Source organism: Mesoplodon densirostris, chromosome 10, assembly GCF_025265405.1.
Source record: "Mesoplodon densirostris isolate mMesDen1 chromosome 10, mMesDen1 primary haplotype, whole genome shotgun sequence".
NCBI classification, from domain to species: Eukaryota; Metazoa; Chordata; class Mammalia; order Artiodactyla; family Ziphiidae; genus Mesoplodon; species Mesoplodon densirostris.
Window position 1 is genome coordinate 48,265,892 of NC_082670.1, and position 72,089 is coordinate 48,337,980.

A 72,089-nucleotide genomic window follows, 5' to 3' on the forward strand; every position below is an offset into this window, starting at 1 on the left:
CATTCTCCCTGCACTTTCCCTTTGAGTTTTGTACTTCCCAGGTGCGGAAGAAGGGAGATACATCTGCTGTTCACATTTACACGTTCTACTGGCTTAAGGAAAGAAGGACTCCATTGCGCTTTTTCTGGCATATAATTCTCCTCAACTGAACGTGGCTTAAAGGGCCCAGAACTGACGGGCAGTCCTTCGCCTACATCTTAGAATCTAGTGCACAGCCTAGTGGCCTATGACACCATAAACACTTGCTGGAGTTTAAGCACCGCTTTGACACAGGCTGCCTTGGATCTGGGGCCTGCCTATTTCTGTGACGAGAAATGGATTGTGTTAAGAAGAGAAGATATGGAACAACAGTGTTTCCCTGCCACCATTGAGCCTGCAACGCTGTAAATTCCAGTGAGGAAAACAACGTTTCCCTTCAAGCTCTTTTCCAAAGGGAACACAGAGCATTCTCCCTGCACTTTCCCTTTGAGTTTTGTACTTCCCATGTGCGGTAGAAGGGAGATACATCTGCTGTTCACATTTACACGTTCTAGTGGCTTAAGGAAAGAAGGACTCCATTGCGCTTCTCCTGGCATATAGTTCTCCTCAACTGAACGTGTCTTACAGGTCCCAGAACTGACGGGCAGTCCTTCGCCTACATCTTAGAATCTAGTGCACAGCCTTGTGGCCTATGACACCATAAACGCTTGCTGGAGTTTAAGCACCGCTTTGACACAGGCTGTCTTTGATCTGGGGCCTGCCTATTTCTGTGACGAGAAATGGATTGTGTTAAGAAGAGAAGATATGGAACAACAGTGTTTCCCTGCCACAATTGAGCCTGCAACGCTGTAAATTCCAGTGAGGAAAACAATGTTTCCTTTCAAGCTCTTTTCCATAGGGGACACAGAGCATTATCCCTGCACTTTCCCTTTGAGTTTTGTACTTCCCAGGTGCGGTAGAAGGGAGATACATCTGCTGTTCACATTTACACGTTCTAGTGGCTTAAGGAAAGAAGGACTCCATCGCGCTTCTCCTGGCATATAGTTCTCCTCAACTGAACGTGGCTTACAGGTCCCAGAAGTGTCGTGCACTCCGTCGCCTACATCTTAGAATCTAGTGCACAGCCTAGTGGCCTATGACACCATAAACGCTTGCTGGAGTTTAAGCACCGCTGTGACACAGGTTGCCTTGGATCTGTGACCTGCCTGTTTCTGTGTTGAGAAATGGATTGTGTTTAGAAGAGAAGATATGGAACAACAGTGTTTCCCTGCCACAATTGAGCCTGCAACGGTGTAAATTCCACTGAGGAAAACAACGTTTCCCTTCAAGCTCTTTTCCAAAGGGCACACAGAGCATTCTCCCTGCACTTTCCCTTTGAGTTTTGTACTTCCCAGGTGCGGTAGAAGGGAGATACATCTGCTGTTCACATTTACACGTTCTAGTGGCTTAAGGAAAGAAGGACTCCATTGCGCTTCTCCTGGCATATAGTTCTCCTCGACTGAACGTGGCTTACAGGTCCCAGAACTGACGGGCAGTCCTTCGCCTACATCTTAGAATCTAGTGCACAGCCTAGTGGCCTATGACTCCATAAACGCTTGCTGGAGTTTAAGCACCGCTTTGACACAGGCTGTCTTTGATCTGGGGCCTGCCTATTTCTGTGACGAGAAATGGATTGTGTTAAGAAGATAAGATATGGAACAACAGTGTTTCCCTGCCACAATTGAGCCTGCAACGCTCTAAATCCCAGTGAGGAAAAAAAGTTTCCCTTCAAGCTCTCTTTTCCAAAGGGAACACAGAGCATTCTCCCTGCACTTTCCTTTTGAGTTTTATACTTCCCAGATGCGGTAGAAGGGAGATACTATTGCTGTTCACATTTACCCGTTTTAGTGGCTTAAGGAAAGAAGGCCTCCATTGCCCTTCTTTTGGCATATAGTTGTCCTCAACTCAAAGTGGCTTACAGGTCCCATTAGTGTCAGGCAGTCCGTTGTTTACGTGTTGAATCCTAGTGCAGAGGCACATGCCTAAGACACCGTAAAAGCTTCCTGCATTTATAGCACCGCTTTGACACACGCTGCCTTGGACCTGCGGCCTGCCTCTCTGTGTGACGAGAAACAGAGAGCTTGAGCTCGATGCTAGTCGTCCCATGTGTTTTACCAATTCCCTAACAATCCTTAGTGAATCCCTTCAAACCCTGTTTTCCAAAGGGACCACAAAGCACTCTCCCTTTGCCTTCCTGTGGTCTTTGGGGCTTCCGGGTGCTGTAGAAGGTAGATACTTCTGTTGTTCACATTAACACCTTCAGGAGGCTTCCGAAAACGCTGAACGTTTTCAGGTCACTATTCAAGCCCTCTTCTCCACAAGGACCACAGAGCATTCCCCCTGCGCCTTCGTTCTGTGTTTTGTACTTCCCAGGTGCGGTAGAAGGGAGATAAATCTGCTGTTCACTTTTACAGCTTCTAGTGGCTTAAGAAAAGAAGGTCTCCATTGCCCTTCTTTTGGCATATAGTTCTCCTCAACTGAAGAGGCTTACAGGTCCCAGAAGTGTCGGGCACTCCGTCGCCTACATCTTAGAATCTAGTGCACAGCCTAGTGGCCTATGACATCATAAACGCTTGCTGGAGTTTAAGCACCGCATTGACACAGGCTGCCTTGGACCTGGGGCCTGCCTGTTTCTGTGACGAGAAATGGATTGTGTTAAGAAGAGAAGATATGGAACAACAGTGTTTCCCTGCCACCATTGAGCCTGCAACGCTGTAAATTCCAATGAGGAAAACAACGTTTCCCTTCAAGCTCTTTTCCATAGGGGACACAGAGCATTTTACCTGCACTTTCCCTTTGAGTTTTGTACTTCCCAGGTGCGGAAGAAGGGAGATACATCTGCTGTTCACATTTATACGTTCTACTGGCTTAAGGAAAGAAGGACTCCATTGCGCTACTTTTGGCATATAATTCTCCTCAACTATACGTGGCTTACAGGGCCCAGAACTGACGGGCAGTCCTTCGCCTACATCTTAGAATCTAGTGCACAGCCTAGTGGCCTATGACACCATAAACGCTTGCTGGAGTTTAAGCACCGCTTTGACACAGGCTGCCTTGGATCTGGGGCCTGCCTATTTCTGTGACGAGAAATGGATTGTGTTAAGAAGAGAAGATATGGAACAACAGTGTTTCCCTGCCACCATTGAGCCTGCAACGCTGTAAATTCCAGTGAAGAAAACAACGCTTCCCTTCAAGCTCTTTTCCAAAGGGAACACAGAGCATTCTCCCTGCACTTTCCCTTTGAGTTTTGTACTTCCCAGGTGCGGTAGAAGGGAGATACATCTGCTGTTCACATTTACACGTTCTAGTGGCTTAAGGAAAGAAGGACTCCATTGCACTTCTCCTGGCATATAGTTCTCCTCAGCTGAACGTGGCTTACAAGTCCCAGAACTGACGGGCAGTCCTTCGCCTACATCTTAGAATCTAGTGCACAGCTTAGTGGCCTATGACACCATAAACGCTTGCTGGAGTTTAAGCACCGCTTTGACACAGGCTGTCTTTGATCTGGGGCCTGCCTATTTCTGTGACGAGAAATGGATTGTGTTAAGAAGAGAAGATATGGAACAACAGTGTTTCCCTGCCACAATTGAGCGTGCAACGCTGTAATTCCAGTGAGGAAAACAATGTTTCCTTTCAAGCTCTTTTCCATAGGGGACACAGAGCATTCTCCCTGCACCTTCCCTTTGAGTTTTGTACTTCCCTGGTGCGCTAGAAGGGAGATACATCTGCTGTTCACATTTACCCGTTCTAGTGGCTTAAGGAAAGAAGGCCTCCATTGCCCTTCTTTTGGCATATAGTTGTCCTCAACTCAAAGTGGCTTACAGGTCCCAGTAGTGTCAGGCAGTCCGTTGTTTACATGTTGCATCCTAGTGCAGAGGCACATGCCTAAGACACCGTAAAAGATTCCTGCATTTATAGCACCGCTTTGACACACGCTGCCTTGGACCTGCAGCCTGCCTCTCTGTGTGACGAGAAACAGAGAGCTTGAGCTCGATGCTAGTCGTCCCATGTGTTTTACCTATTCCCTAACAATCCTTAGTGAATCCCTTCAAACCCTGTTTTCCAAAGGGACCACAAAGCACTCTCCCTTTGCCTTCCTGTGGTCTTTGGGGCTTCCGGGTGCTGTAGAAGGTAGATACTTCTGTTGTTCACATTAACACCTTCAGGAGGCTTCCGAAAACGCTGAACGTTTTCAGGTCACTATTCAAGCCCTCTTCTCCACAAGGACCACAGAGCATTCCCCCTGCGCCTTCGTTCTGTGTTTTGTACTTCCCAGGTGCGGTAGAAGGGAGATACATCTGCTGTTCACTTTTACAGCTTCTAGTGGCTTAAGAAAAGAAGGTCTCCATTGCCCTTCTTTTGGCATATAGTTCTCCTCAACTGAAGAGGCTTACAGGTCCCAGAAGTGTCGGGCACTCCGTCGCCTACATCTTAGAATCTAGTGCACAGCCTAGTGGCCTATGACATCATAAACGCTTGCTGGAGTTTAAGCACCACATTGACACAGGCTGCCTTGGACCTGGGGCCTGCCTGTTTCTGTGACGAGAAATGGATTGTGTTAAGAAGAGAAGATATGGAACAACAGTGTTTCCCTGCCACCATTGAGCCTGCAACGCTGTAAATTCCACTGAGGAAAACAACGTTTCCCTTCAAGCTCTTTTCCATAGGGGACACAGAGCATTCTCCCTGCACTTTCCCTTTGGGTTTTGTACTTCCCAGGTGCGGAAGAAGGGAGATACATCTGCTGTTCACATTTATACGTTCTATTGGCTTAAGGAAAGAAGGACTCCATTGTGCTACTTTTGGCATATAATTCTCCTCAACTATACGTGGCTTACAGGGCTCAGAACTGACGGGCAGTCCTTCGCCTACATCTTAGAATCTAGTGCACAGCCTAGTGGCCTATGACACCATAAACGCTTGCTGGAGTTTAAGCACCGCTTTGACACAGGCTGCCTTGCATCTGGGGCCTGCCTATTTCTGTGACGAGAAATGGATTGTGTTAAGAAGAGAAGATATGGAACAACAGTGTTTCCCTGCCACCATTGAGCCTGCAACGCTGTAAATTCCAGTGAGGAAAACAACGTTTCCCTTCAAGCTCTTTTCCAAAGGGAACACAGAGCATTCTCCCTGCACTTTCCCTTTGAGTTTTGTACTTCCCAGGTACGGTAGAAGGGAGATACATCTGCTGTTCACATTTACACGTTCTAGTGGCTTAAGGAAAGAAGGACTCCATTGCGCTTCTCCTGGCATATAGTTCTCCTCAACTGAACGTGGCTTACAGGTCCCAGAACTGACGGGCAGTCCTTCGCCTACATCTTAGAATCTAGTGCACAGCCTAGTGGCCTATGACACCATAAACGCTTGCTGGAGTTTAAGCACCGCTTTGACACAGGCTGTCTTTGATCTGCGGCCTGCCTATTTCTGTGACGAGAAATGGATTGTGTTAAGAAGAGAAGATATGGAACAACAGTGTTTCCCTGCCACCATTGAGCCTGCAACGCTGTAAATTCCAGTGAGGAAAACAATGTTTCCCTTCAAGCTCTTTTCCAAAGGGAACACAGAGCATTCTCCCTGCACTTTCCCTTTGAGTTTTGTACTTCCCAGGTGCGGTAGAAGGGAGATACATCTGCTGTTCACATTTACACGTTCTAGTGGCTTAAGGAAAGAAGGACTCCATTGCGCTTCTCCTGGTATATAGTTCTCCTCAACTGAACGTGGCTTACAGGTCCCAGAACTGACGGGCAGTCCTTCGCCTACATCTTAGAATCTAGTGCACAGCCTAGTGGCCTATGACACCATAAACACTTGCTGTAGTTTAAGCACCGCTTTGACACAGGCTGTCTATGATCTGCGGCCTGCCTATTTCTGTGACGAGAAATGGATTGTGTTAAGAAGAGAAGATATGGAACAACAGTGTTTCCCTGCCACCATTGAGCCTGCAACGCTGTAAATTCCAGTGAGGAAAACAACGTTTCCCTTCAAGCTCTTTTCCAAATGGAACACAGAGCATTCTCCCTGCACTTTCCCTTTGAGTTTTGTACTTCCCAGGTGCGGTAGAAGGGAGATACATCTGCTGTTCACATTTACACGTTCTAGTGGCTTAAGGAAAGAAGGACTCCATTGCGCTTCTTCTGGCATATAATTCTCCTCAACTGAACGTGGCTTACAGGTCCCAGAACTGACAGGCAGTCCTTCGCCTACATCTTAGAATCTAGTGCACAGCCTAGTGGCCTATGACACCATAAACGCTTGCTGGAGTTTAGGCACCACTTTGACACAGGCTGCCTTGGATCTGGGGCCTGCCTATTACTGTGACGAGAAATGCATTGTGTTAAGAAGAGAAGATATGGAACAACAGTGTTTCCCTGCCACAATTGAGCCTGCAACGCTCTAAATCCCAGTGAGGAAAAAAAGTTTCCCTTCAAGCTCTCTTTTCCAAAGGGAACACAGAGCATTCTCCCTGCACTTTCCTTTTGAGTTTTGTACTTCCCAGATGCGGTAGAAGGGAGATACTATTGCTGTTCACATTTACCCGTTCTAGTGGCTTAAGGAAAGAAGGCCTCCATTGCCCTTCTTTTGGCATATAGTTGTCCTCAACTCAAAGTGGCTTACAGGTCCCAGTAGTGTCAGGCAGTCCGTTGTTTACATGTTGCATCCTAGTGCAGAGGCACATGCCTAAGACACCGTAAAAGCTTCCTGCATTTATAGCACCGCTTTGACACACGCTGCCTTGGACCTGCGGCCTGCCTCTCTGTGTGACGAGAAACAGAGAGCTTGAGCTCGATGCTAGTCGTCCCATGTGTTTTACCTATTCCCTAACAATCCTTAGTGAATCCCTTCAAACCCTGTTTTCCAAAGGGACCACAAAGCACTCTCCCTTTGCCTTCCTGTGGTCTTTGGGGCTTCCGGGTGCTGTAGAAGGTAGATACTTCTGTTGTTCACATTAACACCTTCAGGTGGCTTCCGAAAACGCTGAACGTTTTCAGGTCACTATTCAAGCCCTCTTCTCCACAAGGACCACAGAGCATTCCCCCTGCGCCTTCGTTCTGTGTTTTGTACTTCCCAGGTGCGGTAGAAGGGAGATACATCTGCTGTTCACTTTTACAGCTTCTAGTGGCTTAAGAAAAGAAGGTCTCCATTGCCCTTCTTTTGGCATATAGTTCTCCTCAACTGAAGAGGCTTACAGGTCCCAGAAGTGTCGGGCACTCCGTCGCCTACATCTTAGAATCTAGTGCACAGCCTAGTGGCCTATGACATCATAAACGCTTGCTGGAGTTTAAGCACCGCATTGACACAGGCTGCCTTGGACCTGGGGCCTGCCTGTTTCTGTGACGAGAAATGGATTGTGTTAAGAAGAGAAGATATGGAACAACAGTGTTTCCCTGCCACCATTGAGCCTGCAACGCTGTAAATTCCAGTGAGGAAAACAACGTTTCCCTTCAAGCTCTTTTCCATAGGGGACACAGAGCATTCTCCCTGCACTTTCCCTTTGAGTTTTGTACTTCCCAGGTGCGGAAGAAGGGAGATACATCTGCTGTTCACATTTATACGTTCTACTGGCTTAAGGAAAGAAGGACTCCATTGCGCTACTTTTGGCATATAATTCTCCGCAACTATACGTGGCTTACAGGGCCCAGAACTGACGGGCAGTCCTTCGCCTACATCTTAGAATCTAGTGCACAGCCTAGTGGCCTATGACACCATAAACGCTTGCTGGAGTTTAAGCACCGCTTTGACACAGGCTGCCTTGGATCTGGGGCCTGCCTATTTCTGTGACGAGAAATGGATTGTGTTAAGAAGACAAGATATGGAACAACAGTGTTTCCCTGCCACCATTGAGCCTGCAACGCTGTAAATTCCAGTGAGGAAAACAACGTTTCCCTTCAAGCTCTTTTCCAAATGGAACACAGAGCATTCTCCCTGCACTTTCCCTTTGAGTTTTGTACTTCCCAGGTGCGGTAGAAGGGAGATACATCTGCTGTTCACATTTACACGTTCTAGTGGCTTAAGGAAAGAAGGACTCCATTGCGCTTCTTCTGGCATATAATTCTCCTCAACTGAACGTGGCTTACAGGTCCCAGAACTGACAGGCAGTCCTTCGCCTACATCTTAGAATCTAGTGCACAGCCTAGTGGCCTATGACACCATAAACGCTTGCTGGAGTTTAGGCACCACTTTGACACAGGCTGCCTTGTATCTGGGGCCTGCCTATTATTGTGACGAGAAATGCATTGTGTTAAGAAGAGAAGATATGGAACAACAGTGTTTCCCTGCCACAATTGAGCCTGCAACGCTCTAAATCCCAGTGAGGAAAAAAAGTTTCCCTTCAAGCTCTCTTTTCCAAAGGGAACACAGAGCATTCTCCCTGCACTTTCCTTTTGAGTTTTATACTTCCCAGATGCGGTAGAAGGGAGATACTATTGCTGTTCACATTTACCCGTTCTAGTGGCTTAAGGAAAGAAGGCCTCCATTGCCCTCCTTTTGGCATATAGTTGTCCTCAACTCAAAGTGGCTTACAGGTCCCAGTAGTGTCAGGCAGTCCGTTGTTTACATGTTGCATCCTAGTGCAGAGGCACATGCCTAAGACACCGTAAAAGCTTCCTGCATTTATAGCACCGCTTTGACACACGCTGCCTTGGACCTGCGGCCTGCCTCTCTGTGTGACGAGAAACAGAGAGCTTGAGCTCGATGCTAGTCGTCCCATGTGTTTTACCTATTCCCTAACAATCCTTAGTGAATCCCTTCAAACCCTGTTTTCCAAAGGGACCACAAAGCACTCTCCCTTTGCCTTCCTGTGGTCTTTGGGGCTTCCGGGTGCTGTAGAAGGTAGATACTTCTGTTGTTCACATTAACACCTTCAGGTGGCTTCCGAAAACGCTGAACGTTTTCAGGTCACTATTCAAGCCCTCTTCTCCACAAGGACCACAGAGCATTCCCCCTGCGCCTTCGTTCTGTGTTTTGTACTTCCCAGGTGCGGTAGAAGAGAGATACATCTGCTGTTCACTTTTACAGCTTCTAGTGGCTTAAGAAAAGAAGGTCTCCATTGCCCTTCTTTTGGCATATAGTTCTCCTCAACTGAAGAGGCTTACAGGTCCCAGAAGTGTCGGGCACTCCGTCGCCTACATCTTAGAATCTAGTGCACAGCCTAGTGGCCTATGACATCATAAACGCTTGCTGGAGTTTAAGCACCGCATTGACACAGGCTGCCTTGGACCTGGGGCCTGCCTGTTTCTGTGACGAGAAATGGATTGTGTTAAGAAGAGAAGATATGGAACAACAGTGTTTCCCTGCCACCATTGAGCCTGCAACGCTGTAAATTCCAGTGAGGAAAACAACGTTTCCCTTCAAGCTCTTTTCCATAGGGGACACAGAGCATTCTCCCTGCACTTTCCCTTTGAGTTTTGTACTTCCCAGGTGCGGAAGAAGGGAGATACATCTGCTGTTCACATTTATACGTTCTACTGGCTTAAGGAAAGAAGGACTCCATTGCGCTACTTTTGGCATATAATTCTCCTCAACTATACATGGCTTACAGGTCCCAGAACTGACGGGCAGTCCTTCGCCTACATCTTAGAATCTAGTGCACAGCCTAGTGGCCTATGACACCATAAACGCTTGCTGGAGTTTAAGCACCGCTTTGACACAGGCTGCCTTGGATCTGGGGCCTGCCTATTTCTGTGACGAGAAATGGATTTTGTTAAGAAGAGAAGATATGGAACAACAGTGTTTCGCTGCCACCATTGAGCCTGCAACGCTGTAAATTCCAGTGAGGAAAACAACGTTTCCCTTCAAACTCTTTTCCAAATGGAACACAGAGCATTCTCCCTGCACTTTCCTTTTGAGGTTTGTACTTCCCAGATGCGGTAGAAGGGAGATACTATTGCTGTTCACATTTACCCGTTCTAGTGGCTTAAGGAAAGAAGGCCTCCATTGCCCTTCTTTTGGCATATAGTTGTCCTCAACTCAAAGTGGCTTACAGGTCCCAGTAGTGTCAGGCAGTCCGTTGTTTACATGTTGCATCCTAGTGCAGAGGCACATGCCTAAGACACCGTAAAAGCTTCCTGCATTTATAGCACCGCTTTGACACACACTGCCTTGGACCTGCGGCCTGCCTCTCTGTGTGACGAGAAACAGAGAGCTTGAGCTCGATGCTAGTCGTCCCATGTGTTTTACCTATTCCCTAACAATCCTTAGTGAATCCCTTCAAACCCTGTTTTCCAAAGGGACCACAAAGCACTCTCCCTTTGCCTTCCTGTGGTCTTTGGGGCTTCCGGGTGCTGTAGAAGGTAGATACTTCTGTTGTTCACATTAACACCTTCAGGTGGCTTCCAAAAACGCTGAACGTTTTCAGGTCACTATTCAAGCCCTCTTCTCCACAAGGACCACAGAGCATTCCCCCTGCGCCTTCGTTCTGTGTTTTGTACTTCCCAGGTGCGGTAGAAGGGAGATACATCTGCTGTTCACTTTTACAGCTTCTAGTGGCTTAAGAAAAGAAGGTCTCCATTGCCCTTCTTTTGGCATATAGTTCTCCTCAACTGAAGAGGCTTACAGGTCCCAGAAGTGTCGGGCACTCCGTCGCCTACATCTTAGAATCTAGTGCACAGCCTAGTGGCCTATGACATCATAAACGCTTGCTGGAGTTTAAGCACCGCATTGACACAGGCTGCCTTGGACCTGGGGCCTGCCTGTTTCTGTGATGAGAAATGGATTGTGTTAAGAAGAGAAGATATGGAACAACAGTGTTTCCCTGCCACCATTGAGCCTGCAACGCTGTAAATTCCAGTGAGGAAAACAACGTTTCCCTTCAAGCTCTTTTCCATAGGGGACACAGAGCATTCTCCCTGCACTTTCCCTTTGAGTTTTGTACTTCCCAGGTGCGGAAGAAGGGAGATACATCTGCTGTTCACATTTATACGTTCTACTGGCTTAAGGAAAGAAGGACTCCATTGCGCTACTTTTGGCATATAATTCTCCTCAACTATACGTGGCTTACAGGGCCCAGAACTGACGGGCAGTCCTTCGCCTACATCTTAGAATCTAGTGCACAGCCTAGTGGCCTATGACACCATAAACGCTTGCTGGAGTTTAAGCACCGCTTTGACACAGGCTGCCTTGGATCTGGTGCTTGCCTATTTCTGTGACGAGAAATGGATTGTGTTAAGAAGAGAAGATATGGAACAACAGTGTTTCCCTGCCACAATTGAGCCTGCAACGGTGTAAATTCCACTGAGGAAAACAACGTTTCCCTTCAAGCTCTTTTCCAAAGGGCACACAGAGCATTCTCCCTGCACTTTCCCTTTGAGTTTTGTACTTCCCAGGTGCGGTAGAAGGGAGATACATCTGCTGTTCACATTTACAGCTTCTAGTGGCTTAAGAAAAGAAGGTCTCCATTGCCCTTCTTTTGGCATATAGTTCTCTTCAACTGAACGGGCTTAGAGGTCCCAGAAGTTTCGGGCACTCCGTCGCCTACATCTTAGAATCTAGTGCACAGCCTAGTGGCCTATGACATCATAAACGCTTGCTGGAGTTTAAGCACCGCATTGACACAGGCTGCCTTGGACCTGGGGCCTGCCTGTTTCTCTGACGAGAAATGGATTGTGTTAAGAAGAGAAGATATGGAACAACAGTGTTTCCCTGCCACCATTGAGCCTGCAACGCTGTAAATTCCAGTGAGGAAAACAACGTTTCCCTTCAAGCTCTTTTCCATAGGGGACACAGAGCATTCTCCCTGCACTTTCCCTTTGAGTTTTGTACTTCCCAGGTGCGGTAGAAGGGAGATACATCTGCTGTTCACATTTACACGTTCTAGTGGCTTAAGGAAAGAAGGACTCCATTGCGCTTCTCCTGGCATATAGTTCTCCTCGACTGAACGTGGCTTACAGGTCCCAGAACTGATGGGCAGTCCTTCGCCTACATCTTAGAATCTAGTGCACAGCCTAGTGGCCTATGACACCATAAACACTTGCTGGAGTTAAGCACCGCTTTGACACAGGCTCTCTTTGATCTGGGGCCTGCCTATTTCTGTGACGAGAAATGGATTGTGTTAAAAAGAGAAGATATGGAACAACAGTGTTTCCCTGCCACAATTGAGCCTGCAACGCTGTAAATTCCAGTGAGGAAAACAATGTTTCCTTTCAAGCTCTTTTCCATAGGGGACACAGAGCATTCTCCCTGCACTTTCCCTTTGAGTTTTGTACTTCCCAGGTGCGGTAGAAGGGAGATACATCTGCTGTTCACATTTACACATTCTAGTGGCTTAAGGAAAGAAGGACTCCATTGCGCTTCTCCTGGCATATAGTTCTCCTCAACTGAACGTGGCTTACAGGTCCCAGAAGTGTCGGGCAGTCCTTCGCCTACATCTTAGAATCTAGTGCACAGCCTAGTGGCCTATGACACCATAAACGCTTGCTGGAGTTTAAGCACCGCTGTGACACAGGCTGCCTTGGATCTGGGGCCTGCCTTTTTCTGTGACGAGAAATGGATTGTGTTAAGAAGAGAAGATATGGAACAACAGTGTTTCCCTGCCACAATTGAGCCTGCAACGGTGTAAATTCCAGTGAGGAAAACAACGTTTCCCTTCAAGCTCTTTTCCAAAGGGCACACAGAGCATTCTCCCTGCACTTTCCCTTTGAGTTTTGTACTTCCCAGGTGCGGTAGAAGGGAGATACATCTGCTGTTCACATTTACAGCTTCTAGTGGCTTAAGAAAAGAAGGTCTCTATTGCCCTTCTTTTGGCATATAGTTCTCCTCAACTGAACGGGCTTACAGGTCCCAGAAGTGTCGGGCACTCCGTCGCCTACATCTTAGAATCTAGTGCACAGCCTAGTGTCCTATGACATCATAAACGCTTGCTGGAGTTTAAGCACCGCATTGACACAGGCTGCCTTGGACCTGGGGCCTGCCTGTTTCTCTGACGAGAAATGGATTGTGTTAAGAAGAGAAGATATGGAACAACAGTGTTTCCCTGCCACAATTGAGCCTGCAACGCTGTAAATTCCAGTGAGGAAAACAACGTTTCCCTTCAAGCTCTTTTCCATAGGGGACACAGAGGATTCTCCCTGCACTTTCCCTTTGAGTTTTGTACTTCCCAGGTGCGGAAGAAGGGAGATACATCTGCTGTTCACATTTACACGTTCTACTGGCTTAAGGAAAGAAGGACTCCATTGCGCTTCTTCTGGCATATAATTCTCCTCAACTGAACGTGGCTTACAGGGCCCAGAACTGATGGGCAGTCCTTCGCCTACATCTTAGAATCTAGTGCACAGCCTAGTGGCCTATGACACCATAAACGCTTGCTGGAGTTTAAGCACCGCTTTGACACAGGCTGTCTTTGATCTGGGGCCTGCCTATTTCTGTTACGAGAAATGGATTGTGTTAAGAAGAGAAGATATGGAACAACCTTGTTTCCCTGCCACCATTGAGCCTGCAACGCTGTAAATTCCAGTGAGGAAAACAACGTTTCCCTTCAAGCTCTTTTCCAAAGGGAACACAGAGCATTCTCCCTGCACTTTCCCTTTGAGTTTTGTACTTCCCAGGTGCGGTAGAAGGGAGATACATCTGCTGTTCACATTTACACGTTCTAGTGGCTTAAGGAACGAAGGACTCCATTGCGCTTCTCCTGGCATATAGTTCTCCTCGACTGAACGTGGCTTACATGTCCCAGAACTGACGGGCAGTCCTTCGCCTACATCTTAGAATCTAGTGCACAGCCTAGTGGCCTATGACACCATAAACGCTTGCTGGAGTTTAAGCACCGCTTTGACACAGGCTGTCTTTGATCTGGGGCCTGCCTATTTCTGTGACGAGAAATGGATTGTGTTAAGAAGAGAAGATATGGAACAACAGTGTTTCCCTGCCACAATTGAGCCTGCAACGCTGTAAATTCCAGTGAGGAAAACAATGTTTCCTTTCAAGCTCTTTTCCATACGGGACACAGAGCATTCTCCCTGCACTTTCCCTTTGAGTTTTGTACTTCCCAGGTGCGGTAGAAGGGAGATACATCTGCTGTTCACATTTACACGTTCTAGTGGCTTAAGGAAAGAAGGACTCCATTGCGCTTCTTCTGGCATATAATTCTCCTCAACTGAACGTGGCTTACAGGTCCCAGAACTGACAGGCAGTCCTTCGCCTACATCTTAGAAACCAGTGCACAGCCTTGTGGCCTATGACACCATAAACGCTTGCTGGAGTTTAGGCACCGCTTTGACACCAGCTGTCTTTGATCTGGGGCCTGCCTATTTCTGTGACGAGAAATGGATTGTGTTAAGAAGAGAAGATATGGAACAACAGTGTTTCTCTGCCACAATTGAGCCTGCAACGCTGTAAATTCCAGTGAGGAAAACAATGTTTCCTTTCAAGCTCTTTTCCATAGGGGACACAGAGCATTCTCCCTGCACTTTCCCTTTGAGTTTTGTACTTCCCAGGTGCGGTAGAAGGGAGATACATCTGCTGTTCACATTTACACGTTCTAGTGGCTTAAGGAAAGAAGGACTCCATTGCGCTTCTCCTGGCATATAGTTCTCCTCAACTGAACGTGGCTTACATGTCCCAGAAGTGTCGGGCACTCCGTCGCCTACATCTTAGAATCTAGTGCACAGCCTAGTGGCCTATGACACCATAAACGCTTGCTGGAGTTTAAGCACCGCTGTGACACAGGCTGCCTTGGATCTGGGGCCTGCCTGTTTCTGTGACGAGAAATGGAATGTGTTAAGAAGAGAAGATATGGAACAACAGTGTTTCCCTGCCACAATTGAGCCGGCAACGGTGTAAATTCCACTGAGGAAAACAACGTTTCCCTTCAAGCTCTTTTCCAAAGGGCAAACAGAGCTTTCTCCCTGCACTTTCCCTTTGAGTTTTGTACTTCCAAGGTGCGGAAGAAGGGAGATACATCTGCTGTTCATATTTACACGTTCTACTGGCTTAAGGAAAGAAGGACTCCATTGCGCTTCTTCTGGCATATAATTCTCCTCAACTGAACGTGGCTTACAGGGCCCAGAACTGATGGGCAGTCCTTCGCCTACATCTTAGAATCTAGTGCACAGCCTACTGGCCTATGACACCATAAACGCTTGCTGGAGTATAAGCACCGCTTTGACACAGGCTGTCTTTGATCTGGGGCATGCCTATTTCTGTGACGAGAAATGGATTGTGTTAAGAAGCGAAGATATGGAACAACAGTGTTTCCCTGCCACCATTGAGCCTGCAACGCTGTAAATTCCAGTGAGGAAAACAATGTTTCCCTTCAAGCTCTTTTCCGAAGGGAACACAGAGCATTCTCCCTGCACTTTCCCTTTGAGTTTTGTACTTCCCAGGTGCGGTAGAAGGGAGATACATCTGCTGTTCACATTTACACGTTCTAGTGGCTTAAGGAAAGAAGGACTCCATTGCGCTTCTCCTGGCATATAGTTCTCCTCGACAGAACGTGGCTTACAGGTCCCAGAACTGACGGGCAGTCCTTCGCCTACATCTTAGAATCTAGTGCACAGCCTAGTGGCCTATGACACCATAAACGCTTGCTGGAGTTTAAGCACCGCTTTGACACAGGCTGTCTTTGATCTGGGGCCTGCCTATTTCTGTGACGAGAAATGGATTGTGTTAAGAAGAGAAGATATGGAAAAACAGTGTTTCCCTGCCACAATTGAGCCTGCAACGCTGTAAATTCCAGTGAGGAAAACAATGTTTCCTTTCAAGCTATTTTCCATAGGGGACACAGAGCATTCTCCCTGCACTTTCCCTTTGAGTTTTGTACTTCCCTGGTGCGGTAGAAGGGAGATACATCTGCTGTTCACATTTACACGTTCTAGTGGCTTAAGGAAAGAAGGACTCCATTGCGCTTCTTCTGGCATATAATTCTCTTAAACTGAACGTGGCTTACAGGTCCCAGAACTGACGGGCAGTCCTTCGCCTACATCTTAGAATCTAGTGCACAGCCTTGTGGCCTATGACACCATAAACGCTTGCTGTAGTTTAGGCACCGCTTTGACACCGGCTGCCTTGGATCTGGGGCCTGCCTTTTACTGTGACGAGAAATGCATTGTGTTAAGAAGAGAAGATATGGAACAACAGTGTTTCCCTGCCACAATTGAGCCTGCAACGCTCTAAATCCCAGTGAGGAAAAAAAGTTTCCCTTCAAGCTCTCTTTTCCAAAGGGAACACAGAGCATTCTCCCTGCACTTTCCTTTTGAGTTTTGTACTTCCCAGATGCCGTAGAAGGCAGATACTATTGCTGTTCACATTTACCCGTTCTAGTGGCTTAAGGAAAGAAGGCCTCCATTGCCCTTCTTTTGGCATATAGTTGTCCTCAACTCAAAGTGGCTTACAGGTCCCAAAAGTGTCAGGCAGTCTTTCGTTTACATGTTGCATCCTAGTGCAGAGGCACATGGCCTAAGACACCGTAAAAGCTTCCTGCATTTATAGCACCGCTTTGACACACGCTGCCTTGGACCTGCGGCCTGCCTCTCTGTGTGACGAGAAACAGAGAGCTTGAGCTCGATGCTAGTCGTCCCATGTGTTTTACCTATTCCCTAACAATCCTTAGTGAATCCCTTCAAACCCTGTTTTCCAAAGGGACCACAAAGCACTCTCCCTTTGCCTTCCTGTGGTCTTTGGGGCTTCCGGGTGCTATAGAAGATAGATACTTCTGTTGTTCACATTGAAACCTTCAGGTGGCTTCCGAAAACGCTGAACGTTTTCAGGTCACTTTTCAAGACCTCTTCTCCACAAGGACCACAGAGCATTCCCCCTGCGCCTTCGTTCTGTGTTTTGTACTTCCCAGGTGCGGTAGAAGGGAGATACATCTGCTGTTCACATTTACAGCTTCTAGTGGCTTAAGAAAAGAAGGTGTCCATTGCCCTTCTTTTGGCATATAGTTCTCCTCAACTGAACGGGCTTACAGGTCCCAGAAGTGTCGGGCACTCCGTCGCCTACATCTTAGAATCTAGTGCACAGCCTAGTGGCCTATGACATCATAAACGCTTGCTGGAGTTTAAGCACCGCATTGACACAGGCTGCCTTGGACCTGGGGCCTGCCTGTTTCTCTGACGAGAAATGGATTGTGTTAAGAAGAGAAGATATGGAACAACAGTGTTTCCCTGCCACCATTGAGCATGCAACGCTGTAAATTCCAGTGAGGAAAACAACGTTTCCCTTCAAGCTCTTTTCCATAGGGGACACAGAGCATTCTCCCTGCACTTTCCCTTTGAGTTTTGTACTTCCCAGGTGCGGAAGAAGGGAGATACATCTGCTGTTCACATTTACACGTTCTACTGGCTTAAGGAAAGAAGGACTCCATTGCGCTTTTTCTGGCATATAATTCTCCTCAACTGAACGTGGCTTAAAGGGCCCAGAACTGACGGGCAGTCCTTCGCCTACATCTTAGAATCTAGTGCACAGCCTAGTGGCCTATGACACCATAAACACTTGCTGGAGTTTAAGCACCGCTTTGACACAGGCTGCCTTGGATCTGGGGCCTGCCTATTTCTGTGACGAGAAATGGATTGTGTTAAGAAGAGAAGATATGGAACAACAGTGTTTCCCTGCCACCATTGAGCCTGCAACGCTGTAAATTCCAGTGAGGAAAACAACGTTTCCCTTCAAGCTCTTTTCCAAAGGGAACACAGAGCATTCTCCCTGCACTTTCCCTTTGAGTTTTGTACTTCCCATGTGCGGTAGAAGGGAGATACATCTGCTGTTCACATTTACACGTTCTAGTGGCTTAAGGAAAGAAGGACTCCATTGCGCTTCTCCTGGCATATAGTTCTACTCAACTGAACGTGTCTTACAGGTCCCAGAACTGACGGGCAGTCCTTCGCCTACATCTTAGAATCTAGTGCACAGCCTTGTGGCCTATGACACCATAAACGCTTGCTGGAGTTTAAGCACTGCTTTGACACAGGCTGTCTTTGATCTGGGGCCTGCCTATTTCTGTGACGAGAAATGGATTGTGTTAAGAAGAGAAGATATGGAACAACAGTGTTTCCCTGCCACAATTGATCCTGCAACGCTGTAAATTCCAGTGAGGAAAACAATGTTTCCTTTCAAGCTCTTTTCCATAGGGGACACAGAGCATTCTCCCTGCACTTTCCCTTTGAGTTTTGTACTTCCCAGGTGCGGTAGAAGGGAGATACATCTGCTGTTCACATTTACACGTTCTAGTGGCTTAAGGAAAGAAGGACTCCATCGCGCTTCTCCTGGCATATAGTTCTCCTCAACTGAACGTGGCTTACAGGTCCCAGAAGTGTCGGGCACTCCGTCGCCTACATCTTAGAATCTAGTGCACAGCCTAGTGGCCTATGACACCATAAACGCTTGCTGGAGTTTAAGCACCGCTGTGACACAGGCTGCCTTGGATCTGGGGCCTGCCTGTTTCTGTGTTGAGAAATGGATTGTGTTTAGAAGAGAAGATATGGAACAACAGTGTTTCCCTGCCACAATTGAGCCTGCAACGCTGTAAATTCCACTGAGGAAAACAACGTTTCCCTTCAAGCTCTTTTCCAAAGGGCACACAGAGCATTCTCCCTGCCCTTTCCCTTTGAGTTTTGTACTTCCCAGGTGCGGTAGAAGGGAGATACATCTGCTGTTCACATTTACAGCTTCTAGTGGCTTAAGAAAAGAAGGTCTCCATTGCCCTTCTTTTGGCATATATTTCTCCTCAACTGAAAGGGGTTACAGGTCCCAGAAGTGTCGGGCACTCCGTCGCCTACATCTTAGAATCTAGTGCACAGCCTAGTGGCCTATGACATCATAAACGCTTGCTGGAGTTTAAGCACCGCATTGACACAGGCTGCCTTGGACCTGGGGCCTGCCTGTTTCTCTGACGAGAAATGGATTGTGTTAAGAAGAGAAGATATGGAACAACAGTGTTTCCCTGCCACCATTGAGCCTGCAACGCTGTAAATTCCAGTGAGGAAAACAACGTTTCCCTTCAAGCTCTTTCCATAGGGGACACAGAGCATTCTCCCTGCACTTTCCCTTTGAGTTTTGTACTTCCCAGGTGCGGAAGAAGGGAGATACATCTGCTGTTCATATTTACACGTTCTACTGGCTTAAGGAAAGAAGGACTCAATTGCGCTTCTTCTGGCATATAATTCCCCTCAACTGAACGTGGCTTACAGGGCCCAGAACAGATGGGCAGTCCTTCGCCTATATCTTAGAATCTAGTGCACAGCCTACTGGCCTATGACACCATAAACGCTTGCTGGAGTTTAAGCACCGCTTTGACACAGGCTGTCTTTGATCTGGGGCCTGCCTATTTCTGTGACGAGAAATGGATTGTGTTAAGAAGAGAAGATATGGAACAACAGTGTTTCCCTGCCACCATTGAGCCTGCAACGCTGTAAATTCCAGTGAGGAAAACAACGTTTCCCTTCAAGCTCTTTTCCAAAGGGAACACAGAGCATTCTCCCTGCACTTTCCCTTTGAGTTTTGTACTTCCCAGGTGCGGTAGAAGGGAGATACATCTGCTGTTCACATTTACACGTTCTAGTGGCTTAAGGAAAGAAAGACTCCATTGCGCTTCTCCTGGCATATAGTTCTCCTCGACTGAACGTGGCTTACAGGTCCCAGAACTGACGGGCAGTCCTTCGCCTACATCTTAGAATCTAGTGCACAGCCTAGTGGCCTATGACTCCATAAACGCTTGCTGGAGTTTAAGCACCGCTTTGACACAGGCTGTCTTTGATCTGGGGCCTGCCTATTTCTGTGACGAGAAATGGATTGTGTTAAGAAGATAAGATATGGAACAACAGTGTTTCCCTGCCACAATTGAGCCTGCAACGCTCTAAATCCCAGTGAGGAAAAAAAGTTTCCCTTCAAGCTCTCTTTTCCAAAGGGAACACAGAGCATTCTCCCTGCACTTTCCTTTTGAGTTTTATACTTCCCAGATGCGGTAGAAGGGAGATACTATTGCTGTTCACATTTACCCGTTCTAGTGGCTTAAGGAAAGAAGGCCTCCATTGCCCTTCTTTTGGCATATAGTTGTCCTCAACTCAAAGTGGCTTACAGGTCCCATTAGTGTCAGGCAGTCCGTTGTTTACGTGTTGAATCCTAGTGCAGAGGCACATGCCTAAGACACCGTAAAAGCTTCCTGCATTTATAGCACCGCTTTGACACACGCTGCCTTGGACCTGCGGCCTGCCTCTCTGTGTGACGAGAAACAGAGAGCTTGAGCTCGATGCTAGTCGTCCCATGTGTTTTACCTATTCCCTAACAATCCTTAGTGAATCCCTTCAAACCCTGTTTTCCAAAGGGACCACAAAGCACTCTCCCTTTGCCTTCCTGTGGTCTTTGGGGCTTCCGGGTGCTGTAGAAGGTAGATACTTCTGTTGTTCACATTAACACCTTCAGGAGGCTTCCGAAAACGCTGAACGTTTTCAGGTCACTATTCAAGCCCTCTTCTCCACAAGGACCACAGAGCATTCCCCCTGCGCCTTCGTTCTGTGTTTTGTACTTCCCAGGTGCGGTAGAAGGGAGATAAATCTGCTGTTCACTTTTACAGCTTCTAGTGGCTTAAGAAAAGAAGGTCTCCATTGCCCTTCTTTTGGCATATAGTTCTCCTCAACTGAAGAGGCTTACAGGTCCCAGAAGTGTCGGGCACTCCGTCGCCTACATCTTAGAATCTAGTGCACAGCCTAGTGGCCTATGACATCATAAACGCTTGCTGGAGTTTAAGCACCGCATTGACACAGGCTGCCTTGGACCTGGGGCCTGCCTGTTTCTGTGACGAGAAATGGATTGTGTTAAGAAGAGAAGATATGGAACAACAGTGTTTCCCTGCCACCATTGAGCCTGCAACGCTGTAAATTCCAATGAGGAAAACAACGTTTCCCTTCAAGCTCTTTTCCATAGGGGACACAGAGCATTCTACCTGCACTTTCCCTTTGAGTTTTGTACTTCCCAGGTGCGGAAGAAGGGAGATACATCTGCTGTTCACATTTATACGTTCTACTGGCTTAAGGAAAGAAGGACTCCATTGCGCTACTTTTGGCATATAATTCTCCTCAACTATACGTGGCTTACAGGGCCCAGAACTGACGGGCAGTCCTTCGCCTACATCTTAGAATCTAGTGCACAGCCTAGTGGCCTATGACACCATAAACGCTTGCTGGAGTTTAAGCACCGCTTTGACACAGGCTGCCTTGGATCTGGGGCCTGCCTATTTCTGTGACGAGAAATGGATTGTGTTAAGAAGAGAAGATATGGAACAACAGTGTTTCCCTGCCACCATTGAGCCTGCAACGCTGTAAATTCCAGTGAAGAAAACAACGCTTCCCTTCAAGCTCTTTTCCAAAGGGAACACAGAGCATTCTCCCTGCACTTTCCCTTTGAGTTTTGTACTTCCCAGGTGCGGTAGAAGGAAGATACATCTGCTGTTCACATTTACACGTTCTAGTGGCTTAAGGAAAGAAGGACTCCATTGCACTTCTCCTGGCATATAGTTCTCCTCAGCTGAACGTGGCTTACAAGTCCCAGAACTGACGGGCAGTCCTTCGCCTACATCTTAGAATCTAGTGCACAGCTTAGTGGCCTATGACACCATAAACGCTTGCTGGAGTTTAAGCACCGCTTTGACACAGGCTGTCTTTGATCTGGGGCCTGCCTATTTCTGTGACGAGAAATGGATTGTGTTAAGAAGAGAAGATATGGAACAACAGTGTTTCCCTGCCACAATTGAGCCTGCAACGCTGTAAATTCCAGTGAGGAAAACAATGTTTCCTTTCAAGCTCTTTTCCATAGGGGACACAGAGCATTCTCCCTGCACTTTCCCTTTGAGTTTTGTACTTCCCTGGTGCGGTAGAAGGGAGATACATCTGCTGTTCACATTTACCCGTTCTAGTGGCTTAAGGAAAGAAGGCCTCCATTGCCCTTCTTTTGGCATATAGTTGTCCTCAACTCAAAGTGGCTTACAGGTCCCAGTAGTGTCAGGCAGTCCGTTGTTTACATGTTGCATCCTAGTGCAGAGGCACATGCCTAAGACACCGTAAAAGCTTCCTGCATTTATAGCACCGCTTTGACACACGCTGCCTTGGACCTGCGGCCTGCCTCTCTGTGTGACGAGAAACAGAGAGCTTGAGCTCGATGCTAGTCGTCCCATGTGTTTTACCTATTCCCTAACAATCCTTAGTGAATCCCTTCAAACCCTGTTTTCCAAAGGGACCACAAAGCACTCTCCCTTTGCCTTCCTGTGGTCTTTGGGGCTTCCGGGTGCTGTAGAAGGTAGATACTTCTGTTGTTCACATTAACACCTTCAGGTGGCTTCCGAAAACGCTGAACGTTTTCAGGTCACTATTCAAGCCCTCTTCTCCACAAGGACCACAGAGCATTCCCCCTGCACCTTCGTTCTCTGTTTTGTACTTCCCAGGTGCGGTAGAAGGGAGATACATCTGCTGTTCACTTTTACAGCTTCTAGTGGCTTAAGAAAAGAAGGTCTCCATTGCCCTTCTTTTGGCATATAGTTCTCCTCAACTGAAGAGGCTTACAGGTCCCAGAAGTGTCGGGCACTCCGTCGCCTACATCTTAGAATCTAGTGCACAGCCTAGTGGCCTATGACATCATAAACGCTTGCTGGAGTTTAAGCACCACATTGACACAGGCTGCCTTGGACCTGGGGCCTGCCTGTTTCTGTGACGAGAAATGGATTGTGTTAAGAAGAGAAGATATGGAACAACAGTGTTTCCCTGCCACCATTGAGCCTGCAACGCTGTAAATTCCACTGAGGAAAACAACGTTTCCCTTCAAGCTCTTTTCCATAGGGGACACAGAGCATTCTCCCTGCACTTTCCCTTTGGGTTTTGTACTTCCCAGGTGCGGAAGAAGGGAGATACATCTGCTGTTCACATTTATACGTTCTATTAGCTTAAGGAAAGAAGGACTCCATTGTGCTACTTTTGGCATATAATTCTCCTCAACTATACGTGGCTTACAGGGCTCAGAAATGACGGGCAGTCCTTCGCCTACATCTTAGAATCTAGTGCACAGCCTAGTGGCCTATGACACCATAAACGCTTGCTGGAGTTTAAGCACCGCTTTGACACAGGCTGCCTTGCATCTGGGGCCTGCCTATTTCTGTGACGAGAAATGGATTGTGTTAAGAAGAGAAGATATGGAACAACAGTGTTTCCCTGCCACCATTGAGCCTGCAACGCTGTAAATTCCAGTGAGGAAAACAACGTTTCCCTTCAAGCTCTTTTCCAAAGGGAACACAGAGCATTCTCCCTGCACTTTCCCTTTGAGTTGTGTACTTCCCAGGTGCGGTAGAAGGGAGATACATCTGCTGTTCACATTTACACGTTCTAGTGGCTTAAGGAAAGAAGGACTCCATTGCGCTTCTCCTGGCATATAGTTCTCCTCAACTGAACGTGGCTTACAGGTCCCAGAACTGACGGGCAGTCCTTCGCCTACATCTTAGAATCTAGTGCACAGCCTAGTGGCCTATGACACCATAAACGCTTGCTGGAGTTTAAGCACCGCTTTGACACAGGCTGTCTTTGATCTGCGGCCTGCCTATTTCTGTGACGAGAAATGGATTGTGTTAAGAAGAGAAGATATGGAACAACAGTGTTTCCCTGCCACCATTGAGCCTGCAACGCTGTAAATTCCAGTGAGGAAAACAACGTTTCCCTTCAAGCTCTTTTCCAAAGGGAACACAGAGCATTCTCCCTGCACTTTCCCTTTGAGTTTTGTACTTCCCAGGTGCGGTAGAAGGGAGATACATCTGCTGTTCACATTTACACGTTCTAGTGGCTTAAGGAAAGAAGGACTCCATTGCGCTTCTCCTGGTATATAGTTCTCCTCAACTGAACGTGGCTTACAGGTCCCAGAACTGACGGGCAGTCCTTCGCCTACATCTTAGAATCTAGTGCACAGCCTAGTGGCCTATGACACCATAAACACTTGCTGGAGTTTAAGCACCACTTTGACACAGGCTGTCTATGATCTGCGGCCTGCCTATTTCTGTGACGAGAAATGGATTGTGTTAAGAAGAGAAGATATGGAACAACAGTGTTTCCCTGCCACCATTGAGCCTGCAACGCTGTAAATTCCAGTGAGGAAAACAACGTTTCCCTTCAAGCTCTTTTCCAAATGGAACACAGAGCATTCTCCCTGCACTTTCCCTTTGAGTTTTGTACTTCCCAGGTGCGGTAGAAGGGAGATACATCTGCTGTTCACATTTACACGTTCTAGTGGCTTAAGGAAAGAAGGACTCCATTGCGCTTCTTCTGGCATATAATTCTCCTCAACTGAACGTGGCTTACAGGTCCCAGAACTGACAGGCAGTCCTTCGCCTACATCTTAGAATCTAGTGCACAGCCTAGTGGCCTATGACACCATAAACGCTTGCTGGAGTTTAGGCACCACTTTGACACAGGCTGCCTTGGATCTGGGGCCTGCCTATTACTGTGACGAGAAATGCATTGTGTTAAGAAGAGAAGATATGGAACAACAGTGTTTCCCTGCCACAATTGAGCCTGCAACGCTCTAAATCCCAGTGAGGAAAAAAAGTTTCCCTTCAAGCTCTCTTTTCCAAAGGGAACACAGAGCATTCTCCCTGCACTTTCCTTTTGAGTTTTGTACTTCCCAGATGCGGTAGAAGGGAGATACTATTGCTGTTCACATTTACCCGTTCTAGTGGCTTAAGGAAAGAAGGCCTCCATTGCCCTTCTTTTGGCATATAGTTGTCCTCAACTCAAAGTGGCTTACAGGTCCCAGTAGTGTCAGGCAGTCCGTTGTTTACATGTTGCATCCTAGTGCAGAGGCACATGCCTAAGACACCGTAAAAGCTTCCTGCATTTATAGCACCGCTTTGACACACGCTGCCTTGGACCTGCGGCCTGCCTCTCTGTGTGACGAGAAACAGAGAGCTTGAGCTCGATGCTAGTCGTCCCATGTGTTTTACCTATTCCCTAACAATCCTTAGTGAATCCCTTCAAACCCTGTTTTCCAAAGGGACCACAAAGCCCTCTCCCTTTGCCTTCCTGTGGTCTTTGGGGCTTCCGGGTGCTGTAGAAGGTAGATACTTCTGTTGTTCACATTAACACCTTCAGGTGGCTTCCGAAAACGCTGAACGTTTTCAGGTCACTATTCAAGCCCTCTTCTCCACAAGGACCACAGAGCATTCCCCCTGCGCGTTCGTTCTGTGTTTTGTACTTCCCAGGTGCGGTAGAAGGGAGATACATCTGCTGTTCACTTTTACAGCTTCTAGTGGCTTAAGAAAAGAAGGTCTCCATTGCCCTTCTTTTGGCATATAGTTCTCCTCAACTGAAGAGGCTTACAGGTCCCAGAAGTGTCGGGCACTCCGTCGCCTACATCTTAGAATCTAGTGCACAGCCTAGTGGCCTATGACATCATAAACGCTTGCTGGAGTTTAAGCACCGCATTGACACAGGCTGCCTTGGACCTGGGGCCTGCCTGTTTCTGTGACGAGAAATGGATTGTGTTAAGAAGACAAGATATGGAACAACAGTGTTTCCCTGCCACCATTGAGCCTGCAACGCTGTAAATTCCAGTGAGGAAAACAACGTTTCCCTTCAAGCTCTTTTCCAAATGGAACACAGAGCATTCTCCCTGCACTTTCCCTTTGAGTTTTGTACTTCCCAGGTGCGGTAGAAGGGAGATACATCTGCTGTTCACATTTACACGTTCTAGTGGCTTAAGGAAAGAAGGACTCCATTGCGCTTCTTCTGGCATATAATTCTCCTCAACTGAACGTGGCTTACAGGTCCCAGAACTGACAGGCAGTCCTTCGCCTACATCTTAGAATCTAGTGCACAGCCTAGTGGCCTATGACACCATAAACGCTTGCTGGAGTTTAGGCACCACTTTGACACAGGCTGCCTTGGATCTGGGGCCTGCCTATTACTGTGACGAGAAATGCATTGTGTTAAGAAGAGAAGATATGGAACAACAGTGTTTCCCTGCCACAATTGAGCCTGCAACGCTCTAAATCCCAGTGAGGAAAAAAAGTTTCCCTTCAAGCTCTCTTTTCCAAAGGGAACACAGAGCATTCTCCCTGCACTTTCCTTTTGAGTTTTATACTTCCCAGATGCGGTAGAAGGGAGATACTATTGCTGTTCACATTTACCCGTTCTAGTGGCTTAAGGAAAGAAGGCCTCCATTGCCCTTCTTTTGGCATATAGTTGTCCTCAACTCAAAGTGGCTTACAGGTCCCAGTAGTGTCAGGCAGTCCGTTGTTTACATGTTGCATCCTAGTGCAGAGGCACATGCCTAAGACACCGTAAAAGCTTCCTGCATTTATAGCACCGCTTTGACACACGCTGCCTTGGACCTGCGGCCTGCCTCTCTGTGTGACGAGAAACAGAGAGCTTGAGCTCGATGCTAGTCGTCCCATGTGTTTTACCTATTCCCTAACAATCCTTAGTGAATCCCTTCAAACCCTGTTTTCCAAAGGGACCACAAAGCACTCTCCCTTGGCCTTCCTGTGGTCTTTGGGGCTTCCGGGTGCTGTAGAAGGTAGATACTTCTGTTGTTCACATTAACACCTTCAGGTGGCTTCCGAAAACGCTGAACGTTTTCAGGTCACTATTCAAGCCCTCTTCTCCACAAGGACCACAGAGCATTCCCCCTGCGCCTTCGTTCTGTGTTTTGTACTTCCCAGGTGCGGTAGAAGGGAGATACATCTGCTGTTCACTTTTACAGCTTCTAGTGGCTTAAGAAAAGAAGGTCTCCATTGCCCTTCTTTTGGCATATAGTTCTCCTCAACTGAAGAGGCTTACAGGTCCCAGAAGTGTCGGGCACTCCGTCGCCTACATCTTAGAATCTAGTGCACAGCCTAGTGGCCTATGACATCATAAACGCTTGCTGGAGTTTAAGCACCGCATTGACACAGGCTGCCTTGGACCTGGGGCCTGCCTGTTTCTGTGACGAGAAATGGATTGTGTTAAGAAGAGAAGATATGGAACAACAGTGTTTCCCTGCCACCATTGAGCCTGCAACGCTGTAAATTCCAGTGAGGAAAACAACGTTTCCCTTCAAGCTCTTTTCCATAGGGGACACAGAGCATTCTCCCTTCACTTTCCCTTTGAGTTTTGTACTTCCCAGGTGCGGAAGAAGGGAGATACATCTGCTGTTCACATTTATACGTTCTACTGGCTTAAGGAAAGAAGGACTCCATTGCGCTACTTTTGGCATATAATTCTCCTCAACTATACATGGCTTACAGGGCCCAGAACTGACGGGCAGTCCTTCGCCTACATCTTAGAATCTAGTGCACAGCCTAGTGGCCTATGACACCATAAACGCTTGCTGGAGTTTAAGCACCGCTTTGACACAGGCTGCCTTGGATCTGGGGCCTGCCTATTTCTGTGACGAGAAATGGATTGTGTTAAGAAGAGAAGATATGGAACAACAGTGTTTCGCTGCCACCATTGAGCCTGCAACGCTGTAAATTCCAGTGAGGAAAACAACGTTTCCCTTCAAACTCTTTTCCAAATGGAACACAGAGCATTCTCCCTGCACTTTCCTTTTGAGGTTTGTACTTCCCAGATGCGGTAGAAGGGAGATACTATTGCTGTTCACATTTACCCGTTCTAGTGGCTTAAGGAAAGAAGGCCTCCATTGCCCTTCTTTTGGCATATAGTTGTCCTCAACTCAAAGTGGCTTACAGGTCCCAGTAGTGTCAGGCAGTCCGTTGTTTACATGTTGCATCCTAGTGCAGAGGCACATGCCTAAGACACCGTAAAAGCTTCCTGCATTTATAGCACCGCTTTGACACACACTGCCTTGGACCTGCGGCCTGCCTCTCTGTGTGACGAGAAACAGAGAGCTTGAGCTCGATGCTAGTCGTCCCATGTGTTTTACCTATTCCCTAACAATCCTTAGTGAATCCCTTCAAACCCTGTTTTCCAAAGGGACCACAAAGCACTCTCCCTTTGCCTTCCTGTGGTCTTTGGGGCTTCCGGGTGCTGTAGAAGGTAGATACTTCTGTTGTTCACATTAACACCTTCAGGTGGCTTCCAAAAACGCTGAACGTTTTCAGGTCACTATTCAAGCCCTCTTCTCCACAAGGACCACAGAGCATTCCCCCTGCGCCTTCGTTCTGTGTTTTGTACTTCCCAGGTGCGGTAGAAGGGAGATACATCTGCTGTTCACTTTTACAGCTTCTAGTGGCTTAAGAAAAGAAGGTCTCCATTGCCCTTCTTTTGGCATATAGTTCTCCTCAACTGAAGAGGCTTACAGGTCCCAGAAGTGTCGGGCACTCCGTCGCCTACATCTTAGAATCTAGTGCACAGCCTAGTGGCCTATGACATCATAAACGCTTGCTGGAGTTTAAGCACCGCATTGACACAGGCTGCCTTGGACCTGGGGCCTGCCTGTTTCTGTGATGAGAAATGGATTGTGTTAAGAAGAGAAGATATGGAACAACAGTGTTTCCCTGCCACCATTGAGCCTGCAACGCTGTAAATTCCAGTGAGGAAAACAACGTTTCCCTTCAAGCTCTTTTCCATAGGGGACACAGAGCATTCTCCCTGCACTTTCCCTTTGAGTTTTGTACTTCCCAGGTGCGGAAGAAGGGAGATACATCTGCTGTTCACATTTATACGTTCTACTGGCTTAAGGAAAGAAGGACTCCATTGCGCTACTTTTGGCATATAATTCTCCTCAACTATACGTGGCTTACAGGGCCCAGAACTGACGGGCAGTCCTTCGCCTACATCTTAGAATCTAGTGCACAGCCTAGTGGCCTATGACACCATAAACGCTTGCTGGAGTTTAAGCACCGCTTTGACACAGGCTGCCTTGGATCTGGGGCCTGCCTATTTCTGTGACGAGAAATGGATTGTGTTAAGAAGAGAAGATATGGAACAACAGTGTTTCCCTGCCACCATTGAGCCTGCAACGCTGTAAATTCCAGTGAGGAAAACAACGTTTCCCTTCAAGCTCTTTTCCAAATGGAACACAGAGCATTCTCCCTGCACTTTCCCTTTGAGTTTTGTACTTCCCAGGTGCGGTAGAAGGGAGATACATCTGCTGTTCACATTTACACGTTCTAGTGGCTTAAGGAAAGAAGGACTCCATTGCGCTTCTTCTGGCATATAATTCTCCTCAACTGAACGTGGCTTACAGGTCCCAGAACTGACAGGCAGTCCTTCGCCTACATCTTAGAATCTAGTGCACAGCCTAGTGGCCTATGACACCATAAACGCTTGCTGGAGTTTAGGCACCACTTTGACACAGGCTGCCTTGGATCTGGGGCCTGCCTATTACTGTGACGAGAAATGCATTGTGTTAAGAAGAGAAGATATGGAACAACAGTGTTTCCCTGCCACAATTGAGCCTGCAACGCTCTAAATCCCAGTGAGGAAAAAAAGTTTCCCTTCAAGCTCTCTTTTCCAAAGGGAACACAGAGCATTCTCCCTGCACTTTCCTTTTGAGTTTTATACTTCCCAGATGCGGTAGAAGGGAGATACTATTGCTGTTCACATTTACCCGTTCTAGTGGCTTAAGGAAAGAAGGCCTCCATTGCCCTTCTTTTGGCATATAGTTGTCCTCAACTCAAAGTGGCTTACAGGTCCCAGTAGTGTCAGGCAGTCCGTTGTTTACATGTTGCATCCTAGTGCAGAGGCACATGCCTAAGACACCGTAAAAGCTTCCTGCATTTATAGCACCGCTTTGACACACGCTGCCTTGGACCTGCGGCCTGCCTCTCTGTGTGACGAGAAACAGAGAGCTTGAGCTCGATGCTAGTCGTCCCATGTGTTTTACCTATTCCCTAACAATCCTTAGTGAATCCCTTCAAACCCTGTTTTCCAAAGGGACCACAAAGCACTCTCCCTTTGCCTTCCTGTGGTCTTTGGGGCTTCCGGGTGCTGTAGAAGGTAGATACTTCTGTTGTTCACATTAACACCTTCAGGTGGCTTCCGAAAACGCTGAACGTTTTCAGGTCACTATTCAAGCCCTCTTCTCCACAAGGACCACAGAGCATTCCCCCTGCGCCTTCGTTCTGTGTTTTGTACTTCCCAGGTGCGGTAGAAGGGAGATACATCTGCTGTTCACATTTACAGCTTCTAGTGGCTTAAGAAAAGAAGGTCTCCATTGCCCTTCTTTTGGCATATAGTTCTCCTCAACTGAAGAGGCTTACAGGTCCCAGAAGTGTCGGGCACTCCGTCGCCTACATCTTAGAATCTAGTGCACAGCCTAGTGGCCTATGACATCATAAACGCTTGCTGGAGTTTAAGCACCGCATTGACACAGGCTGCCTTGGACCTGGGGCCTGCCTGTTTCTGTGACGAGAAATGGATTGTGTTAAGAAGAGAAGATATGGAACAACAGTGTTTCCCTGCCACCATTGAGCCTGCAACGCTGTAAATTCCAATGAGGAAAACAACGTTTCCCTTCAAGCTCTTTTCCATAGGGGACACAGAGCATTCTACCTGCACTTTCCCTTTGAGTTTTGTACTTCCCAGGTGCGGAAGAAGGGAGATACATCTGCTGTTCACATTTATACGTTCTACTGGCTTAAGGAAAGAAGGACTCCATTGCGCTACTTTTGGCATATAATTCTCCTCAACTATACGTGGCTTACAGGGCCCAGAACTGACGGGCAGTCCTTCGCCTACATCTTAGAATCTAGTGCACAGCCTAGTGGCCTATGACACCATAAACGCTTGCTGGAGTTTAAGCACCGCTTTGACACAGGCTGCCTTGGATCTGGGGCCTGCCTATTTCTGTGACGAGAAATGGATTGTGTTAAGAAGAGAAGATATGGAACAACAATGTCTCCCTGCCACCATTGAGCCTGCAACGCTGTAAATTCCAGTGAAGAAAACAACGTTTCCCTTCAAGCTCTTTTCCAAAGGGAACACAGAGCATTCTCCCTGCACTTTCCCTTTGAGTTTTGTACTTCCCAGGTGCGGTAGAAGGGAGATACATCTGCTGTTCACATTTACACGTTCTAGTGGCTTAAGGAAAGAAGGACTCCATTGCACTTCTCCTGGCATATAGTTCTCCTCAGCTGAACGTGGCTTACAAGTCCCAGAACTGACGGGCAGTCCTTCGCCTACATCTTAGAATCTAGTGCACAGCTTAGTGGCCTATGACACCATAAACGCTTGCTGGAGTTTAAGCACCGCTTTGACACAGGCTGTCTTTGATCTGGGGCCTGCCTATTTCTGTGACGAGAAATGGATTGTGTTAAGAAGAGAAGATATGGAACAACAGTGTTTCCCTGCCACAATTGAGCCTGCAACGCTGTAAATTCCAGTGAGGAAAACAATGTTTCCTTTCAAGCTCTTCTCCATAGGGGACACAGAGCATTCTCCCTGCACTTTCCCTTTGAGTTTTGTACTTCCCAGGTGCGGTAGAAGGGAGATACATCTGCTGTTCACATTTACACGTTCTAGTGGCTTAAGGAAAGAAGAACTCCATTGCGCTTCTCCTGGCATATAGTTCTCCTCAACTGAACGTGGCTTACAGGTCCCAGAACTGACGGGCAGTCCTTCGCCTACATCTTAGAATCTAGTGCACAGCCTAGTGGCCTATGACACCATAAACGCTTGCTGGAGTTTAGGCACCGCTTTGACACCGGCTGCCTTGGATCTGGGGCCTGCCTATTACTGTGACGAGAAATGCATTGTGTTAAGAAGAGAAGATATGGAACAACAGTGTTTCCCTGCCACAATTGAGCCTGCAACGCTCTAAATCCCAGTGAGGAAAAAAAGGTTCCCTTCAAGCTCTCTTTTCCAAAGGGAACACAGAGCATTCTCCCTGCACTTTCCTTTTGAGTTTTGTACTTCCCTGATGCGGTAGAAGGGAGATACTATTGCTGTTCACATTTACCCGTTCTAGTGGCTTAAGGAAAGAAGGCCTCCATTGCACTTCTTTTGGCATATAGTTGTCCTCAACTCAAAGTGGCTTACAGGTCCCAGTAGTGTCATGCAGTCCGTCGTTTACATGTTGCATCCTAGTGCAGAGGCACATGGCCTAAGACACTGTAAAAGCTTCCTGCATTTATAGCACCGCTTTGACACATGCTGCCTTGGACCTGCGGCCTGCCTCTCTGTGTGACGAGAAACAGAGAGCTTGAGCTCGATGCTAGTCGTCCCATGTGTTTTACCTATTCCCTAACAATCCTTAGTGAATCCCTTCAAACCCTGTTTTCCAAAGGGACCACAAAGCACTCTCCCTTTGCCTTCCTGTGGTCTTTGGGGCTTCCGGGTGCTGTAGAAGATAGATACTTCTGTTGTTCACATTGACACCTTCAGGTGGCTTCCGAAAACGCTGAACGTTTTCAGGTCACTTTTCAAGCCCTCTTCTCCACAAGGACCACAGAGCATTCCCCCTGCGCCTTCGTTCTGTGTTTTGTACTTCCCAGGTGCGGTAGAAGGGAGATACATCTGCTGTTCACATTTACACGTTCTAGTGGGTTAAGAAAAGAAGGTCTCCATTGCCCTTCTTTTGGCATATAGTTCTCCTCAACTGAACAGGCTTATAGGTCCCAGAAGTGTCGGGCACTCCGTCGCCTACATCTTAGAATCTAGTGCACAGCCTAGTGGCCTATGACATCATAAACGCTTGCTGGAGTTTAAGCACCGCATTGACACAGGCTGCCTTGGACCTGGGGCCTGCCTGTTTCTCTGACGAGAAATGGATTGTGTTAAGAAGAGAAGATATGGAACAACAGTGTTTCCCTGCCACCATTGAGCCTGCAACGCTGTAAATTCCAGTGAGGAAAACAACGTTTCCCTTCAAGCTCTTTTCCAAAGGGAACACAGAGCATTCTCCCTGCACTTTCCCTTTGAGTTTTGTACTTCCCAGGTGCGGTAGAAGGGAGATACATCTGCTGTTCACATTTACACGTTCTAGTGGCTTAAGGAAAGAAGGACTCCATTGCGCTTCTCCTGGCATATAGTTCTCCTCGACTGAACGTGGCTTACAGGTCCCAGAACTGACGGGCAGTCCTTCACCTACATCTTAGAATCTAGTGCACAGCCTAGTGGCCTATGACACCATAAACGCTTGCTGGAGTTTAAGCACCGCATTGACACAGGCTGCCTTGGATCTGGGGCCTGCCTATTTCTGTGACGAGAAATGGATTGTGTTAAGAAGAGAAGATATGGAACAATAGTGTTTCCCTGCCACCATTGAGCCTGCAACGCTGTAAATTCCAGTGAGGAAAACAACGTTTCCCTTCAAGCTCTTTTCCAAAGGGAACACAGAGCATTCTCCCTGCACTTTCCCTTTGAGTTTTGTACTTCCCAGGTGCGGTAGAAGGGAGATACATCTGCTGTTCACATTTACACGTTCTAGTGGCTTAAGGAAAGAAGGACTTCATTGCACTTCTCCTGGCATCTAGTTCTCCTCAGCTGAACGTGGCTTACAAGTCCCAGAACTGACGGGCAGTCCTTCGCCTACATCTTAGAATCTAGTGCACAGCTTAGTGGCCTATGACACCATAAACGCTTGCTGATGTTTAAGCACCGCTTTGACACAGGCTGTCTTTGATCTGGGGCCTGCCTATTTCTGTGACGAGAAATGGATTGTGTTAAGAAGAGAAGATATGGAACAACAGTGTTTCCCTGACACAATTGAGCCTGCAACGCTGTAAATTCCAGTGAGGAAAACAATGTTTCCTTTCAAGCTCTTTTCCATAGGGGACACAGAGCATTCTCCCTGCACTTTCCCTTTGAGTTTTGTACTTCCCAGGTGCGGTAGAAGGGAGATACATCTGCTGTTCACATTTACACGTTCTAGTGGCTTAAGGAAAGAAGAACTCCATTGCGCTTCTCCTGGCATATAGTTCTCCTCAACTGAACGTGGCTTACAGGTCCCAGAACTGACGGGCAGTCCTTCGCCTACATCTTAGAATCTAGTGCACAGCCTAGTGGCCTATGACACCATAAACGCTTGCTGGAGTTTAGGCACCGCTTTGACACCGGCTGCCTTGGATCTGGGGCCTGCCTATTACTGTGACGAGAAATGCATTGTGTTAAGAAGAGAAGATATGGAACAACAGTGTTTCCCTGCCACAATTGAGCCTGCAACGCTCTAAATCCCAGTGAGGAAAAAAAGTTTCCCTTCAAGCTCTCTTTTCCAAAGGGAACACAGAGCATTCTCCCTGCACTTTCCTTTTGAGTTTTGTACTTCCCTGATGCGGTAGAAGGGAGATACTATTGCTGTTCACATTTACCCGTTCTAGTGGCTTAAGGAAAGAAGGCCTCCATTGCCCTTCTTTTGGCATATAGTTGTCCTCAACTCAAAGTGGCTTACAGGTCCCAGTAGTGTCAGGCAGTCCGTCGTTTACATGTTGCATCCTAGTGCAGAGGCACATGGCCTAAGACACTGTAAAAGCTTCCTGCATTTATAGCACCGCTTTGACACACGCTGCCTTGGACCTGCGGCCTTTCTCTCTGTGTGACGAGAAACAGAGAGCTTGAACTCGATGCTAGTCGTCCCATGTGTTTTACCTATTCCCTAACAATCCTTAGTGAATCCCTTCAAACCCTGTTTTCCAAAGGGACCACAAAGCACTCTCCCTTTGCCTTCCTGTGGTCTTTGGGGCTTCCGGGTGCTATAGAAGATAGATACTTCTGTTGTTCACATTGACACCTTCAGGTGGCTTCCGAAAACGCTGAAAGTTTTCAGGTCACTTTTCAAGCCCTCTTTTCCACAAGGACCACAGAGCATTCCCCCTGCGCCTTTGTTCTGTGTTTTGTACTTCCCAGGTGCGGTAGAAGGGAGATACATCTGCTGTTCACATTTACAGCTTCTAGTGGGTTAAGAAAAGAAGGTCTCCATTGCCCTTCTTTTGGCATATAGTTCTCCTCAACTGAACAGGCTTATAGGTCCCAGAAGTGTCGGGGACTCCGTCGCCTACATCTTAGAATCTAGTGCACAGCCTAGTGGCCTATGACATCATAAACGCTTGCTGGAGTTTAAGCACCGCATTGACACAGGCTGCCTTGGACCTGGGGCCTGCCTGTTTCTCTGACGAGAAATGGATTGTGTTAAGAAGAGAAGATATGGAACAACAGTGTTTCCCTGCCACCATTGAGCCTGCAACGCTGTAAATTCCAGTGAGGAAAACAACGTTTCCCTTCAAGCTCTTTTCCAAAGGGAACACAGAGCATTCTCCCTGCACTTTCCCTTTGAGTTTTGTACTTCCCAGGTGCGGTAGAAGGGAGATACATCTGCTGTTCACATTTACACGTTCTAGTGGCTTAAGGAAAGAAGGACTCCATTGCGCTTCTCCTGGCATATAGTTCTCCTCGACTGAACGTGGCTTACAGGTCCCAGAACTGACGGGCAGTCCTTCGCCTACATCTTAGAATCTAGTGCACAGCCTAGTGGCCTATGACACCATAAACGCTTGCTGGAGTTTAAGCACCGCATTGACACAGGCTGCCTTGGATCTGGGGCCTGCCTATTTCTGTGACGAGAAATGGATTGTGTTAAGAAGAGAAGATATGGAACAATAGTGTTTCCCTGCCACCATTGAGCCTGCAACGCTGTAAATTCCAGTGAGGAAAACAACGTTTCCCTTCAAGCTCTTTTCCAAAGGGAACACAGAGCATTCTCCCTGCACTTTCCCTTTGAGTTTTGTACTTCCCAGGTGCGGTAGAAGGGAGATACATCTGCTGTTCACATTTACACGTTCTAGTGGCTTAAGGAAAGAAGGACTTCATTGCACTTCTCCTGGCATCTAGTTCTCCTCAGCTGAACGTGGCTTACAAGTCCCAGAACTGACGGGCAGTCCTTCGCCTACATCTTAGAATCTAGTGCACAGCTTAGTGGCCTATGACACCATAAACGCTTGCTGATGTTTAAGCACCGCTTTGACACAGGCTGTCTTTGATCTGGGGCCTGCCTATTTCTGTGACGAGAAATGGATTGTGTTAAGAAGAGAAGATATGGAACAACAGTGTTTCCCTGACACAATTGAGCCTGCAACGCTGTAAATTCCAGTGAGGAAAACAATGTTTCCTTTCAAGCTCTTTTCCATAGGGGACACAGAGCATTCTCCCTGCACTTTCCCTTTGAGTTTTGTACTTCCCAGGTGCGGTAGAAGGGAGATACATCTGCTGTTCACATTTACACGTTCTAGTGGCTTAAGGAAAGAAGAACTCCATTGCGCTTCTCCTGGCATATAGTTCTCCTCAACTGAACGTGGCTTACAGGTCCCAGAACTGACGGGCAGTCCTTCGCCTACATCTTAGAATCTAGTGCACAGCCTAGTGGCCTATGACACCATAAACGCTTGCTGGAGTTTAGGCACCGCTTTGACACCGGCTGCCTTGGATCTGGGGCCTGCCTATTACTGTGACGAGAAATGCATTGTGTTAAGAAGAGAAGATATGGAACAACAGTGTTTCCCTGCCACAATTGAGCCTGCAACGCTCTAAATCCCAGTGAGGAAAAAAAGTTTCCCTTCAAGCTCTCTTTTCCAAAGGGAACACAGAGCATTCTCCCTGCACTTTCCTTTTGAGTTTTGTACTTCCCTGATGCGGTAGAAGGGAGATACTATTGCTGTTCACATTTACCCGTTCTAGTGGCTTAAGGAAAGAAGGCCTCCATTGCCCTTCTTTTGGCATATAGTTGTCCTCAACTCAAAGTGGCTTACAGGTCCCAGTAGTGTCAGGCAGTCCGTCGTTTACATGTTGCATCCTAGTGCAGAGGCACATGGCCTAAGACACTGTAAAAGCTTCCTGCATTTATAGCACCGCTTTGACACACGCTGCCTTGGACCTGCGGCCTTTCTCTCTGTGTGACGAGAAACAGAGAGCTTGAACTCGATGCTAGTCGTCCCATGTGTTTTACCTATTCCCTAACAATCCTTAGTGAATCCCTTCAAACCCTGTTTTCCAAAGGGACCACAAAGCACTCTCCCTTTGCCTTCCTGTGGTCTTTGGGGCTTCCGGGTGCTATAGAAGATAGATACTTCTGTTGTTCACATTGACACCTTCAGGTGGCTTCCGAAAACGCTGAAAGTTTTCAGGTCACTTTTCAAGCCCTCTTTTCCACAAGGACCACAGAGCATTCCCCCTGCGCCTTTGTTCTGTGTTTTGTACTTCCCAGGTGCGGTAGAAGGGAGATACATCTGCTGTTCACATTTACAGCTTCTAGTGGGTTAAGAAAAGAAGGTCTCCATTGCCCTTCTTTTGGCATATAGTTCTCCTCAACTGAACAGGCTTATAGGTCCCAGAAGTGTCGGGGACTCCGTCGCCTACATCTTAGAATCTAGTGCACAGCCTAGTGGCCTATGACATCATAAACGCTTGCTGGAGTTTAAGCACCGCATTGACACAGGCTGCCTTGGACCTGGGGCCTGCCTGTTTCTCTGAGGAGAAATGGATTGTGTTAAGAAGAGAAGATATGGAACAACAGTGTTTCCCTGCCACCATTGAGCCTGCAACGCTGTAAAATCCAGTGAGGAAAACAACGTTTCCCTTCAAGCTCTTTTCCAAAGGGAACACAGAGCATTCTCCCTGCAATTTCCCTTTGAGTTTTGTACTTCCCAGGTGCAGTAGAAGGGAGATACATCTGCTCTTCACATTTACACGTTCTAGTGGCTTAAGGAAAGAAGGACTCCATTGCGCTTCTCCTGGCATATAGTTCTCCTCAACTGAACGTGGCTTACAGGTCCCAGAACTGACGGGCAGTCCTTCGCCTACATCTTAGAATCTAGTGCACAGCCTAGTGGCCTATGACACCATAAACGCTTGCTGGAGTTTAAGCACCGCTTTGACACAGGCTGTCTTTGATCTGGGACCTGCCTATTTCTGTGACGAGAAATGGATTGTGTTAAGAAGAGAAGATATGGAACAAGAGTGTTTCCCTGCCACAATTGAGCCTGCAACACTGTAAATTCCAGTGAGGAAAACAATGTTTCATTTCAAGCTCTTTTCCAAAGGGAACACAGAGCATTCTCCCTGCACTTTCCCTTTGAGTTTTGTACTTCCCAGGTGCGGTAGAAGGGAGATACATCTGCTGTTCACATTTACAGCTTCTAGTGGCTTAAGAAAAGAAGGTCTCCATTGCCCTTCTTTTGGCATATAGTTCTCCTCAACTGAACGGGCTTACAGGTCCCAGAAGTGTCGGGCCCTCCGTCGCCTACATCTTAGAATCTAGTGCACAGCCTTGTGGCCTATGACATCATAAACGCTTGCTGGAGTTTAAGCACCGCATTGACACAGGCTGCCTTGAACCTGGGGCCTGCCTGTTTCTCTGACGAGAAATGGATTGTGTTAAGAAGAGAAGATATGGAACAACAGTGTTTCCCTGCCACCATTGAGCCTGCAACGCTGTAAATTCCAGTGAGGAAAACAACGTTTCCCTTCAAGCTCTTTTCCATAGGGGACACAGAGCATTCTCCCTGCACTTTCCCTTTGAGTTTTGTACTTCCCAGGTGCGGAAGAAGGGAGGTACATCTGCTGTTCACATTTACACGTTCTACTGGCTTAAGGAAAGAAGGACTCCATTGCGCTTCTTCTGGCATATAATTCTCCTCAACTGAACGTGGCTTACAGGGCCCAGAACTGATGGGCAGTCCTTCGCCTACATCTTAGAATCTAGTGCACAGCCTAGTGGCCTATGACACCATAAACGCTTGCTGGAGTTTAAGCACCGCTTTGACACAGGCTGTCTTTGATCTGGGGCCTGCCTATTTCTGTGACGAGAAATGGATTGTGTTAAGAAGAGAAGATATGGAACAACAGTGTTTCCCTGCCACAATTGAGCCTGCAACGCTGTAAATTCCAGTGAGGAAAACAATGATTCATTTCAAGCTCTTTTCCATAGGGGACACAGAGCATTCTCCCTGCACTTTCCCTTTGAGTTTTGTACTTCCCAGGTGCGGTAGAAGGGAGATACATCTGCTGTTCACATTTACACATTCTAGTGGCTTAAGGAAAGAAGGACTCCATTGCGCTTCTCCTCTCATATAGTTCTCCTCAACTGAACGTGGCTTACAGGTCCCAGAAGTGTCGGGCACTCCGTTGCCTACATCTTAGAATCTAGTGCACAGCCTAGTGGCCTATGACACCATAAACGCTTGCTGGAGTTTAAGCACCGCTGTGACACAGGCTGCCTTGGATCTGGGGCCTGCCTGTTTCTGTGACGAGAAATGGATTGTGTTAAGAAGAGAAGATATGGAACAACAGTGTTTCCCTGCCACAATTGAGCATGCAACGGTGTAAATTCCACTGAGGAAAACAAAGTTTCCCTTCAAGCTCTTTTCCAAAGGGAACACAGAGCATTCTCCCTGCACTATCCCTTTGAGTTTTGTACTTCCCAGGTGCGGTAGAAGGGAGATACATCTGCTGCTCACATTTACAGCTTCTAGTGGCTTAAGAAAAGAAGGTCTCCATTGCCCTTCTTTTGGCATATAGTTCTCCTCAACTGAACGGGCTTACAGGTCCCAGAAGTGTCTGGCACTCCGTCACCTACATCTTAGAATCTAGTGCACAGCCTAGTGTCCTATGACATCATAAACGCTTGCTGGAGTTTAAGCACCGCATTGACACAGGCTGCCTTGGACCTGGGGCTTGCCTGTTTCTCTGACGAGAAATGGATTGTGTTAAGAAGAGAAGATATGGAACAACAGTGTTTCCCTGCCACCATTGAGCCTGCAACGCTGTAATTCCAGTGAGGAAAACAACGTTTCCCTTCAAGCTCTTTTCCATAGGGGACACAGAGCATTCTCCCTGCACTTTCCCTTTGAGTTTTGTACTTCCCAGGTGCGGAAGAAGGGAGATACATCTGCTGTTCACATTTACACGTTCTACTGGCTTAAGGAAAGAAGGACTCCACTGCGCTTCTTCTGGCATATAATTCTCCTCAACTGAACGTGGCTTACAGGGCCCAGAACTGATGGGCAGTCCTTCGCCTACATCTTAGAATCTAGTGCACAGCATACTGGCCTATGACACCATAAACGCTTGCTGGAGTATAAGCACCGCTTTGACACAGGCTGTCTTTGATCTGGGGCCTGCCTATTTCTGTGACGAGAAATGGATTGTGTTAAGAAGAGAAGATATGGAACAACAGTGTTTCCCTGCCACCATTGAGCCTGCAACGCTGTAAATTCCAGTGAGGAAAACAACGTTTCCCTTCAAGCTCTTTTCCAAAGGGAACACAGAGCATTCTCCCTGCACTTTCCCTTTGAGTTTTGTACTTCCCAGGTGCGTTAGAAGGGAGATACATCTGCTGTACACATTTACACGTTCTAGTGGCTTAAGGAAAGAAGGACTCCATTGTGCTTCTTCTGGCATATAATTCTCCTCAACTGAACGTGGCTTACAGGTCCCAGAACTGACAGGCAGTCCTTCGCCTACATCTTAGAATCTAGTGCACAGCCTTGTGGCCTATGACACCATAAACGCTTGCTGGAGTTTAGGCACCGCTTTGACACCGGCTGCCTTGGATCTGGGGCCTGCCTATTACTGTGACGAGAAATGCATTGTGTTAAGAAGAGAAGATATGGAACAACAGTGTTTCCCTGCCACAATTTAGCCTGCAACGCTCTAAATCCCAGTGAGGAAAAAAGTTTCCCTTCAAGCTCTCTTTTCCAAAGGGAACACAGAGCATTCTCCCTGCACTTTCCTTTTGAGTTTTGTACTTCCCAGATGCGGTAGAAGGCAGATACTATTGCTGTTCACATTTACCCGTTCTAGTGGCTTAAGGAAAGAAGGCCTCCATTGCCCTTCTTTTGGCATATAGTTGTCCTCAACTCAAAGTGGCTTACAGGTCCCAAAAGTGTCAGGCAGTCCGTCGTTTACATGTTGCATCCTAGTGCAGAGGCCCATGGCCTAAGACACCGTAAAAGCTTCCTGCATTTATAGCACCGCTTTGACACACGCTGCCTTGGACCTGCGGCCTGCCTCTCTGTGTGACGAGAAACAGAGAGCTTGAGCTCGATGCTAGTCGTCCCATGTGTTTTACCTATTCCCTAACAATCCTTAGTGAATCCCTTCAAACCCTGTTTTCCAAAGGGACCACAAAGCACTCTCCCTTTGCCTTCCTGTGGTCTTTGGGGCTTCCGGGTGCTATAGAAGATAGATACTTCTGTTGTTCACAATGACACCTTCAGGTGGCTTCCGAAAAAGCTGAACGTTTTCAGGTCACTTTTCAAGCCCTCTTCTCCACAAGGACCACAGAGCATTCCCCCTGCGCCTTCGTTCTGTGTTTTGTACTTCCCAGGTGCGGTAGAAGGGAGATACATCTGCTGTTCACATTTACAGCTTCTAGTGGCTTAAGAAAAGAAGGTCTCCATTGCCCTTCTTTTGGCATATAGTTCTCCTCAACTGAACGGGCTTACAGGTCCCAGAAGTGTCGGGCACTCCGTCGCCTACATCTTAGAATCTAGTGCACAGCCTTGTGGCCTATGACATCATAAACGCTTGCTGCAGTTTAAGCACCGCATTGACACAGGCTGCCTTGGACCTGGGGCCTGCCTGTTTCTCTGACGAGAAATGGATTGTGTTAAGAAGAGAAGATATGGAACAACAGTGTTTCCCTTCCACCATTGAGCCTGCAACGCTGTAAATTCCAGTGAGGAAAACAACGTTTCCCTTCAAGCTCTTTTCCATAGGGGACACAGAGCATTCTCCCTGCACTTTCCCTTTGAGTTTTGTACTTCCCAGGTGCGGAAGAAGGGAGATACATCTGCTGTTCACATTTACACGTTCTACTGGCTTAAGGAAAGAAGGACTCCATTGCGCTTTTTCTGGCATATAATTCTCCTCAACTGAACGTGGCTTACAGGGCCCAGAACTGACGGGCAGTCCTTCGCCTACATCTTAGAATCTAGTGCACAGCCTACTGGCCTATGACACCATAAACACTTGCTGGAGTTTAAGCAACGCTTTGACACAGGCGGCCTTGGATCTGGGGCCTGCCTATTTCTGTGACGAGAAATGGATTGTGTTAAGAAGAGAAGATATGGAACAACAGTGTTTCCCTGCCACCATTGAGCCTGCAACGCTGTAAATTCCAGTGAGGAAAACAACGTTTCCCTTCAAGCTCTTTTCCAAAGGGAACACAGAGCATTCTCCCTGCACTTTCCCTTTGAGTTTTGTACTTCCCAGGTGCGGTAGAAGGGAGATACATCTGCTGTTCACATTTACACGTTCTAGTGGCTTAAGGAAAGAAGGACTCCATTGCGCTTCTCCTGGCATATAGTTCTCCTCAACTGAACGTGGCTTACAGGTCCCAGAACTGACAGGCAGTCCTTCGCCTACATCTTAGAATCTAGTGCACAGCCTTGTGGCCTATGACACCATAAACGCTTGCTGGAGTTTAGGCACCGCTTTGACACCGGCTGCCTTGGATCTGGGGCCTGCCTATTACTGTGACGAGAAATGCATTGTGTTAAGAAGAGAAGATATGGAACAACAGTGTTTCCCTGCCACAATTTAGCCTGCAACGCTCTAAATCCCAGTGAGGAAAAAAGTTTCCCTTCAAGCTCTCTTTTCCAAAGGGAACACAGAGCATTCTCCCTGCACTTTCCTTTTGAGTTTTGTACTTCCCAGATGCGGTAGAAGGCAGATACTATTGCTGTTCACATTTACCCGTTCTAGTGGCTTAAGGAAAGAAGGCCTCCATTGCCCTTCTTTTGGCATATAGTTGTCCTCAACTCAAAGTGGCTTACAGGTCCCAAAAGTGTCAGGCAGTCCGTCGTTTACATGTTGCATCCTAGTGCAGAGGCCCATGGCCTAAGACACCGTAAAAGCTTCCTGCATTTATAGCACCGCTTTGACACACGCTGCCTTGGACCTGCGGCCTGCCTCTCTGTGTGACGAGAAACAGAGAGCTTGAGCTCGATGCTAGTCGTCCCATGTGTTTTACCTATTCCCTAACAATCCTTAGTGAATCCCTTCAAACCCTGTTTTCCAAAGGGACCACAAAGCACTCTCCCTTTGCCTTCCTGTGGTCTTTGGGGCTTCCGGGTGCTATAGAAGATAGATACTTCTGTTGTTCACAATGACACCTTCAGGTGGCTTCCGAAAAAGCTGAACGTTTTCAGGTCACTTTTCAAGCCCTCTTCTCCACAAGGACCACAGAGCATTCCCCCTGCGCCTTCGTTCTGTGTTTTGTACTTCCCAGGTGCGGTAGAAGGGAGATACATCTGCTGTTCACATTTACAGCTTCTAGTGGCTTAAGAAAAGAAGGTCTCCATTGCCCTTCTTTTGGCATATAGTTCTCCTCAACTGAACGGGCTTACAGGTCCCAGAAGTGTCGGGCACTCCGTCGCCTACATCTTAGAATCTAGTGCACAGCCTTGTGGCCTATGACATCATAAACGCTTGCTGCAGTTTAAGCACCGCATTGACACAGGCTGCCTTGGACCTGGGGCCTGCCTGTTTCTCTGACGAGAAATGGATTGTGTTAAGAAGAGAAGATATGGAACAACAGTGTTTCCCTTCCACCATTGAGCCTGCAACGCTGTAAATTCCAGTGAGGAAAACAACGTTTCCCTTCAAGCTCTTTTCCATAGGGGACACAGAGCATTCTCCCTGCACTTTCCCTTTGAGTTTTGTACTTCCCAGGTGCGGAAGAAGGGAGATACATCTGCTGTTCACATTTACACGTTCTACTGGCTTAAGGAAAGAAGGACTCCATTGCGCTTTTTCTGGCATATAATTCTCCTCAACTGAACGTGGCTTACAGGGCCCAGAACTGACGGGCAGTCCTTCGCCTACATCTTAGAATCTAGTGCACAGCCTACTGGCCTATGACACCATAAACACTTGCTGGAGTTTAAGCAACGCTTTGACACAGGCGGCCTTGGATCTGGGGCCTGCCTATTTCTGTGACGAGAAATGGATTGTGTTAAGAAGAGAAGATATGGAACAACAGTGTTTCCCTGCCACCATTGAGCCTGCAACGCTGTAAATTCCAGTGAGGAAAACAACGTTTCCCTTCAAGCTCTTTTCCAAAGGGAACACAGAGCATTCTCCCTGCACTTTCCCTTTGAGTTTTGTACTTCCCAGGTGCGGTAGAAGGGAGATACATCTGCTGTTCACATTTACACGTTCTAGTGGCTTAAGGAAAGAAGGACTCCATTGCGCTTCTCCTGGCATATAGTTCTCCTCAACTGAACGTGGCTTACAGGTCCCAGAACTGACCGGCCGTCCTTCGCCTACATCTTAGAATCTAGTGCACAGCCTAGTGGCCAATGACACCATAAACGCTTGCTGGAGTTTAAGCACCGCTTTGACACAGGCTGTCTTTGATCTGGGGCCTGCCTATTTCTGTGACGAGAAATGGATTGTGTTAAGAAGAGAAGATATGGAACAACAGTGTTTCCCTGCCACAATTGAGCCTGCAACGCTGTAAATTCCAGTGAGGAAAACAATGTTTCCTTTCAAGCTCTTTTCCATAGGGGACACAGAGCATTCTCCCTGCACTTTCCCTTTGAGTTTTGTACTTCCCAGGTGCGGAAGAAGGGAGATACATCTGCTGTTCACATTTACACATTCTTCTGGCTTAAGGAAAGAAGGACTCCATTGCGCTTCTTCTGCCATATAATTCTCCTCAACTGAACGTGGCTTACAGGGCCCAGAACTGATGGGCAGTCCTTCGCCTACATCTTAGAATCTAGTGCACAGCCTACTGGCCTATGACACCATACACGCTTGCTGGAGAATAAGCACCGGTTTGACACAAGCTGTCTTTGATCTGGGGCCTGCCTATTTCTGTGACGAGAAATGGATTGTGTTAAGAAGAGAAGATATGGAACAACAGTGTTTCCCTGCCACCATTGAGCCTGCAACGCTGTAAATTCCAGTGAGGAAAATAACGTTTCCCTTCAAGCTCTTTTCCAAAGGGAACACAGAGCATTCTCCCTGCACTTTCCCTTTTCGTTTTGTACTTCCCAGGTGCGGTAGAAGGGAGATACATCTGCTGTTCACATTTACAGCTTCTAGTGGCTTAAGAAAAGAAGGTCTCCATTGCCCTTCTTTTGGCATATAGTTCTCCTCAACTGAACGGGCTTACAAGTCCCAGAAGTGTCGGGCACTCCGTCGCCTACATCTTAGAATCTAGTGCACAGGCTAGTGTCCTATGACATCATAAACGCTTGCTGGAGTTTAAGCACCGCATTGACACAGGCTGCCTTGGACCTGGGGCCTGCCTGTTTCTCTGACGAGAAATGGATTGTGTTAAGAAGAGAAGATATGGAACAACAGTGTTTCCCTGCCACCATTGAGCCTGCAACGCTGTAAATTCCAGTGAGGAAAACAACGTTTCCCTTCAAGCTCTTTTCCATAGGGGACACAGAGTATTCTCCTTGCACTTTCCCTTTGAGTTTTGTACTTCCCAGGTGCGGAAGAAGGGAGATACATCTGCTGTTCACATTTACACGTTCTACTGGCTTAAGGAAAGAAGGACTCCATTGCGCTTCTTCTGGCATATAATTCTCCTCAACTGAACGTGGCTTACAGGGCCCAGAACTGATGGGCAGTCCTTCGCCTACATCTTAGAATCTAGTGCACAGCCTAGTGGCCTATGACACCATAAACGCTTGCTGGAGTTTAAGCACCGCTTTGACACAGGCTGCCTTGGATCTGGGGCCTGCCTATTTCTGTGACGAGAAATGGATTGTGTTAAGAAGAGAAGATATGGAACAACAGTGTTTCCCTGCCACCATTGAGCCTGCAACGCTGTAAATTCCAGTGAGGAAAACAACGTTTCCCTTCAAGCTCTTTTCCAAAGGGAACACAGAGCATTCTCCCTGCACTTTCCCTTTTCGTTTTGTACTTCCCAGGTGCAGTAGAAGGGAGATACATCTGCTGTTCACATTTACACGTTCTAGTGGCTTAAGGAAAGAAGGACTCCATTGCGCTTCTCGTGGCATATAGTTCTCCTCGACTGAACGTGGCTTACAGGTCCCAGAACTGACGGGCAGTCCTTCGCCTACATCTTAGAATCTAGTGCACAGCCTAGTGGCCTATGACACCATAAACACTTGCTGGAGTTTAAGCACCGCTTTGACACAGGCTGTCTTTGATCTGGGGCCTGCCTATTTCTGTGACGAGAAATGGATTGTGTTAAGAAGAGAAGATATGGAACAACAGTGTTTCCCTGCCACAATTGAGCCTGCAACGCTGTAAATTCCAGTGAGGAAAACAATGTTTCCTTTCAAGCTCTTTTCCATTGGGGACACAGAGCATTCTCCCTGCACTTTCCCTTTGAGTTTTGTACTTCCCATGTGCGGTAGAAGGGAGATACATCTGCTGTTCACATTTACACGTTCTAGTGGCTTAAGGAAAGAAGGACTCCATTGCGCTTCTCCTGGCATATAGTTCTCCTCAACTGAACGTGGCTTACAGGTCCCAGAAGTGTCGGGCACTCCCTTGCCTACATCTTAGAATCTAGTGCACAGCCTAGTGGCCTATGACACCATAAACGCTTGCTGGAGTTTAAGCACTGCTGTGACACAGGCTGCCTTGGATCTGGGGCCTGCCTGTTTCTGTGACGAGAAATGGATTGTGTTAAGAAGAGAATATATGGAACAACAGTGTTTCCCTGCCACAATTGAGCATGCAACGGTGTAAATTCCACTGAGGAAAACAACGTTTCCCTTCAAGCTCTTTTCCAAAGGGAACACAGAGCATTCTCCCTGCACTATCCCTTTGAGTTTTGTACTTCCCAGGTGCGGTAGAAGGGAGATACATCTGCTATTCACATTTACAGCTTCTAGTGGCTTAAGAAAAGAAGGCCTCCATTGCCCTTCTTTTGGCATATAGTTGTCCTCAACTCAAAGTGGCTTACAGGTCCCAAAAGTGTCAGGCAGTCCGTCGTTTACATGTTGCATCCTAGTGCAGAGGCCCATGGCCTAAGACACCGTAAAAGCTTCCTGCATTTATAGCACCGCTTTGACACACGCTGCCTTGGACCTGCGGCCTGCCTCTCTGTGTGACGAGAAACAGAGAGCTTGAGCTCGATGCTAGTCGTCCCATGTGTTTTACCTATTCCCTAACAATCCTTAGTGAATCCCTTCAAACCCTGTTTTCCAAAGGGACCACAAAGCACTCTCCCTTTGCCTTCCTGTGGTCTTTGGGGCTTCCGGGTGCTATAGAAGATAGATACTTCTGTTGTTCACATTGACACCTTCAGGTGGCTTCCGAAAACGCTGAACGTTTTCAGGTCACTTTTCAAGCCCTCTTCTCGACAAGGACCACAGAGCATTCCCCCTGCGCCTTCGTTCTGTGTTTTGTACTTCCCAGGTGCGGTAGAAGGGAGATACATCTGCTGTTCACATTTACAGCTTCTAGTGGCTTAAGAAAAGAAGGTCTCCATTGCCCTTGTTTTGGCATATAGTTCTCCTCAACTGAACGGGCTTACAGGTCCCAGAAGTGTCGGGCACTCCATCGCCTACATCTTAGAATCTAGTGCACAGCCTAGTGGCCTATGACATCATAAACGCTTGCTGCAGTTTAAGCACCGCATTGACACAGGCTGCCTTGGACCTGGGGCCTGCCTGTTTCTCTGACGAGAAATGGATTGTGTTAAGAAGAGAAGATATGGAACAACAGTGTTTCCCTGCCACCATTGAGCCCGCAACGCTGTAAATTCCAGTGAGGAAAACAACGTTTCCCTTCAAGCTCTTTTCCATAGGGGACACAGAGCATTCTCCCTGCACTTTCCCTTTGAGTTTTGTACTTCCCAGGTGCGGAAGAAGGGAGATACATCTGCTGTTCACATTTACACGTTCTACTGGCTTAAGGAAAGAAGGACTCCATTGCGCTTTTTCTGGCATATTATTCTCCTCAACTGAACGTGGCTTACAGGGCCCAGAACTGACGGGCAGTCCTTCGCCTACATCTTAGAATCTAGTGCACAGCCTAGTGGCCTATGACACCATAAACACTTGCTGGAGTTTAAGCACCGCTTTGACACAGGCTGCCTTGGATCTGGGGCCTGCCTATTTCTGTGACGAGAAATGGATTGTGTTAAGAAGAGAAGATATGGAACAACAGTGTTTCCCTGCCACCATTGAGCCTGCAACGCTGTAAATTCCAGTGAGGAAAACAACGTTTCCCTTCAAGCTCTTTTCCAAAGGGAACACAGAGCATTCTCCCTGCACTTTCCCTTTGAGTTTTGTACTTCCCAGGTGCGGTAGAAGGGAGATACATCTGCTGTTCACATTTACACGTTCTAGTGGCTTAAGGAAAGAAGGACTCCATTGCGCTTCTCCTGGCATATAGTTCTCCTCAACTGAACGTGGCTTACAGTTCCCAGAACTGACGGGCCGTCCTTCGCCTACATCTTAGAATCTAGTGCACAGCCTAGTGGCCAATGACACCATAAACGCTTGCTGGAGTTTAAGCACCGCTTTGACACAGGCTGTCTTTGATCTGGGGCCTGCCTATTTCTGTGACGAGAAATGGATTGTGTTAAGAAGAGAAGATATGGAACAACAGTGTTTCCCTGCCACAATTGAGCCTGCAACGCTGTAAATTCCAGTGAGGAAAACAATGTTTCCTTTCAAGCTCTTTTCCATAGGGGACACAGAGCATTCTCCCTGCACTTTCCCTTTGAGTTTTGTACTTCCCAGGTGCGGTAGAAGGGAGATCCATCTGCTGTTCACATTTACACGTTCTAGTGGCTTAAGGAAAGAAGGACTCCATTGCGCTTCTCCTGGCATATAGTTCTCCTCAACTGAACGTGGCTTACAGGTCCCAGAAGTGTCGGGCACTCCGTCGCCTACATCTTAGAATCTAGTGCACAGCCTAGTGGCCTATGACACCATAAACGCTTGCTGGAGTTTAAGCACCGCTGTGACACAGGCTGCCTTGGATCTGGGGCCTGCCTATTTCTGTGACGAGAAATGGATTGTGTTAAGAAGAGAAGATATGGAACAACAGTGTTTCCCTGCCACCATTGAGCCTGCAACGCTGTAAATTCCAGTGAGGAAAACAACGTTTCCCTTCAAGCTCTTTTCCAAAGGGAACACAGAGCATTCTCCCTGCACTTTCCCTTTGAGTTTTGTACTTCCCAGGTGCGGTAGAAGGGAGATATATCTGCTGTTCACATTTACACGTTCTAGTGGCTTAAGGAAAGAAGGACTCCATTGCGCTTCTCCTGGCATATAGTTCTCCTCGACTGAACGTGGCTTACAGGTCCCAGAACTGACGGGCAGTCCTTCGCCTACATCTTAGAATCTAGTGCACAGCCTAGTGGCCAATGACACCATAAACGCTTGCTGGAGTTTAAGCACCGCTTTGACACAGGCTGTCTTTGATCTGGGGCCTGCCTATTTCTGTGACGAGAAATGGATTGTGTTAAGAAGAGAAGATATGGAACAACAGTGTTTCCCTGCCACCATTGAGCCTGCAACGCTGTAAATTCCAGTGAGGAAAACAATGTTTCCTTTCAAGCTCTTTTCCATAGGGGACACAGAGCATTCTCCCTGCACTTTCCCTTTGAGTTTTGTACTTCCCAGGTGCGGTAGAAGGGAGATACATCTGCTGTTCACATTTACACGTTCTAGTGGCTTAAGGAAAGAAGGACTCCATTGCGCTTCTTCTGGCATATAATTCTCCTCAACTGAAAGTGGCTTACAGGTCCCAGAACTGACAGGCAGTCCTTCGCCTACATCTTAGAAACCAGTGCACAACCTTGTGGCCTATGACACCATAAACGCTTGCTGGAGTTTAGGCACCGCTTTGACACCGGCTGCCTTGGATCTGGGGCCTGCCTATTACTGTGACGAGAAATGCATTGTGTTAAGAAGAGTAGATATGGAACAACAGTGTTTCCCTGCCACAATTGAGCCTGCAACGCTCTAAATCCCAGTGAGGAAAAAAAGTTTCCCTTCAAGCTCTCTTTTCCAAAGGGAACACAGAGCATTCTCCCTGCACTTTCCTTTTGAGTTTTGTACTTCCCAGATGCCGTAGAAGGCAGATACTATTGCTGTTCACATTTACCCGTTCTAGTGGCTTAAGGAAAGAAGGCCTCCATTGCCCTTCTTTTGGCATATAGTTGTGCTCAACTCAAAGTGGCTTACAGGTCCCAGTAGTGTCAGGCAGTCCGTCGTTTACATGTTGCATCCTAGTGCAGAGGCACATGGCCTACGACACCGTAAAAGCTTCCTGCATTTATAGCACCGCTTTGACACACGCTGCCTTGGACCTGCGGCCTGCCTCTCTGTGTGACGAGAAACAGAGAGCTTGAGCTCGATGCTAGTCGTCCCATGTGTTTTACCTATTCCCTAACAATCCTTAGTGAATCCCTTCAAACCCTGTTTTCCAAAGGGACCACAAAGCACTCTCCCTTTGCCTTCCTGTGGTCTTTGGGGCTTCCGGGTGCTATAGAAGATAGATACTTCTGTTGTTCACATTGACACCTTCAGGTGGCTTCCGAAAACGCTGAACGTTTTCAGGTCACTTTTCAAGCCCTCTTCTCCACAAGGACCACAGAGCATTCCCCCTGCGCCTTCGTTCTGTGTTTTGTACTTCCCAGGTGCGGTAGAAGGGAGATACATCTGCTGTTCACATTTACAGCTTCTAGTGGCTTAAGAAAAGAAGGTCTCCATTGCCCTTGTTTTGGCATATAGTTCTCCTCAACTGAACGGGCTTACAGGTCCCAGAAGTGTCGGGCACTCCATCGCCTACATCTTAGAATCTAGTGCACAGCCTAGTGGCCTATGACATCATAAACGCTTGCTGCAGTTTAAGCACCGCATTGACACAGGCTGCCTTGGACCTGGGGCCTGCCTGTTTCTCTGACGAGAAATGGATTGTGTTAAGAAGAGAAGATATGGAACAACAGTGTTTCCCTGCCACCATTGAGCCTGCAACGCTGTAAATTCCAGTGAGGAAAACAACGTTTCCCTTCAAGCTCTTTTCCATAGGGGACACAGAGCATTCTCCCTGCACTTTCCCTTTGAGTTTTGTACTTCCCAGGTGCGGAAGAAGGGAGATACATCTGCTGTTCACATTTACACGTTCTACTGGCTTAAGGAAAGAAGGACTCCATTGCGCTTTTTCTGGCATATTATTCTCCTCAACTGAACGTGGCTTACAGGGCCCAGAACTGACGGGCAGTCCTTCGCCTACATCTTAGAATCTAGTGCACAGCCTAGTGGCCTATGACACCATAAACACTTGCTGGAGTTTAAGCACCGCTTTGACACAGGCTGCCTTGGATCTGGGGCCTGCCTATTTCTGTGACGAGAAATGGATTGTGTTAAGAAGAGAAGATATGGAACAACAGTGTTTCCCTGCCACCATTGAGCCTGCAACGCTGTAAATTCCAGTGAGGAAAACAACGTTTCCCTTCAAGCTCTTTTCCAAAGGGAACACAGAGCATTCTCCCTGCACTTTCCCTTTGAGTTTTGTACTTCCCAGGTGCGGTAGAAGGGAGATACATCTGCTGTTCACATTTACACGTTCTAGTGGCTTAAGGAAAGAAGGACTCCATTGCGCTTCTCCTGGCATATAGTTCTCCTCAACTGAACGTGGCTTACAGTTCCCAGAACTGACGGGCCGTCCTTCGCCTACATCTTAGAATCTAGTGCACAGCCTAGTGGCCAATGACACCATAAACGCTTGCTGGAGTTTAAGCACCGCTTTGACACAGGCTGTCTTTGATCTGGGGCCTGCCTATTTCTGTGACGAGAAATGGATTGTGTTAAGAAGAGAAGATATGGAACAACAGTGTTTCCCTGCCACAATTGAGCCTGCAACGCTGTAAATTCCAGTGAGGAAAACAATGTTTCCTTTCAAGCTCTTTTCCATAGGGGACACAGAGCATTCTCCCTGCACTTTCCCTTTGAGTTTTGTACTTCCCAGGTGCGGTAGAAGGGAGATCCATCTGCTGTTCACATTTACACGTTCTAGTGGCTTAAGGAAAGAAGGACTCCATTGCGCTTCTCCTGGCATATAGTTCTCCTCAACTGAACGTGGCTTACAGGTCCCAGAAGTGTCGGGCACTCCATCGCCTACATCTTAGAATCTAGTGCACAGCCTAGTGGCCTATGACACCATAAACGCTTGCTGGAGTTTAAGCACCGCTGTGACACAGGCTGCCTTGGATCTGGGGACTGCCTATTTCTGTGACGAGAAATGGATTGTGTTAAGAAGAGAAGATATGGAACAACAGTGTTTCCCTGCCACCATTGAGCCTGCAACGCTGTAAATTCCAGTGAGGAAAACAACGTTTCCCTTCAAGCTCTTTTCCAAAGGGAACACAGAGCATTCTCCCTGCACTTTCCCTTTGAGTTTTGTACTTCCCAGGTGCGGTAGAAGGGAGATATATCTGCTGTTCACATTTACACGTTCTAGTGGCTTAAGGAAAGAAGGACTCCATTGCGCTTCTCCTGGCATATAGTTCTCCTCGACTGAACGTGGCTTACATGTCCCAGAACTGACGGGCAGTCCTTCGCCTACATCTTAGAATCTAGTGCACAGCCTAGTGGCCAATGACACCATAAACGCTTGCTGGAGTTTAAGCACCGCTTTGACACAGGCTGTCTTTGATCTGGGGCCTGCCTATTTCTGTGACGAGAAATGGATTGTGTTAAGAAGAGAAGATATGGAACAACAGTGTTTCCCTGCCACAATTGAGCCTGCAACGCTGTAAATTCCAGTGAGTAAAACACTGTTTCCTTTCAAGCTCTTTTCCATAGGGGACACAGAGCATTCTCCCTGCACTTTCCCTTTGAGTTTTGTACTTCCCAGGTGCGGTAGAAGGGAGATACATCTGCTGTTCACATTTACACGTTCTAGTGGCTTAAGGAAAGAAGGCCTCCATTGCGCTTCTTCTGGCATATAATTCTCCTCAACTGAAAGTGGCTTACAGGTCCCAGAACTGACAGGCAGTCCTTCGCCTACATCTTAGAAACCAGTGCACAACCTTGTGGCCTATGACACCATAAACGCTTGCTGGAGTTTAGGCACCGCTTTGACACCGGCTGCCTTGGATCTGGGGCCTGCCTATTACTGTGACGAGAAATGCATTGTGTTAAGAAGAGTAGATATGGAACAACAGTGTTTCCCTGCCACAATTGAGCCTGCAACGCTCTAAATCCCAGTGAGGAAAAAAAGTTTCCCTTCAAGCTCTCTTTTCCAAAGGGAACACAGAGCATTCTCCCTGCACTTTCCTTTTGAGTTTTGTACTTCCCAGATGCCGTAGAAGGCAGATACTATTGCTGTTCACATTTACCCGTTCTAGTGGCTTAAGGAAAGAAGGCCTCCATTGCCCTTCTTTTGGCATATAGTTGTGCTCAACTCAAAGTGGCTTACAGGTCCCAGTAGTGTCAGGCAGTCCGTCGTTTACATGTTGCATCCTAGTGCAGAGGCACATGGCCTACGACACCGTAAAAGCTTCCTGCATTTATAGCACCGCTTTGACACACGCTGCCTTGGACCTGCGGCCTGCCTCTCTGTGTGACGAGAAACAGAGAGCTTGAGCTCGATGCTAGTCGTCCCATGTGTTTTACCTATTCCCTAACAATCCTTAGTGAATCCCTTCAAACCCTGTTTTCCAAAGGGACCACAAAGCACTCTCCCTTTGCCTTCCTATGGTCTTTGGGGCTTCCGGGTGCTATAGAAGATAGATACTTCTGTTGTTCACATTGACACCTTCAGGTGGCTTCCGAAAACGCTGAACGTTTTCAGGTCACTTTTCAAGCCCTCTTCTCCACAAGGACCACAGAGCATTCCCCCTGCGCCTTCGTTCTGTGTTTTGTACTTCCCAGGTGCGGTAGAAGGGAGATACATCTGCTGTTCACATTTACAGCTTCTAGTGGCTTAAGAAAAGAAGGTCTCCATTGCCCTTCTTTTGGCATATAGTTCTCCTCAACTGACCGGGCTTACAGGTCCCAGAAGTGTCGGGCACTCCGTCGCCTACATCTTAGAATCTAGTGCACAGCCTAGTGGCCTATGACATCATAAATGCTTGCTGGAGTTTAAGCACCGCATTGACACAGGCTGCCTTGGACCTGGGGCCTGCCTGTTTCTCTGACGAGAAATGGATTGTGTTAAGAAGAGAAGATATGGAACAACAGTGTTTCCCTGCCACCATTGAGCCTGCAACGCTGTAAATTCCAGTGAGGAAAACAACGTTTCCCTTCAAGCTCTTTTCCATAGGGGACACAGAGCATTCTCCCTGCACTTTCCCTTTGAGTTTTGTACTTCCCAGGTGTGGAAGAAGGGAGATACATCTGCTGTTCACATTACACGTTCTACTGGCTTAAGGAAAGAAGGACTCCATTGCGCTTCTTCTGGCATATAATTCTCCTCAACTGAACGTGGCTTACAGGGCCCAGAACTGATGGGCAGTCCTTCGCCTACATCTTAGAATCTAGTGCACAGCCTACTGGCCTATGACACCATACACGCTTGCTGGAGTATAAGCACCGCTTTGACACAGGCTGTCTTTGATCTGGGGCCTGCCTATTTCTGTGACGAGAAATGGATTGTGTTAAGAAGAGAAGATATGGAACAACAGTGTTGCCCTGCCACCATTGAGCCTGCAACGCTGTAAATTCCAGTGAGGAAAACAACGTTTCTCTTCAAGCTCTTTTCCAAAGGGAACACAGAGCATTCTCCCTGCACTTTCCCTTTGAGTTTTGTACTTCCCAGGTGCGGTAGAAGGGAGATACATCTGCTGTTCACATTTACACGTTCTAGTGGCTTAAGGAAAGAAGGACTCCATTGCGCTTCTCCTGGCATATAGTTCTCCTCGACTGAACGTGGCTTACAGGTCCCAGAACTGACGGGCAGTCCTTCGCCTACATCTTAGAATCTAGTGCACAGCCTAGTGGCCAATGACACCATAAACGCTTGCTGGAGTTTAAGCACCGCTTTGACACAGGTTGTCTTTGATCTGGGGCCTGCCTATTTCTGTGACGAGAAATGGATTGTGTTAAGAAGAGAAGATATGGAACAACAGTGTTTCCCTGCCACAATTGAGCCTGCAACGCTGTAAATTCCAGTGAGTAAAACAATGTTTCCTTTCAAGCTCTTTTCCATAGGGGACACAGAGCATTCTCCCTGCACTTTCCCTTTGAGTTTTGTACTTCCCAGGTGCGGTAGAAGGGAGATACATCTGCTGTTCACATTTACACGTTCTAGTGGCTTAAGGAAAGAAGGACTCCATTGCGCTTCTTCTGGCATATAATTCTCCTCAACTGAAAGTGGCTTACAGGTCCCAGAACTGACAGGCAGTCCTTCGCCTACATCTTAGAAACCAGTGCACAGCCTTGTGGCCTATGACACCATAAACGCTTGCTGGAGTTTAGGCACCGCTTTGACACCGGCTGCCTTGTATCTGGGGCCTGCCTATTACTGTGACGAGAAATGCATTGTGTTAAGAAGAGAAGATATGGAACAACAGTGTTTCCCTGCCACCATTGAGCCTGCAACGCTCTAAATCCCAGTGAGGAAAAAAAGTTTCCCTTCAAGCTCTCTTTTCCAAAGGGAACACAGAGCATTCTCCCTGCACTTTCCTTTTGAGTTTTGTACTTCCCAGATGCGTTAGAAGGGAGATACTATTGCTGTTCACATTTACCCGTTCCAGTGGCTTAAGGAAAGAAGGCCTCCATTGCCCTTCTTTTGGCATATAGTTGTCCTCAACTCAAAGTGGCTTACAGGTCCCAAAAGTGTCAGGCAGTCCGTCGTTTACATGTTGCATCCTAGTGCAGAGGCACATGGCCTACGACACCGTAAAAGCTTCCTGCATTTATAGCACCGCTTTGACGCACGCTGCCTTGGACCTGCGGCCTGCCTCTCTGTGTGACGAGAAACAGAGAGCTTGAGCTCGATGCTAGTCGTCCCATGTGTTTTACCTATTCCCTAACAATCCTTAGTGAATCCCTTCAAACCCTGTTTTCCAAAGGGACCACAAAGCACTCTCCCTTTGCCTTCCTATGGTCTTTGGGGCTTCCGGGTGCTCTAGAAGATAGATACTTCTGTTGTTCACATTGACACCTTCAGGTGGCTTCCGAAAACGCTGAACGTTTTCAGGTCACTTTTCAAGCCCTCTTCTCCACAAGGACAACAGAGCATTCCCCCTGCGCCTTCGTTCTGTGTTTTGTACTTCCCAGGTGCGGTAGAAGGGAGATACATCTGCTGTTCACATTTACAGCTTCTAGTGGCTTAAGAAAAGAAGGTCTCCATTGCCCTTCTTTTGGCATATAGTTCTCCTCAACTGAACGGGCTTACAGGTCCCAGAAGTGTCGGGCACTCCGTTGCCTACATCTTAGAATCTAGTGCACAACCTAGTGGCCTATGACATCATAAATGCTTGCTGGAATTTAAGCACCGCATTGACACAGGCTGCCTTGGAGCTGGGGCCTGCCTGTTTCTCTGACGAGAAATGGATTGTGTTAAGAAGAGAAGATATGGAACAACAGTGTTTCCCTGCCACCATTGAGCCTGCAACGCTGTAAATTCCAGTGAGGAAAACAACGTTTCCCTTCAAGCTCTTTTCCATAGGGGACACAGAGCATTCTCCCTGCACTTTCCCTTTGAGTTTTGTACTTCCCAGGTGCGGAAGAAGGGAGATACATCTGCTGTTCACATTACACGTTCTACTGGCTTAAGGAAAGAAGGATTCCATTGCGCTTTTTCTGGCATATAATTCTCCTCAACTGAACGTGGCTTACAGGGCCCAGAACTGACGGGCAGTCCTTCGCCTACATCTTAGAATCTAGTGCACAGCCTAGTGGCCTATGACACCATAAACACTTGCTGGAGTTTAAGCACCACATTGACACAGGCTGCCTTGGATCTGGGGCCTGCTTATTTCGGTGACGAGAAATGGATTGTGTTAAGAAGAGAAGATATGGAACAACAGTGTTTCCCTGCCACCATTGAGCCTGCAACGCTGTAAATTCCAGTGAGGAAAACAACGTTTCCCTTCAAGCTCTTTTCCAAAGGGAACACAGAGCATTCTCCCTGCACTTTCCCTTTGAGTTTTGTACTTCCCAGGTGTGGTAGAAGGGAGATACATCTGCTGTTCATATTTACACGTTCTAGTGGCATAAGGAAAGAAGGACTCCATTGCGCTTCTCCTGGCATATAGTTCTCCTCAACTGAACGTGGCTTACAGGTCCCAGAACTGACGGGCAGTCCTTCGCCTACAGCTTAGAATCTAGTGCACAGCCTAGTGGCCAATGACACCATAAACGCTTGCTGGAGTTTAAGCACCGCTTTGACACAGGCTGTCTTTGATATGGGGCCTGCCTATTTCTCTGACGAGAAATGGATTGTGTTAAGAAGAGAAGATATGGAACAACAGTGTTTCCCTGCCACAATTGAGCCTGCAACGCTGTAAATTCCAGTGAGGAAAACAATGTTTCCTTTCAAGCTCTTTTCCATAGGGGACACAGAGCATTCTCCCTGCACTTTCCCTTTGAGTTTTGTACTTCCCAGGTGCGGTAGAAGGGAGATACATCTGCTGTTCACATTTACACGTTCTAGTGGCTTAAGGAAAGAAGGACTCCATTGCGCTTCTCCTGGCATATAGTTCTCCTCAACTGAACGTGGCTTACAGGTCCCAGAAGTGTCGGGCACTCCGTCGCCTACATCTTAGAATCTAGTGCACAGCCTAGTGGCCTATGACACCATAAACGTTTGCTGGAGTTTAAGCACCGCTGTGACACAGGCTGCCTTGGATCTGGGGCCTGCCTGTTTCTGTGACGAGAAATGGATTGTGTTAAGAAGAGAAGATATGGAACAACAGTGTTTCCCTGCCACAATTGAGGCTGCAACGGTGTAAATTCCACTGAGGAAAACAACGTTTCCCTTCAAGCTCTTTTCCAAAGGGAACACAGAGCATTCTCCCTGCACTTTCCCTTTGAGTTTTGTACTTCCCAGGTGCGGTAGAAGGGAGATACATCTGCTGTTCACATTTACAGCTTCTAGTGGCTTAAGAAAAGAAGGTCTCCATTGCCCTTCTTTTGGCATATAGTTCTCTTCAACTGAACGGGCTTAGAGGTCCCAGAAGTTTCGGGCACTCCGTCGCCTACATCTTAGAATCTAGTGCACAGCCTAGTGGCCTATGACATCATAAACGCTTGCTGGAGTTTAAGCACCGCATTGACACAGGCTGCCTTGGACCTGGGGCCTGCCTGTTTCTCTGACGAGAAATGGATTGTGTTAAGAAGAGAAGATATGGAACAACAGTGTTTCCCTGCCACCATTGAGCCTGCAACGCTGTAAATTCCAGTGAGGAAAACAACGTTTCCCTTCAAGCTCTTTTCCATAGGGGACACAGAGCATTCTCCCTGCACTTTCCCTTTGAGTTTTGTACTTCCCAGGTGCGGTAGAAGGGAGATACATCTGCTGTTCACATTTACACGTTCTAGTGGCTTAAGGAAAGAAGGACTCCATTGCGCTTCTCCTGGCATATAGTTCTCCTCGACTGAACGTGGCTTACAGGTCCCAGAACTGACGGGCAGTCCTTCGCCTACATCTTAGAATCTAGTGCACAGCCTAGTGGCCTATGACACCATAAACGCTTGCTGGAGTTTAAGCACCGCTTTGACACAGGCTCTCTTTGATCTGGGGCCTGCCTATTTCTGTGACGAGAAATGGATTGTGTTAAGAAGAGAAGATATGGAACAACAGTGTTTCCCTGCCACAATTGAGCCTGCAACGCTGTAAATTCCAGTGAGGAAAACAATGTTTCCTTTCAAGCTCTTTTCCATAGGGGACACAGAGCATTCTCCCTGCACTTTCCCTTTGAGTTTTGTACTTCCCAGGTGCGGTAGAAGGGAGATACATCTGCTGTTCACATTTACACATTCTAGTGGCTTAAGGAAAGAAGGACTCCATTGCGCTTCTCCTGGCATATAGTTCTCCTCAACTGAACGTGGCTTACAGGTCCCAGAAGTGTCGGGCACTCCGTCGCCTACATCTTAGAATCTAGTGCACAGCCTAGTGGCCTATGACACCATAAACGCTTGCTGGAGTTTAAGCACCGCTGTGACACAGGCTGCCTTGGATCTGGGGCCTGCCTTTTTCTGTGACGAGAAATGGATTGTGTTAAGAAGAGAAGATATGGAACAACAGTGTTTCCCTGCCACAATTGAGCCTGCAACGGTGTAAATTCCAGTGAGGAAAACAACCTTTCCCTTCAAGCTCTTTTCCAAAGGGCACACAGAGCATTCTCCCTGCACTTTCCCTTTGAGTTTTGTACTTCCCAGGTGCGGTAGAAGGGAGATACATCTGCTGTTCACATTTACAGCTTCTAGTGGCTTAAGAAAAGAAGGTCTCTATTGCCCTTCTTTTGGCATATAGTTCTCCTCAACTGAACGGGCTTACAGGTCCCAGAAGTGTCGGGCACTCCGTCGCCTACATCTTAGAATCTAGTGCACAGCCTAGTGTCCTATGACATCATAAACGCTTGCTGGAGTTTAAGCACCGCATTGACACAGGCTGCCTTGGACCTGGGGCCTGCCTGTTTCTCTGACGAGAAATGGATTGTGTTAAGAAGAGAAGATATGGAACAACAGTGTTTCCCTGCCACCATTGAGCCTGCAACGCTGTAAATTCCAGTGAGGAAAACAACGTTTCCCTTCAAGCTCTTTTCCATAGGGGACACAGAGGATTCTCCCTGCACTTTCCCTTTGAGTTTTGTACTTCCCAGGTGCGGAAGAAGGGAGATACATCTGCTGTTCACATTTACACGTTCTACTGGCTTAAGGAAAGAAGGACTCCATTGAGCTTCTTCTGGCATATAATTCTCCTCAACTGAACGTGGCTTACAGGGCCCAGAACTGATGGGCAGTCCTTCGCCTACATCTTAGAATCTAGTGCACAGCCTAGTGGCCTATGACACCATAAACGCTTGCTGGAGTTTAAGCACCGCTTTGACACAGGCTGTCTTTGATCTGGGGCCTGCCTATTTCTGTGACGAGAAATGGATTGTGTTAAGAAGAGAAGATATGGAACAACAGTGTTTCCCTGCCACAATTGAGCCTGCAACGCTGTAAATTCCAGTGAGGAAAACAATGTTTCCTTTCAAGCTCTTTTCCATTGGGGACACAGAGCATTCTCCCTGCACTTTCCCTTTGAGTTTTGTACTTCCCATGTGCGGTAGAAGGGAGATACATCTGCTGTTCACATTTACACGTTCTAGTGGCTTAAGGAAAGAAGGACTCCATTGCGCTTCTCCTGGCATATAGTTCTCCTCAACTGAACGTGGCTTACAGGTCCCAGAAGTGTCGGGCACTCCCTTGCCTACATCTTAGAATCTAGTGCACAGCCTAGTGGCCTATGACACCATAAACGCTTGCTGGAGTTTAAGCACTGCTGTGACACAGGCTGCCTTGGATCTGGGGCCTGCCTGTTTCTGTGACGAGAAATGGATTGTGTTAAGAAGAGAATATATGGAACAACAGTGTTTCCCTGCCACAATTGAGCATGCAACGGTGTAAATTCCACTGAGGAAAACAACGTTTCCCTTCAAGCTCTTTTCCAAAGGGAACACAGAGCATTCTCCCTGCACTATCCCTTTGAGTTTTGTACTTCCCAGGTGCGGTAGAAGGGAGATACATCTGCTATTCACATTTACAGCTTCTAGTGGCTTAAGAAAAGAAGGCCTCCATTGCCCTTCTTTTGGCATATAGTTGTCCTCAACTCAAAGTGGCTTACAGGTCCCAAAAGTGTCAGGCAGTCCGTCGTTTACATGTTGCATCCTAGTGCAGAGGCCCATGGCCTAAGACACCGTAAAAGCTTCCTGCATTTATAGCACCGCTTTGACACACGCTGCCTTGGACCTGCGGCCTGCCTCTCTGTGTGACGAGAAACAGAGAGCTTGAGCTCGATGCTAGTCGTCCCATGTGTTTTACCTATTCCCTAACAATCCTTAGTGAATCCCTTCAAACCCTGTTTTCCAAAGGGACCACAAAGCACTCTCCCTTTGCCTTCCTGTGGTCTTTGGGGCTTCCGGGTGCTATAGAAGATAGATACTTCTGTTGTTCACATTGACACCTTCAGGTGGCTTCCGAAAACGCTGAACGTTTTCAGGTCACTTTTCAAGCCCTCTTCTCGACAAGGACCACAGAGCATTCCCCCTGCGCCTTCGTTCTGTGTTTTGTACTTCCCAGGTGCGGTAGAAGGGAGATACATCTGCTGTTCACATTTACAGCTTCTAGTGGCTTAAGAAAAGAAGGTCTCCATTGCCCTTGTTTTGGCATATAGTTCTCCTCAACTGAACGGGCTTACAGGTCCCAGAAGTGTCGGGCACTCCATCGCCTACATCTTAGAATCTAGTGCACAGCCTAGTGGCCTATGACATCATAAACGCTTGCTGCAGTTTAAGCACCGCATTGACACAGGCTGCCTTGGACCTGGGGCCTGCCTGTTTCTCTGACGAGAAATGGATTGTGTTAAGAAGAGAAGATATGGAACAACAGTGTTTCCCTGCCACCATTGAGCCCGCAACGCTGTAAATTCCAGTGAGGAAAACAACGTTTCCCTTCAAGCTCTTTTCCATAGGGGACACAGAGCATTCTCCCTGCACTTTCCCTTTGAGTTTTGTACTTCCCAGGTGCGGAAGAAGGGAGATACATCTGCTGTTCACATTTACACGTTCTACTGGCTTAAGGAAAGAAGGACTCCATTGCGCTTTTTCTGGCATATTATTCTCCTCAACTGAACGTGGCTTACAGGGCCCAGAACTGACGGGCAGTCCTTCGCCTACATCTTAGAATCTAGTGCACAGCCTAGTGGCCTATGACACCATAAACACTTGCTGGAGTTTAAGCACCGCTTTGACACAGGCTGCCTTGGATCTGGGGCCTGCCTATTTCTGTGACGAGAAATGGATTGTGTTAAGAAGAGAAGATATGGAACAACAGTGTTTCCCTGCCACCATTGAGCCTGCAACGCTGTAAATTCCAGTGAGGAAAACAACGTTTCCCTTCAAGCTCTTTTCCAAAGGGAACACAGAGCATTCTCCCTGCACTTTCCCTTTGAGTTTTGTACTTCCCAGGTGCGGTAGAAGGGAGATACATCTGCTGTTCACATTTACACGTTCTAGTGGCTTAAGGAAAGAAGGACTCCATTGCGCTTCTCCTGGCATATAGTTCTCCTCAACTGAACGTGGCTTACAGTTCCCAGAACTGACGGGCCGTCCTTCGCCTACATCTTAGAATCTAGTGCACAGCCTAGTGGCCAATGACACCATAAACGCTTGCTGGAGTTTAAGCACCGCTTTGACACAGGCTGTCTTTGATCTGGGGCCTGCCTATTTCTGTGACGAGAAATGGATTGTGTTAAGAAGAGAAGATATGGAACAACAGTGTTTCCCTGCCACAATTGAGCCTGCAACGCTGTAAATTCCAGTGAGGAAAACAATGTTTCCTTTCAAGCTCTTTTCCATAGGGGACACAGAGCATTCTCCCTGCACTTTCCCTTTGAGTTTTGTACTTCCCAGGTGCGGTAGAAGGGAGATCCATCTGCTGTTCACATTTACACGTTCTAGTGGCTTAAGGAAAGAAGGACTCCATTGCGCTTCTCCTGGCATATAGTTCTCCTCAACTGAACGTGGCTTACAGGTCCCAGAAGTGTCGGGCACTCCGTCGCCTACATCTTAGAATCTAGTGCACAGCCTAGTGGCCTATGACACCATAAACGCTTGCTGGAGTTTAAGCACCGCTGTGACACAGGCTGCCTTGGATCTGGGGCCTGCCTATTTCTGTGACGAGAAATGGATTGTGTTAAGAAGAGAAGATATGGAACAACAGTGTTTCCCTGCCACCATTGAGCCTGCAACGCTGTAAATTCCAGTGAGGAAAACAACGTTTCCCTTCAAGCTCTTTTCCAAAGGGAACACAGAGCATTCTCCCTGCACTTTCCCTTTGAGTTTTGTACTTCCCAGGTGCGGTAGAAGGGAGATATATCTGCTGTTCACATTTACACGTTCTAGTGGCTTAAGGAAAGAAGGACTCCATTGCGCTTCTCCTGGCATATAGTTCTCCTCGACTGAACGTGGCTTACAGGTCCCAGAACTGACGGGCAGTCCTTCGCCTACATCTTAGAATCTAGTGCACAGCCTAGTGGCCAATGACACCATAAACGCTTGCTGGAGTTTAAGCACCGCTTTGACACAGGCTGTCTTTGATCTGGGGCCTGCCTATTTCTGTGACGAGAAATGGATTGTGTTAAGAAGAGAAGATATGGAACAACAGTGTTTCCCTGCCACCATTGAGCCTGCAACGCTGTAAATTCCAGTGAGGAAAACAATGTTTCCTTTCAAGCTCTTTTCCATAGGGGACACAGAGCATTCTCCCTGCACTTTCCCTTTGAGTTTTGTACTTCCCAGGTGCGGTAGAAGGGAGATACATCTGCTGTTCACATTTACACGTTCTAGTGGCTTAAGGAAAGAAGGACTCCATTGCGCTTCTTCTGGCATATAATTCTCCTCAACTGAAAGTGGCTTACAGGTCCCAGAACTGACAGGCAGTCCTTCGCCTACATCTTAGAAACCAGTGCACAACCTTGTGGCCTATGACACCATAAACGCTTGCTGGAGTTTAGGCACCGCTTTGACACCGGCTGCCTTGGATCTGGGGCCTGCCTATTACTGTGACGAGAAATGCATTGTGTTAAGAAGAGTAGATATGGAACAACAGTGTTTCCCTGCCACAATTGAGCCTGCAACGCTCTAAATCCCAGTGAGGAAAAAAAGTTTCCCTTCAAGCTCTCTTTTCCAAAGGGAACACAGAGCATTCTCCCTGCACTTTCCTTTTGAGTTTTGTACTTCCCAGATGCCGTAGAAGGCAGATACTATTGCTGTTCACATTTACCCGTTCTAGTGGCTTAAGGAAAGAAGGCCTCCATTGCCCTTCTTTTGGCATATAGTTGTGCTCAACTCAAAGTGGCTTACAGGTCCCAGTAGTGTCAGGCAGTCCGTCGTTTACATGTTGCATCCTAGTGCAGAGGCACATGGCCTACGACACCGTAAAAGCTTCCTGCATTTATAGCACCGCTTTGACACACGCTGCCTTGGACCTGCGGCCTGCCTCTCTGTGTGACGAGAAACAGAGAGCTTGAGCTCGATGCTAGTCGTCCCATGTGTTTTACCTATTCCCTAACAATCCTTAGTGAATCCCTTCAAACCCTGTTTTCCAAAGGGACCACAAAGCACTCTCCCTTTGCCTTCCTGTGGTCTTTGGGGCTTCCGGGTGCTATAGAAGATAGATACTTCTGTTGTTCACATTGACACCTTCAGGTGGCTTCCGAAAACGCTGAACGTTTTCAGGTCACTTTTCAAGCCCTCTTCTCCACAAGGACCACAGAGCATTCCCCCTGCGCCTTCGTTCTGTGTTTTGTACTTCCCAGGTGCGGTAGAAGGGAGATACATCTGCTGTTCACATTTACAGCTTCTAGTGGCTTAAGAAAAGAAGGTCTCCATTGCCCTTGTTTTGGCATATAGTTCTCCTCAACTGAACGGGCTTACAGGTCCCAGAAGTGTCGGGCACTCCATCGCCTACATCTTAGAATCTAGTGCACAGCCTAGTGGCCTATGACATCATAAACGCTTGCTGCAGTTTAAGCACCGCATTGACACAGGCTGCCTTGGACCTGGGGCCTGCCTGTTTCTCTGACGAGAAATGGATTGTGTTAAGAAGAGAAGATATGGAACAACAGTGTTTCCCTGCCACCATTGAGCCTGCAACGCTGTAAATTCCAGTGAGGAAAACAACGTTTCCCTTCAAGCTCTTTTCCATAGGGGACACAGAGCATTCTCCCTGCACTTTCCCTTTGAGTTTTGTACTTCCCAGGTGCGGAAGAAGGGAGATACATCTGCTGTTCACATTTACACGTTCTACTGGCTTAAGGAAAGAAGGACTCCATTGCGCTTTTTCTGGCATATTATTCTCCTCAACTGAACGTGGCTTACAGGGCCCAGAACTGACGGGCAGTCCTTCGCCTACATCTTAGAATCTAGTGCACAGCCTAGTGGCCTATGACACCATAAACACTTGCTGGAGTTTAAGCACCGCTTTGACACAGGCTGCCTTGGATCTGGGGCCTGCCTATTTCTGTGACGAGAAATGGATTGTGTTAAGAAGAGAAGATATGGAACAACAGTGTTTCCCTGCCACCATTGAGCCTGCAACGCTGTAAATTCCAGTGAGGAAAACAACGTTTCCCTTCAAGCTCTTTTCCAAAGGGAACACAGAGCATTCTCCCTGCACTTTCCCTTTGAGTTTTGTACTTCCCAGGTGCGGTAGAAGGGAGATACATCTGCTGTTCACATTTACACGTTCTAGTGGCTTAAGGAAAGAAGGACTCCATTGCGCTTCTCCTGGCATATAGTTCTCCTCAACTGAACGTGGCTTACAGTTCCCAGAACTGACGGGCCGTCCTTCGCCTACATCTTAGAATCTAGTGCACAGCCTAGTGGCCAATGACACCATAAACGCTTGCTGGAGTTTAAGCACCGCTTTGACACAGGCTGTCTTTGATCTGGGGCCTGCCTATTTCTGTGACGAGAAATGGATTGTGTTAAGAAGAGAAGATATGGAACAACAGTGTTTCCCTGCCACAATTGAGCCTGCAACGCTGTAAATTCCAGTGAGGAAAACAATGTTTCCTTTCAAGCTCTTTTCCATAGGGGACACAGAGCATTCTCCCTGCACTTTCCCTTTGAGTTTTGTACTTCCCAGGTGCGGTAGAAGGGAGATCCATCTGCTGTTCACATTTACACGTTCTAGTGGCTTAAGGAAAGAAGGACTCCATTGCGCTTCTCCTGGCATATAGTTCTCCTCAACTGAACGTGGCTTACAGGTCCCAGAAGTGTCGGGCACTCCATCGCCTACATCTTAGAATCTAGTGCACAGCCTAGTGGCCTATGACACCATAAACGCTTGCTGGAGTTTAAGCACCGCTGTGACACAGGCTGCCTTGGATCTGGGGACTGCCTATTTCTGTGACGAGAAATGGATTGTGTTAAGAAGAGAAGATATGGAACAACAGTGTTTCCCTGCCACCATTGAGCCTGCAACGCTGTAAATTCCAGTGAGGAAAACAACGTTTCCCTTCAAGCTCTTTTCCAAAGGGAACACAGAGCATTCTCCCTGCACTTTCCCTTTGAGTTTTGTACTTCCCAGGTGCGGTAGAAGGGAGATATATCTGCTGTTCACATTTACACGTTCTAGTGGCTTAAGGAAAGAAGGACTCCATTGCGCTTCTCCTGGCATATAGTTCTCCTCGACTGAACGTGGCTTACATGTCCCAGAACTGACGGGCAGTCCTTCGCCTACATCTTAGAATCTAGTGCACAGCCTAGTGGCCAATGACACCATAAACGCTTGCTGGAGTTTAAGCACCGCTTTGACACAGGCTGTCTTTGATCTGGGGCCTGCCTATTTCTGTGACGAGAAATGGATTGTGTTAAGAAGAGAAGATATGGAACAACAGTGTTTCCCTGCCACAATTGAGCCTGCAACGCTGTAAATTCCAGTGAGTAAAACACTGTTTCCTTTCAAGCTCTTTTCCATAGGGGACACAGAGCATTCTCCCTGCACTTTCCCTTTGAGTTTTGTACTTCCCAGGTGCGGTAGAAGGGAGATACATCTGCTGTTCACATTTACACGTTCTAGTGGCTTAAGGAAAGAAGGCCTCCATTGCGCTTCTTCTGGCATATAATTCTCCTCAACTGAAAGTGGCTTACAGGTCCCAGAACTGACAGGCAGTCCTTCGCCTACATCTTAGAAACCAGTGCACAACCTTGTGGCCTATGACACCATAAACGCTTGCTGGAGTTTAGGCACCGCTTTGACACCGGCTGCCTTGGATCTGGGGCCTGCCTATTACTGTGACGAGAAATGCATTGTGTTAAGAAGAGTAGATATGGAACAACAGTGTTTCCCTGCCACAATTGAGCCTGCAACGCTCTAAATCCCAGTGAGGAAAAAAAGTTTCCCTTCAAGCTCTCTTTTCCAAAGGGAACACAGAGCATTCTCCCTGCACTTTCCTTTTGAGTTTTGTACTTCCCAGATGCCGTAGAAGGCAGATACTATTGCTGTTCACATTTACCCGTTCTAGTGGCTTAAGGAAAGAAGGCCTCCATTGCCCTTCTTTTGGCATATAGTTGTGCTCAACTCAAAGTGGCTTACAGGTCCCAGTAGTGTCAGGCAGTCCGTCGTTTACATGTTGCATCCTAGTGCAGAGGCACATGGCCTACGACACCGTAAAAGCTTCCTGCATTTATAGCACCGCTTTGACACACGCTGCCTTGGACCTGCGGCCTGCCTCTCTGTGTGACGAGAAACAGAGAGCTTGAGCTCGATGCTAGTCGTCCCATGTGTTTTACCTATTCCCTAACAATCCTTAGTGAATCCCTTCAAACCCTGTTTTCCAAAGGGACCACAAAGCACTCTCCCTTTGCCTTCCTATGGTCTTTGGGGCTTCCGGGTGCTATAGAAGATAGATACTTCTGTTGTTCACATTGACACCTTCAGGTGGCTTCCGAAAACGCTGAACGTTTTCAGGTCACTTTTCAAGCCCTCTTCTCCACAAGGACCACAGAGCATTCCCCCTGCGCCTTCGTTCTGTGTTTTGTACTTCCCAGGTGCGGTAGAAGGGAGATACATCTGCTGTTCACATTTACAGCTTCTAGTGGCTTAAGAAAAGAAGGTCTCCATTGCCCTTCTTTTGGCATATAGTTCTCCTCAACTGACCGGGCTTACAGGTCCCAGAAGTGTCGGGCACTCCGTCGCCTACATCTTAGAATCTAGTGCACAGCCTAGTGGCCTATGACATCATAAATGCTTGCTGGAGTTTAAGCACCGCATTGACACAGGCTGCCTTGGACCTGGGGCCTGCCTGTTTCTCTGACGAGAAATGGATTGTGTTAAGAAGAGAAGATATGGAACAACAGTGTTTCCCTGCCACCATTGAGCCTGCAACGCTGTAAATTCCAGTGAGGAAAACAACGTTTCCCTTCAAGCTCTTTTCCATAGGGGACACAGAGCATTCTCCCTGCACTTTCCCTTTGAGTTTTGTACTTCCCAGGTGCGGAAGAAGGGAGATACATCTGCTGTTCACATTACACGTTCTACTGGCTTAAGGAAAGAAGGACTCCATTGCGCTTCTTCTGGCATATAATTCTCCTCAACTGAACGTGGCTTACAGGGCCCAGAACTGATGGGCAGTCCTTCGCCTACATCTTAGAATCTAGTGCACAGCCTACTGGCCTATGACACCATACACGCTTGCTGGAGTATAAGCACCGCTTTGACACAGGCTGTCTTTGATCTGGGGCCTGCCTATTTCTGTGACGAGAAATGGATTGTGTTAAGAAGAGAAGATATGGAACAACAGTGTTGCCCTGCCACCATTGAGCCTGCAACGCTGTAAATTCCAGTGAGGAAAACAACGTTTCTCTTCAAGCTCTTTTCCAAAGGGAACACAGAGCATTCTCCCTGCACTTTCCCTTTGAGTTTTGTACTTCCCAGGTGCGGTAGAAGGGAGATACATCTGCTGTTCACATTTACACGTTCTAGTGGCTTAAGGAAAGAAGGACTCCATTGCGCTTCTCCTGGCATATAGTTCTCCTCGACTGAACGTGGCTTACAGGTCCCAGAACTGACGGGCAGTCCTTCGCCTACATCTTAGAATCTAGTGCACAGCCTAGTGGCCAATGACACCATAAACGCTTGCTGGAGTTTAAGCACCGCTTTGACACAGGTTGTCTTTGATCTGGGGCCTGCCTATTTCTGTGACGAGAAATGGATTGTGTTAAGAAGAGAAGATATGGAACAACAGTGTTTCCCTGCCACAATTGAGCCTGCAACGCTGTAAATTCCAGTGAGTAAAACAATGTTTCCTTTCAAGCTCTTTTCCATAGGGGACACAGAGCATTCTCCCTGCACTTTCCCTTTGAGTTTTGTACTTCCCAGGTGCGGTAGAAGGGAGATACATCTGCTGTTCACATTTACACGTTCTAGTGGCTTAAGGAAAGAAGGACTCCATTGCGCTTCTTCTGGCATATAATTCTCCTCAACTGAAAGTGGCTTACAGGTCCCAGAACTGACAGGCAGTCCTTCGCCTACATCTTAGAAACCAGTGCACAGCCTTGTGGCCTATGACACCATAAACGCTTGCTGGAGTTTAGGCACCGCTTTGACACCGGCTGCCTTGTATCTGGGGCCTGCCTATTACTGTGACGAGAAATGCATTGTGTTAAGAAGAGAAGATATGGAACAACAGTGTTTCCCTGCCACCATTGAGCCTGCAACGCTCTAAATCCCAGTGAGGAAAAAAAGTTTCCCTTCAAGCTCTCTTTTCCAAAGGGAACACAGAGCATTCTCCCTGCACTTTCCTTTTGAGTTTTGTACTTCCCAGATGCGTTAGAAGGGAGATACTATTGCTGTTCACATTTACCCGTTCCAGTGGCTTAAGGAAAGAAGGCCTCCATTGCCCTTCTTTTGGCATATAGTTGTCCTCAACTCAAAGTGGCTTACAGGTCCCAAAAGTGTCAGGCAGTCCGTCGTTTACATGTTGCATCCTAGTGCAGAGGCACATGGCCTACGACACCGTAAAAGCTTCCTGCATTTATAGCACCGCTTTGACGCACGCTGCCTTGGACCTGCGGCCTGCCTCTCTGTGTGACGAGAAACAGAGAGCTTGAGCTCGATGCTAGTCGTCCCATGTGTTTTACCTATTCCCTAACAATCCTTAGTGAATCCCTTCAAACCCTGTTTTCCAAAGGGACCACAAAGCACTCTCCCTTTGCCTTCCTATGGTCTTTGGGGCTTCCGGGTGCTCTAGAAGATAGATACTTCTGTTGTTCACATTGACACCTTCAGGTGGCTTCCGAAAACGCTGAACGTTTTCAGGTCACTTTTCAAGCCCTCTTCTCCACAAGGACAACAGAGCATTCCCCCTGCGCCTTCGTTCTGTGTTTTGTACTTCCCAGGTGCGGTAGAAGGGAGATACATCTGCTGTTCACATTTACAGCTTCTAGTGGCTTAAGAAAAGAAGGTCTCCATTGCCCTTCTTTTGGCATATAGTTCTCCTCAACTGAACGGGCTTACAGGTCCCAGAAGTGTCGGGCACTCCGTTGCCTACATCTTAGAATCTAGTGCACAACCTAGTGGCCTATGACATCATAAATGCTTGCTGGAATTTAAGCACCGCATTGACACAGGCTGCCTTGGAGCTGGGGCCTGCCTGTTTCTCTGACGAGAAATGGATTGTGTTAAGAAGAGAAGATATGGAACAACAGTGTTTCCCTGCCACCATTGAGCCTGCAACGCTGTAAATTCCAGTGAGGAAAACAACGTTTCCCTTCAAGCTCTTTTCCATAGGGGACACAGAGCATTCTCCCTGCACTTTCCCTTTGAGTTTTGTACTTCCCAGGTGCGGAAGAAGGGAGATACATCTGCTGTTCACATTACACGTTCTACTGGCTTAAGGAAAGAAGGATTCCATTGCGCTTTTTCTGGCATATAATTCTCCTCAACTGAACGTGGCTTACAGGGCCCAGAACTGACGGGCAGTCCTTCGCCTACATCTTAGAATCTAGTGCACAGCCTAGTGGCCTATGACACCATAAACACTTGCTGGAGTTTAAGCACCACATTGACACAGGCTGCCTTGGATCTGGGGCCTGCTTATTTCGGTGACGAGAAATGGATTGTGTTAAGAAGAGAAGATATGGAACAACAGTGTTTCCCTGCCACCATTGAGCCTGCAACGCTGTAAATTCCAGTGAGGAAAACAACGTTTCCCTTCAAGCTCTTTTCCAAAGGGAACACAGAGCATTCTCCCTGCACTTTCCCTTTGAGTTTTGTACTTCCCAGGTGTGGTAGAAGGGAGATACATCTGCTGTTCATATTTACACGTTCTAGTGGCATAAGGAAAGAAGGACTCCATTGCGCTTCTCCTGGCATATAGTTCTCCTCAACTGAACGTGGCTTACAGGTCCCAGAACTGACGGGCAGTCCTTCGCCTACAGCTTAGAATCTAGTGCACAGCCTAGTGGCCAATGACACCATAAACGCTTGCTGGAGTTTAAGCACCGCTTTGACACAGGCTGTCTTTGATATGGGGCCTGCCTATTTCTCTGACGAGAAATGGATTGTGTTAAGAAGAGAAGATATGGAACAACAGTGTTTCCCTGCCACAATTGAGCCTGCAACGCTGTAAATTCCAGTGAGGAAAACAATGTTTCCTTTCAAGCTCTTTTCCATAGGGGACACAGAGCATTCTCCCTGCACTTTCCCTTTGAGTTTTGTACTTCCCAGGTGCGGTAGAAGGGAGATACATCTGCTGTTCACATTTACACGTTCTAGTGGCTTAAGGAAAGAAGGACTCCATTGCGCTTCTCCTGGCATATAGTTCTCCTCAACTGAACGTGGCTTACTGGTCCCAGAAGTGTCGGGCACTCCGTCGCCTACATCTTAGAATCTAGTGCACAGCCTAGTGGCCTATGACACCATAAACGTTTGCTGGAGTTTAAGCACCGCTGTGACACAGGCTGCCTTGGATCTGGGGCCTGCCTGTTTCTGTGACGAGAAATGGATTGTGTTAAGAAGAGAAGATATGGAACAACAGTGTTTCCCTGCCACAATTGAGCCTGCAACGGTGTAAATTCCACTGAGGAAAACAACGTTTCCCTTCAAGCTCTTTTCCAAAGGGAACACAGAGCATTCTCCCTGCACTTTCCCTTTGAGTTTTGTACTTCCCAGGTGCGGTAGAAGGGAGATACATCTGCTGTTCACATTTACAGCTTCTAGTGGCTTAAGAAAAGAAGGTCTCCATTGCCCTTCTTTTGGCATATAGTTCTCTTCAACTGAACGGGCTTAGAGGTCCCAGAAGTTTCGGGCACTCCGTCGCCTACATCTTAGAATCTAGTGCACAGCCTAGTGGCCTATGACATCATAAACGCTTGCTGGAGTTTAAGCACCGCATTGACACAGGCTGCCTTGGACCTGGGGCCTGCCTGTTTCTCTGACGAGAAATGGATTGTGTTAAGAAGAGAAGATATGGAACAACAGTGTTTCCCTGCCACCATTGAGCCTGCAACGCTGTAAATTCCAGTGAGGAAAACAACGTTTCCCTTCAAGCTCTTTTCCATAGGGGACACAGAGCATTCTCCCTGCACTTTCCCTTTGAGTTTTGTACTTCCCAGGTGCGGTAGAAGGG